The 72,089-nt window shown below is 43.0% G+C and overlaps 1 long non-coding RNA gene across 1 annotated transcript; it reads left to right on the top strand.

Annotated features, from left to right (window-relative positions):
- Positions 1 to 6,468: 6,468 nt before the first annotated feature.
- LOC144259716 (uncharacterized) lies at positions 6,469 to 50,404 on the top strand. The gene is made up of 3 exons (XR_013344871.1): positions 6,469 to 6,484; positions 38,683 to 38,770; positions 50,359 to 50,404. It is a non-coding gene; the product is annotated as an uncharacterized LOC144259716 (long non-coding RNA).
- The last annotated feature ends 21,685 nt before the right edge of the window (positions 50,405 to 72,089 follow it).

Raw genomic sequence — 72,089 nt, forward strand, 5'->3', positions numbered from 1 at the left:
AATTAAATGTTAACAATACAAATGGTATTAAAATAACTTTTTATTTATGTGAGAAGCTTTAAAATAGATATTTTATTATCATTTGTCCCAAATAACCTTATTGTATTGATCTTAACATTGGGAAAAGTACTATAACACCCACTGAACCCAGTGAATTATTTGCTACTTGCCCCAGGAGTGGTAACAGTTGTTTTACTGGAAAAGATTGCTCACTATGGTACAGAATGATAAATCATGATGTGGTTTTTATTAGGGAGTTAGGCAGTGTACTGCCCTAAGTCCCCATAGATTTGGGGGATGGAGGACTCTGACCATAATGATATGCTAGAGATGATGTTTGATGGCATCTCCCATTTCCATGGCTTGTTTTATGGGAGTCCTGGTCATGTTTCTCCTCTGTCTGTCAGGAGCTACAGTTCTGATGCTAGCCCCTTCTCCACCAATTTTTCCTGCAGGCTCCCCAGTGCATTGCTGCCTCAAACTGAGCCCCCATTTTGACACCATTTTAGTTCATGTCTTCAGCCTCAGCATAGGAGGCTCTCTCCCCTTCCTCTTCTCCCCCCCCCCCCCCGCAAAAAAAACCCACCCAGAAAAAAGTGGAGGAACTACACAGCCTGTGGAGACACCTTCCACTTCTCTCTTGCTGGACCTGTCTGCCAACAATGGTTGATCTCTGTAATCTCTCAAGTTGAAATACAAGGTAAAGAGGAGGAACTCGGGCTTCTTATTTTCCTAAGGGGAAGACTTTGGAGGAGGCTGTACTAGTCCTTCCAGCAATAGTTAAGGTGCTGGGGAGAATGGTGTGCTTTCTCTGACTTCTCCATTCTTTTTTGTGAGTTATTTGAAGAGTCTACAAGTTAGACCTGCCCCTTCCCCAAAATTCTAAGACTTCTGGTTTTCATAGCCTGAAGTTGACTGCTTGCTGCTTTGTAGTATTTTTTCCATTCCAAGCCTTCTGATTTCTTTGTACATTAATGAGTCTCTTTAGGACCCCTTTGACTATAAAACAGAGGAGGCATTCAAGGAAACCTGTGGCTTCAATGGGAGCCAAACTGCAGCGTGGCTTGTCTTTCCTGAGGTACCATCCAATGGCTCTCAGATACTCAACAGTGAAACAGGAGACCAGCTTCAAATTCCCTAAATTAGTTTTCAGGAATTTATCTGGGTTGCAGGTAGTAGCTGAAAATCTCAGGCATCAAAACTCAATCCACCTCAGGGTTAATGCTATAGAGCCTTAGGCTTCAGGTCCCTTTTGAGTCACCTAGGGGAGGGAAGTCCATGCTCATATCCCTATCATTCAAGGGTCACTGTTTTTTTGGAAATATTTCTGACTACATAGGACTGAAAGGGGCCTCCTGGGCCAGGCATAGAATCCCATTCATAAACATATCAAGCTCTTTCTTATCTAGTTTTACTACACCCTGAGGTAAATCTCAGGGAAGAGAATTTCTCTCCCTTCTGCAATCTCTCACTCCCACAAATCTGTGCCAACCTCTTAAGCTTACTCCTCCCACATGAGGAAACTAAACTTCTACATCCATACATTTCTAATCAAGTACAATCTTTAGGGTCCAATTTAACAGCAATGTTCACTGTGGAAGCCAAGCCTATCCTGGAAATCTGGCGAGGGAAATCTGACTGCAACTAATTTTAACTTTCTGTTTCTCTCTGAAGGTTGTGGCTCTGTGGAGCCAGAATGTTTCTTTACCTGATCAATCACCATCTTGGATGTTTGGGTGCTGTTATAAACATAGGTATTTAATAGAATTCCAGTCTCTTCTGCCCTCCTCCCTTCCATATCTCTGCAAAAACCAGAGAACTAGAATAATGTCTGGAGTTAGCTAAACTAATTTGGTCAGACTCTCAGACTTTCTTGTATTGGTCACCTTGAAAGTTGCTCCCCTTCATGTCTCTATTGCTGCTATCCATAAAAAGTACCTTTATAATTTACAGAACAATATCTGCATTTCCAGTACAAGTCTCTTCCTTTCAGCCTCTCTTTGTGCCACACCATCCCCAGACATCAATAGAAGTAATTATCATCAGCCCTCATGAAGGAAGGGGTTGAACTCAACTCCAGTATTACGCTGCTGTGTTTGAACGCAATAGTGAAATGTGTATGATTGAATTACTCAGATATAAATACTTGATTTGAAGTTCTCTTGATAAAGCCCCTTTATAGATATTTTCATATCTGCATGATGTGGCTACTGCAGCCACACCCAGACCATAAGGGCAGGTATTAGCATCCTTTTTTTCCTGGAGCTAGATGAGCACGCCATCTAGGCAAAACTATGCTCAGTTTCGTGGACCATATGGTAGGAAGAGGTGTGGATATAAGATGTGGGCTTCCAGACCAGAATACAGGAAAAGAAGCTAAGGGCTGGGACCTAGATGTTTTCAGCTGGGGCTCTCAAGGTGGCATTACCTTAATAAGGCTTTGCTATGTATGATGTGTGCCATCTTTGTTCAAGTTGAACAACAAATCTTGGATTGACTCTGATCTCACACTGATTTTACAACAATGTAATTCCACTGAGGTCAACATCACCATTATGTGAGATCAGAATCAGGCCCTGGGCCAGATCCTCAGATCAGGCTACTGGGCCAGATCCGCAATTAGGGTAAATGCCTGTAGCTCCATTAACTTCAATAGTTACACCAGTTGAGATCTGGGCCACTCCATAAAATGGATATTATGGAAACAGCTTGACTCTGTGTCACTATTTTCTCTTCTATCCAGTGAATAACTGCTCCAAAGTTTCAAACTCTACTTACTGCTCTGCAAAAAGAACAATATTATACTGCTGTTGTAAGGGGGGAAACACACATCAAGAATAAGAATTATTTCTACACTCTGTGTGGGGAGGTTAGGGGAGGTCAAATCCAAGGAGATCATGGAAATAGATAAAATCCAGAATTCTAGCAGACATAATAATGAGGGGGAGGGCATCTTTTTCCTCTAAATATGCAGACAGTATTGAAATATTTAAGATTACACTATGAAGAGATATTGCAATATACATAAAACATGAAATGCCAAAAAAGGAAATCTCTGGTATTACATTAACTTTGCAAAGACAGATACGCTAGCACAGACAAGATAGAATAGTGTGCAGGCATTTGTTTCCTAGAGGTCTTTCCCCAAACAGTAGGAAAATGTTTGTTCAGACAAAGCCCACTATAAAAACAAGGAAAATCTGTACAGAGTCTTATCTAGGATCTACACAAATCAACTATTTCCTTTAAAAAATTCCTTGTGGAATATAATTCACAGTCCATCTTAACATTGTTCTTTAAAAAAATAGTCAGATCTCAAATTTGCTTCTAAATATGTACTATCACATGCAGCTGAACAGCACTATGAGTAGTATTTCAGTTGCCAAAAAGAATTAGTCTCTGCTGGGATTTTTTAAAATAAAATTATTGTAAATAAAGCACATAGAACCATACGTTCAAAGTTATTTTGAAAAATCTCCCAGGGACATTAAGCCTATTGCTAACGTGTATCTGCTCTACATGGGGGCTTAGCATTTTCTCAGTTACTTTGCAAATGGAATGACTATTTCTGAAGTGAACAAATTTATCTCAATCACGCATTACAGCCTAAATAAAACACGTGTAACTTTGTATCTTGAACTATTGTAAGCAAGTAACAAACATTTTCCCATGAGCTTAATCTGGTAATATGCATACAGTAAGAATCCTTCTGTATTTCTACATTTTCCACCACAGGTGTCGCTAGCAATTCATGCCCCGTCTCTGATATCACAACGCCAGTCAAAAATAAACTGGAAACTTTTTCCAGACAAGGATTATCAAGTGTCAGTTCCGATAAGCCTGTGAAAAGGAAAGGCATGATACAGTGTTGCAATGTCCCTGTAATGATGGATCATACTTCAACATTAGCATTCAAGTAGCTGCAAGTGTGCAAGTTGTGTGTAATTATTGTGACTTTGATGTAGATGCATGGATTCCAAGGCCAAACAGGGCCATTGTGGTCAGCTAATCTCATCTCCTGTACAACACAAGCCCACGCAACTTCCCCAAAATAATTCCAAGAGCATATGTTCTAGAAAAACATCCAATGTTGATTTAAAAATTGTCAGTGATGGAAAATCCACTATAACCTTTGGTAAATTGTTCCAGCGGTTAAGTACTTTCACTGCCAAAAATTTACACCTTATTTTCAGTCTGAATTTGTCTTGGTTCAACTGCCATGAATCATGTTATACTTTTTTCTGCTAGATTGAAGAGTCCATTATTAAATATTTGTTCCCCATGTAGATATTTATAGACTATAATCAAGGCAACCCTTAACCTTCTCTTTGTTGGACTCAAGGAGTTCAATCTATTTAGTTTATCACTATAAGGCATGTTTTCTTATCAATTAATTATTCTTGTGTTTTTTATCTGAATCCTCTCCAATTTATCACCATCCTTTTTGAATTGTGAACACCAGAACTGGATACAGCATTCCAGTAATGCTTTCACCGGTGCCAGATACAGAAATAAAATAACCTCTCTACTCCTACTGTTTATTCATCCCAGGATCATGTTAGCAGGCCACAGTGTCCCATTGAGAGAGCACATAGTCAGCTGATTATCCACTATGACCCCCAAATATTTTTTAGAGTCACTGCTTCCCAGGATAGAGTCCTCAATCTTGTAATTTTGGCTTACGTTCTTTGTTCTTAGATGTGTACATTTACATTTAGCCATATTTTAAACTCCTATTGGTTGCTTGTGCTCAGTGTACCAAGTGATCCACATTGCTCTAAATCAGTGACCTGTCTTCATCATTATTTACCACTCCCCAATTTTTGTGTCATCTGCAAACTTTATTAGTGATGATTTTATGTTTTCTTGCAGGTCATGATAAAAATGTTAAATAGTGTAGGAACAAGAACCAAATTCCTGTGTGACCCCACTAGAAACAAAGGTTTCCCATTGAATGTTCCCCATTTACAATTATGTTTTGAGACTTATCAGTTAGCTAGTTTTTAATCTATTCAGTTTGTGCCATGTTAATGTTATAGCTTTATAGTGTTTTAATGAAAATGCCTTACAGAAGTCTAAGTATATTACATCAACGCTATTACCTTTATCAAGCAAACTCATAATCTCATCAAAATATATCAAGTTAGTTTGACGGGATCTATTTTCCATAAACCCATGTTGATTTGCATTGATTACATTAATTACATTAATCTTTAAACTTCTAAGAATTTGCTGATTGCGGGGCAGCTGCCATCTTGTGAGGCTCAGCAGTAGTATGTGCAGAAGAGAGGAGCACTGCTTGCTTTCTTTCATGGAGGCTTTGCATATCTTCATCTACCACACAGGGAAGGGGAAGAATGTACTTCACTGCAAAAGCCCTGGGCCTAATCCTGCACACTCTTGAAAATGTAGGCCAATGCTTTTACAAGTATTGATACGGATAATTACAAAGCATGATACATTTCTTAACCATTCATTTCTCTAAAAACGTAGCAACTCCAGTGCTGCATTAAATATTGTTCCTTTAAAGCTTTGACTGAAGTATCCAAATGTTGCTCATGTATATTCCCCTCTGCATTGTGCCTGCCTCAGGGCAAATGGTGCTGGGAAATGGGAAATGTTGCTGGTCCACAGTCCTTCTTCACCCTCCCATATCAGGGCAGTGGGTTAAAGCCACCATTTAGCCTTTCGTCTGTCCCGTGCTAAACGTAACACCTCATATTTTCAGAACTTAACAAGCACGGAAAATAATGGCAACTTAACAAACCTTCACTCCATTCGAGCAAACTTTAAATAGTGTAATACATTTCCAGAAACCTCATTAAATAGTTATACTACTTCTGCATTGCCTTTCCTTTCCCATCATTGCTAAACAATTACCCATGAATTTGTGTGCAAGTGGGAGCATTATCCTTTCTATAATTATAGAATGCTATAATTATAAAAGCCTTAAATAGATTCTAATCAGCCCTGGGTAGCCAACTTTCATATCATCCCTGACAGGGGCAATAATTTGTAGTACATTTCTGGGAGAGAAAGAGGGACATTTTTTTTTCTCTAATCAAATTAAATTTGAGATCATTTGCCCCCTAGTCTTGCAGGTCTTGGTGGAGTGTGAGGGGAAGACCTACAATGATCAGAATGAGTGGCAGCATGGCCTATGATTTATTTGGTGAAGCTACAATATTAGTGATGTCTCCTCATTTCCTGAAAAGAGGCAGCATTGTACACTGAATCACTGGGAATCAAGATACTTGGGGTCTATGCTTGGATCTGCCACTGACCTGCTGGGTGACTGCAGGCAAGTCACTGCACCTCTATGCCTCAGTTTCCCCACCTCTAAAATGGGAATAATGATTCTTTTCCTTTCTTTCTTCTTTAACACCAGATTATGGATCACTGAGGAAGAGAAGAGATGTTTAGGAACAAGAACTTGTATTTATAAACACTGTAAACACTACAAGAAAAATAAAACGCCAAAAAGGTAAATGACTGTTTAATGGGGTTTTGATAGAATATTATGTCCCAGAGTGTGGCTGGGATTCTTTTAAATCTAATTAAAATCTTGCACTTCTACTGGGCTGCCATAAGATGTTATAAAATCTCTATGCTCTTTTTTGGTAGCTGTGGCTGTGGCTGTTTGCCAGTGTGACATAAGCTAAGAAAATGAAAGATGTAAGTAATATCCTGAAGTAAAATGGAAACTTTCCACCAAAGACCATAGCAAAAAATTCCCCATTGCAAGTGCTTAATTAAACATCTTAAATGAAATGCACTTACCAGTGAAGAAAAGTGATCCATAGAAAAGATTTTTGTAAAAAAAGTTTAGTTTAAACCCACTAATGCAAAGAAACTTTTTCAGTAAATTTTGAAACTCTACTCCACAGAGACCCTATTGTGCCTAGCTTTTGCAACATACAGTGCATCCCACTTACAGTTGTCTGTGACTTAGTGACACAGAATAAAAGTCCCATGTTTCAAAGCATTGCATCATACAAATTGAAATTCTTATTATGAGCTCAAATCCTGCTCTCTTTACTCCACTGTTCCCACTGAAGTCATGGGCCTTATTTTCACACTCACTAGTACACTGGGGTGTGTAGTCTTAGACTCATAGACTTTAAGGCCCAAAGGGACCATCAGGATCATTTATTCTCACCACCTGCACATCACAGGCCACAGAACCTCACCTACCCACTCCTGTAGTAGGCCCATAACCTCTGGCTGAGTTACTGAAGTCCTCAAATCATGATTTAAAGACTTCAGGTTACAGAGAATCCACCATTTACTCTAGTTTAAACCAGCAAGTGACCTGTGCCCCATGCTGCCAAGGAATGTGAAACCCCCCCACGGTCTCTGCTAATCTGACCGGGAGGGGGGAATTTTTTCCTGATGCCAAATATGGCGATCAGTTAGACCCTGAGCATTTTGGCAAGACCCAACAGCCAGACACCTGGTAAAGAATTCTCTGCAGTAACTCAGAGCCCTCCCCATCACGTGCCCCATCTGCGGCTGTTAGGAATATTTGCTACTAGCACTTGCAGATGTGCCACATGCCATTGTAGCCAATCACATCATATCATCCCCTCCATAAATTTGTCAAGCTCAGTCTTGAAGTCCGTTATGTTTTTTGCCCCACTGATCCCATTGGAAGGCTTCACTCCTCCAAACCTTCACTCTTCTGATAGTTAGAAATGCTTGTCTATTGTCAAGTCTAAACTTGTTGATGGCCAGTTTATATGCATTTGTTCTTATGTCATTATTAGTGCTTAACTTAAATAACTCCTCTTCCTGGTATTTATCCCTCTGATGTATTTATCTCCTCTCAGCCTTCCTTTGGTTAGGCTAAACAAGGAAAGCTCCTTGAGTCTCTTCTCATAAGGTAGGTTTTCCATTCCTCAGATAATACTAATAGCCCTTCTCTGCACCTGTTCTAGTTTTAATTTATCTTTCTTAAACATAGGAGACCAGAATTGCACACAGTATTCCAGATGGGGTGCCTTGTATAAGGGCAATAACACTTCCCTATCTCTACTGGAAATACCTTGCTTGATGCATCCTAAGACTTCATTAACCTCTTTCACGGCCGCATCACATTAACGGCACATAGTCAGACATCAGGTCTTTCTCCTCCTCTGTCACTTCCAACTGATAAGTGCCCAATTTATAACAAAAATTGTAAGTCCACAACCTTGCACTTTGCACTCTTAAGTTTCATCCCAGGTCTTTTATTTCAGTTTTCAAAGTCTTCCAGATCTATTGTATGATATTCTGGTCCTCTGCCATTTTGGCAATACCTCTCAGCTTTGGTCATCAACAAATTTTATTAGCAAACTTCCACTTTTTGTACCAATATTGTAAATTAAAATGTTAAATAAGATTGGTCCCAAGACCAATCCCTGAGGAACTCCACTAGTAACTTCCCTCTAGCCTGACAGTTCACCTTTCAGTATGACCCATTGTAGGTCTCCCCTTTAACCAGTTCCTTATCCATCTTTTAATTGTCATATTAATCCTGATATTCTCTAATTTAGCTAATAATTTCCCATGTGGACCTGTATTAAATGCCTTACTTTGTCTAAAAAATCAGTTATCTTCTCAAAAAAGAGATCCCGTGGTCTGGCACGCTCTACCTTTTGTAAAACCATGTTGTATTTTATCCCTATTACCCTTTACCTCTGTGTCTTTAATTACTTTCTCTTTCAAAATTTGTTCCAAGACCTTGCGTACAATTGAGGTCAAACTAACAGGCCTGTAGTTTCCTGGATCACCTTTTCTCCCTTTCTTAAAAATAGGTTGTATCAGCCCCGCACTGGTAGAGCAGGTGTTAACCTTTCTCTCTTAGCCGGGGAGGCCACCCCACCCGCAGCTCTGCTGGGCATGCTCTGGCTGGAGCCAGGATATAAAAGGCAGCAGAGCAGCTCAGTCTGGGCTGACTGCCGGCAGGGAAGGAGGTGTGTCTTTAGCTCCTGAGGGAGGACTGCCTGCACTCCAGGACACGGAGGGCAGCCAGTCAGAGACAGACCCTGACACACCGGCTTGGGACATCGCAGAGAGGGGAAAGACCAGAGAATCTGAGGCGGAGAACCCCAGAGGCTCAGGTAGGAAGTAACCCAGGAAAGCTTTGCGTGGAAACAGTTACAGAACTGAACCAAGGCTCGGCGTGTTTCAGTAGGAGCCCTGCTGAGCTGGTGGCAGGCAACCCCACCACCGATAGGGCCCTGGGTTGGGACCCGGTGGAGAGGGCGGGCCTGAGTTCCCCTATCCTGGCCACCCACCCTGGGGTGGTGGCCCCACTCCAGGTTTATGGACTCTGGCCGCTAGGCTGCACTGCCCTGAAAGCAAGGGCTGTAGTACTGACTCTGGCCGACAGGTTGCACTGCCCAGACAGTAAGGACCATATTCCTGACTCTGGCCATTGGGCCGCACTGCCCTGAGAGCAAGGGCCATGTCATTGACTCTGGCCATTGGGCCGCACTGCCCTGAGAGCAAGGGCCATGTCATTGACTCTGGCCATTGGGCCGCACTGCCCTGAGAGCAAGGGCTGTAGTACTGACTCTGGCCAGTAGGCCGCACTGTCCTGACAGTAAGGGCTGTAATATTGACTCTGGCCATTGGGCCATGCTGCCCTGAGAGCAAGGCTTGTGTTAAAGACTAAAGCCACAAAGCCATGCAGCCCCGAGACACAGGGCAGCCCTTCAGACCTGACCGCGGGGCTGTGACGAACCTCTGCCCCGCCCCCATGGGATGACGGGATGTATCAGCCCCGCGACATAGGTATTATATTAGCAATTCTCCGCTCAAGAGTTCGACCTCTGAGTTTATGGATTTGTTTAAAATCCTTGCTATTGGGCTTGCAATTTCATGTGCCAGTTTCTTTAATATTCTTGGATGGAGATTTTCCGGGGCCCCTGATTTGGTCCCATTAAGCTCTTTGAGTTTGGCTTCCCCCCAGATGTGGCAATTTCTACTTCCATATTCTCATTTTCATTAGCCACCCTGCCACTACCCCAAGCTACTCGTTACCCTTATTAAAAACTAAGGCAAAGTATCTGTTTAGGTGTTGGGCCATGCCTAGATTATCTTTAATTTCCACCCCATCCTCAATGCTTAGTGGTCCCACTTCTTTCCTTGTTTTCTTTTTTCTTTGTATGGCTATAGAATCTCTTACTATTGGTTTTAATTTCTTTTGCAAGGTCGAACTCTGTTTAGCTTTTGAAAGTTCCCATTTTCCCCCTTCAAGAGGTAGCTTTCCCATCTTCCATTTCTTGTAGTCTTTCTCTTAATCTGTTTGAGATGCTTGCAGTTTGGTCTGCAACCTTCTCTACCATTTTTTTCCTATTGCTTGTGATGCAGGCTTCTGATAGCTTTTGCAACTTTGACTTAAAATAATTCCAAGCCTCCTCCGCATTCAGATCCTTGTTCTTCAGTCCAGTACACTTCCCTGGGCTTGGCCATCATCTCTTTGGGTTTCTTGCCTCAAGTGGCCCCTGGAATTGCCTCTCCTGGGCAAGTTCCCTGCTCTCTGCAGGAGCTGGGCTCACTTTTGGGATCCTTTCTGAGTCTAATTATCTCCAGTCCCTGGCACTGTTTCTCATGTCCAGCTACTGGGCAATGACGGAAAGCAGATGTCCAGAGCCCCTCTCAGGGTTGCAGTGTCTGTCTGCCCTAAACAAAGTGGGGGAGAAGGAAAGGCTAATCATTGCCTTAGGCTGGGCTCCCCTGGCTGATGGGCTTCCTCATGATCTTCAGCAGCATCTTTTTTCAGATAAATCTCCCCCACGCCCCATGGCCAGATTCACCTCGTATAAGCTCCCCTTCTCCAGGCAGGACATGCTCTATAGGTGCACCTAATTGGCACTGCCTGAGTGCCAGGATGCTCGTAGGCTTGCTGTCCATGGGATGGGGGCGTGTCTCATCACAGGGCGTAAACTGCCGCCCACACTGCCACTTGGGGCCACTGCACTCAAGGGCACCCTGACACTAATTTAAAATTGCCCTCCCCTGGCCAAATCAACAATGGGAGACATAGGGTTGGTTCTTGGTTTCCTGATGTCCACACTCAATCTGGGGAACATAGGCACTGACTCTGTGGGTGCTCTGGGGCTGGAGCACCCATGGTAAAGAAATAGTGGATGCTCAGCACCTACCAGCAGCTCTGCCGATCAGTTCCTCCCCCTCTCCCCCAGCGCCTCCCGCCTGCCAGTGATTAGCTGTTCAGTGGCGTGCAGGAGGTGCTGGGGGAAAGGGGGAGGAACGGGGATAGGAAGAGGAGGGGGAGGAATAGGGTGAGAAAAGGCGGGGTGGGGGCTTTAGGGTAAGGGTGGAGTGGGAGTGAGGCCTGGGGCAGAGTGGGGGTTGAGCACCCCCAGGAACTCAGAAAGTTGGCATCTCTGCCAGGGAGTATTCATGGTTGAGTTTCGAAATAGCCACTGAAAAACCTGAGGTGGAAAGATAATACAAATTTTGTGCCATTTAGCCAGAGGCATTGTCCTCATAGATGTTGTAATGTGTCAAGATGATGAGCCCTGAGAACTTCATCACCATGTCAGTCAGCATATCTTAGCTCCTCTGGCAGCATGTTATGTTTGGGGATCTGTAGGTGAACAGGGTAGTTAGTCTGCTCTCTGCACTGTCAGATCTAGTGGATGCCCTTAAGGGAATCTTTGGCCCAGCTGGGAATAGAATGCCTATTCCACCTCCAGACTTATCTTCACCCTGTTTGGTTCTGTGGTGTACACAGAGTAGCCTCAAGAGATGGAAGTCAGCTTGCACTGTCCATCAGATTTCTGTGATGCACAACAGGCTGGATGACTGGTCAGCAATCAGATCTTGAATGGTGAATACATATTGACCAGTGATCATCTGATCAGCATGATGCTGTACTGTGTCAGTCTCTCTTCCTCCTTTGAGGACTAACTACTTGTAAATTGGATGCAGGGTACATGTTTTGTCTGTTTTAATTCTCCTTAAGACTTCCATTGAAGAGGGGATAGGTAGTGGTGGTCAGCAGGTGGAATGCTGGATAGTTAGAGGCAAGTTTGCTTATTTTGACCAGGAATTGTGTTTAGGCTGTGATGTGACTGTATGAAACCACTAGGGTTTGTCCACAGTGCCTTTATCTGTGGACTCCTTTAGTATGTGGGTTATGAGGGTGCTAACTCTATCTGTGCCAGAAATCCTTATATTTTTGTTGGAAAAAACTTGTATGGAACTTCATTTCTAAACCGAATAACTCATTTACAGTATATTTAGATGAGCTGATATAATCACTTACTTTTATATAATCTTATCATAAAAAAGCTTATGTAAAAGCATCTCTTGTTACAGCATGGTAGAAAAATTTTCTCTTTAGCTGTGACCTTTTACATCAAGTTTCAAGCCAAAGGGAAGCGTGTGTGTGTGTAAATACAAAAGTATAAGGATTTCAGGTGTGTGTGTATATATAAAATACACAGACATACAGCTGACTTACAAACTCCTGGAAAACAGTGACTAGTAATGTTTTCATTATGAACCTTTGAAAATAGAAGCACTAATTGGTGCCACTTCTCTGAAAAAAGGGAGTTTTACGAGTGTCTATCAGACCAAACAAAAAATACCCAAACCACACAAGCTGTGTTTAAAGCATAACTGAAAGGAGGAAATGGGTATTAAAGTTCTTTCTTTCAGGGGGAAAAGTTTTCTGAGGCTTGTTTCTAACACATTTTCAGTAAGATGTTTATTAAGGAGGCAAGAAAACTGGCTTCAGAAAAGTGAACCGACTCATATCTTTCTTTTTAATCTTGGAACACTTCAACATATGTACAATACAATATTGAAGATATGGGAAAGGAGACAAGCTCTATACACAGTTTTGATGCTTTTGATATAACTTATATGTATGCTTAACAAGGGGAAGAAAAACTAGCTGCAACATAATTGAACTACAACAATACTCTAATATGACCTAAGCCAGGCAAACTAAAAGCTAAAACAATCCTTTCTCTCTTGCCAACAATTCACCACTTCCACAAAATTCACCCCCATTTTCAAAGGCTGGGGGAGGTGGGGTGGGAGAGTGAGCATTGCAGCATGGCCTCAAGAATCAGTTTTGAATCAGGAGTGGGTGAGAAAATTCCAAAGCTATGGGGGACTGCCCATGAGGCAGCAAGCTCAGGTCTGCCAGAGTCTGTGGCAATCAGCCAGATGGACTAACCCAGAGTAAAAGACTCCAAGGTATCTCCTTTCATGGAGAACTTCAAAATGTGTGTGTGGGGGGGTTGCTGTTTCAAATAGGAACAAAATGAAATTGCAGAATATCAAACAAAACGAAATTGCAGAAAGATGTAATTACCTTTCTCAGTACAGCTCTAGTTAAAATCTCCTGGGTGTATGTAAATGATATCCTGCACCCCTTGTATTCCTGAATAGTCCCACTGACTTAAATTTAGTTTGGTGCCTTTGAAGATCGCCCAGACTTAGTGAGGCTACCTTGTAACTAAGCACTAGACAATCAAATCCAGAGTACTCCGTGACTGAAACATAGAGGGAAAGTCATATTAAATACTCACCCATATCTGACCACTGATGTCAGCAAATACAAATGGTCCATATGGCACTTTTATCCATCAGAGGTATTAAAAGCTGAAACATATTGTATATTATCTATTCTAACACGGAAAATTTCTGTTAGTTTTGAGTTCTTGATTAAAGTCTCATGTTTATTTACTACTTGTATTATGGTAGTGCCAACAGGCTTCAGCTAAGACCCAATTACACTATGCACTGTAAGAAAAAAAAGGAGTACTTGTGGCACCTTAGAGACTAACAAATTTATTTGCGCATAAGCTTTCGTGAGCTGCAGCTCTCTTCATAAAAATGCATTGTCCTTTCCCCAAAGAGCATATGGTCTAAATAGACAAGATAGGCAAAGAGTAGGAGGGGAAATGGACATACGGCGGTGAAGTGATTTGCTCAAGGCCATACCAGAAGCTAGTGACAGAATGGGAATAGACTCCAGGTCTCCTAAATCTAGTCCAGTGCTGTTTCCACAGGAACATTCCATTTTTAAATATAAAAATGGGTGATAGTTCTCCAATATTGAAAGATTATGTTCACGCAGGCACTGAAAAGACTTCAGAAACCAAAGTACCAAACATCCTATGGAGTGGGTTTTTTTGTGGGTGGCTGCAGCCTTTACGGGAGGTAGAATCAGTAGATCATAACTAATATTTTTGGAAGAGCTGGTGGAAACATGCAATTTTACTTCTGTGACAATTTCAAATGTTGTTTAAAATTTTCATGAAAAACTTCAATTTTTTGAGGTAAAAAAATTGGAAACAAATTTTCCAATAGAAACTTTGTTTTTTCATAAAAAGAAAACATTAGATCAAACTGTTTCATGAAATATTTCAATTTGGACAAAACTGCTTTGTTCAACTGAAATTGTTTCCAACCTGTTATTTCTGATTTCCTTCTCTGGAAAACAGAATCGAAGGAAGAGTTTTTAAAAGCTTTATTGTGAACACTGTAGTATGTCAGGTTTCAGAGTAACAGCCGTGTTAGTCTGTATTCGCAAAAAGAAAAGGAGTACTTGTGGCACCTTAGAGACTAACCAATTTATTTGAGCATAAGCTTTCGTGAGCTACAGCTCACTTCATCGGATGCATATCGTGGAAACTGCAGAAGACATTATATACACACAGAGACCATGAAACAATACCTCCTCCCATCCCACTGTCCTGCTGGTAATAGCTTATCTAAAGTGATCATCAAGTTGGGCCATTTCCAGCACAAATCCAGGTTTTCTCACTCTCCGCCCCCCCCCCACACAAACTCACTCTCCTGCTGGTAATAGCCCATCCAAAGTGACCACTCTCCTCACAATGTGTATGATAATCAAGGTGGGCCATTTCCTGCACAAATCCAGGTTCTCTCACCCCCTCACCCCCCTCCAAAAACCACACACACAAACTCACTCTCCTGCTGGTAATAGCCCATCCAAAGTGACCACTCTCCCTACAATGTGCATGATAATCAAGGTGGGCCATTTCCAGCACAAATCCAGGTTTTCTCACCCCCCACCCTCATACACACACAAACTCACTCTCCTGCTGGTAATAGCTCATCCAAACTGACCACTCTCCCTACAATGTGCATGGTAACCAAGGTGGGCCATTTCCAGCACAAATCCAGGCTTTCTCACCCCCCCCACTGGGGAAACACACACACACACACAAACTCACTCTCCTGCTGGCAATAGCTCATCCAAACTGACCACTCTCCAAGTTTAAATCCAAGTTTAACCAGAACGTCTGGGGGGCGGGGTAGGAAAAAACAAGGGGAAATAGGCTACCTTGCATAATGACTTAGCCACTCCCAGTCTCTATTTAAGCCTAAATTAATAGTATCCAATTTGCAAATGAATTCCAATTCAGCAGTTTCTCGCTGGAGTCTGAATTTGAAGTTTTTTTGTTGTAAGATAGCGACCTTCATGTCTGTGATTGCGTGACCAGAGAGATTGAAGTGTTCTCCGACTAGTTTATGAATGTTATAATTCTTGACATCTGATTTGTGTCCATTTATTCTTTTACGTAGAGACTGTCCAGTTTGACCAATGTAAATGGCAGAGGGGCATTGCTGGCACATGATGGCATATATCACATTGGTGGATGTGCAGGTGAACGAGCCTACCGCCCCCCCGCCCCCAGACGTTCTGGTTAAACTTGGATTTAAACTTGGAGAGTGGTCAGTTTGGATGAGCTATTGCCAGCAGGAGAGTGAGTTTGTGTGTGTGTGTGTGTTTCCCCGGGGGGGGGGGGGGGGGGGCGGTGAGAAAGCCTGGATTTGTGCAGGAAATGGCCCACCTTGATTATCATGCACATTGTAGGGAGAGTGGTCACTTTGGATAAGCTATTACCAGCAGGAGAGTGAGTTTGTGTGTGTGGTTTTTGGGGGGGGATGAGGGAGTGAGAGAACCTGGATTTGTGCAGGAAATGGCCCACCTTGATTATCATACACATTGTGAAGAGAGTGGTCACTTTGGATGGGCTATTACCAGCAGGAGAGTGAGTTTGTGGGGGGGGGAGGGGGCGGAGGGTGAGAAAACCTGGATTTGTGTTGGAAATGGCCCAACTTGATGATCACTTTAGATAAGCTATTACCAGCAGGACAGTGGGGTGGGAGGAGGTATTGTTTCACGGTCTCTGTGTGTATATAATGTCTTCTGCAGTTTCCACGGTATGCATCCGATGAAGTGAGCTGTAGCTCACGAAAGCTTATGCTCAGATAAATTGGTTAGTCTCTAAGGTGCCACAAGTACTCCTTTTCTTTTTACTGTAGTATGTGCCGCAGAGGCTAAACCAAACCTGAAGCTTTTGTTATGACAATCAAGGTTACTTTCCTGGACCTCTGAGGAGAATCCAAATAGTTGATACAAAAGATTAAAAAAGCTTTTTATCTGATTATTTAGAGCAGGGGCACCCATGTTTATATTTTGTCATGGGTTCAAGGTCTGAACCTAACTTGTACACAATGAAACAGAATAAGGCTGCTCTCATCTCTCCTACAACAGCATGAGTTGCAGAAATTGCAGGGCCTATCATGGAAGGCACTGTAGTTCAACACTGTGCATTGCATGGGAGGACCTGTTGTCTCCCCAGGACACGTTTTTGAATTGGAGGAGGTTGGTTATCAGCCATATTTTAGGATGTGATGGACTGGATCTGTCCCATAGCCATACTCTGCTACCCTTGAATTTGGCAGACAAGTGATTAACGTTAGCAGAGCCTGAGGGGTGATTATTTTAATTTTTGCTCTTAGCATTTCTCAGCTGTCAGCAGCAGTAGGCCATCATGTCACAAAGTTGCATTCTGTTAGTGTTATCACTTAACTGTAGCCTTTCCAATTTTGTTTAGAACTTAAAAACAAAACCAAACCAACCTCATTTGACTTTGCACTGCATTAATTTATTTGTAAACAAATGGAAACTGACACATGCTTCTTCAGAACACACTGCTATATGAACAAGTGTTGGTAACAAGGGCTGAAAGACAGTCTGGTGCCACCGGGCCCAGCTGTTTCTTCAGTAGTTACTATTGTGTTGTCTCTTTCATGTCAGCTTGGCAAGCACATTTTCAGCTAGCCCCACATTTTGCCTCCAGGGAACTCTGTCTTTGGCACTGTTTGCAATAGATGAGTCTCTTTACCAGTGCTGAATGCAACTCTTTTGTGTAGACTTGATCTTTGGTAAAACAGGTTCTTCCCTGCTGCATACAAAATTCACTACACTCCATGCCAACAAATATATCTGCTGTTGGCCTGGTAACTTTGTTCCATTGAAATAACACTTGTCTTCTGTCTCCACACTCTGCTGTGCTGACATGCTAAGCAGTGCAGTTTTGGAGAGAAGAATTTCTGTTTGTACTTTGTGAGGACAGAATACACTTAACCTGCTGAATGTACAGTCAATAGAAGACCACCTTGATTAGCTGACAAAGAACCATTCCTAATACAGGGTGAATGGTGCAGCCTGATTCACTGAAGGATGAGCATCCTGGGGGTGCTGAATTATGCTGTGGCGCTTTAGAGTTTTGTAGCATGCGGCGGTACTAGGTTCTGAAGCAGCATGGAGCAAATAAGCAAATGACAAATGGGCTGAGCAAGCGCATGCTGGAAATGTGCCTAATGGTATTAGATTTAACCCTGTAGCTGATAGATTTTTCAGACTGTGAGAGAGTTACTAAAATCTGAATTTTAATGGGCTTTAACGGGGCTGTCTGATGACTATGGGATCTGAGAGTACGCCTACACGGCAAAGAAAAAACCAGATGGCAAGGAGTCTCAGAGCCTGGGGCAGCTGACTCTGTCTTGCGGGGTTCCTGCTCTAGGACTGAAAATAGCAGTGTCGATGTTCAGGCTCAGGCTGGAGCCTGAGCTCTAAAACCCTGAGCCCATATGTCTACACTGCTATTTTTAGCCTCACAGTGTGAGCCCTGCAAGTCTGAGTCAGCTGACCTGGGCTCTGAGACTCGCTGCTGCGTTTTGGTTGGTTTGTTTTTGGTTTTGCTGTGTAGACATACCCTGGGTATCTTCCTGGGGAAGGCACATATTCCCCCATGCCATGTCATTTTAAGATGTACCCCTAAAAATGTATAAACCCTGGAATCAAATTTAGCTTCATTTGCTAATTGTCAGTTTGCATTACAAATAGCATTTAAAAACAACATGAAAGGGAGGGAAGCCTGTGTCCTGTTCAGCCCTGGCTTGCAACCTACCGCATTCTCAGCAGCTGCATACCCACCCCACATAGTGCTTGGAAGGATCATACCAAGGGGAAGCTTTTAGTATTTGGCTCTACTACCTGTTACAAGAGCAATTATTCTCTATGCTACTCACCAGCTAAATCAATGCTTAATCCTTTGCTGAAAGAGAAAGATAATAGTTGAGACACCCACCCACACCAAACTTTGTACCATGTCTTTCCCCTTTATTTAAAACATCCTCCACACACAAACTGTCCACATTTATGAGATTGACACTGGCCATTATGAAGCACAAAGAATAACCTTGGCTGTAAGTGTGCTCTTAAAGCAAGCTCTTCTGAAGCAACGTTTTGAGTTTTCTTTCCTTTATTTCAGTCATAACCAGAAATATGCAAGGTGTGGGCTGCATTTCAGTCTCTCAGTGTTGCAAAAGTAACAGATTACATTTCTAAAATAACACAAGTGAAAGAGAGAAAAGGCTGATTAGATCATCAAGTTCATTTCTCTGCTAGTGCAGAATTATTTCCTACAGTACATTGGCTAGTATCTTTTTATAGATAGATCTGGCAGAATTAATTTTTTTTATCATTTTGACAGATAATATTAATGTTTGTTAAGTATTTTTTATATTTTTATTGATCTGAATTTTCACAATTGCACAAAATTATGGGGTGGTCATACAACGAGGGAGTGTCAAATAATCATTAAATAACAGTAGATGTTGAGATTCAAAAGTTAAAGCTTTATAACTGTTAAAACAAATTGTCAACATCACACATCAACATATAAAAGGAAATATCCTTACATCAAACTCTAAGCTCTCAAGCAGCATTTTTCTTTGCCTATCTGTAAATTTTTATTATTATTGTTGGAAATATGGTTTAGTCAACGTGTGTGTGTTTGAAACTGACATTTACAAACATTTACTGATAAAAATCTAATCCTTCCAAGCATAGGTAGAGACTACTTTAAAAAGTTCCTAACAATGTGGCTTCTGCCATTTCCCTTGGGAAACTAGCCCTCAGTTAACAAATCTCAAATCAGGAAGTTCTTGCTGATTATCCTGAACTTTCCATTTGTTGTTTTCATCTCACTTATTTTTTTTCTATACCCCAAAAGTTTTAGTAGTTTAAAACAAACATGCATGTATGGCAAGTAATTAGTATTACTTCTTCTGGGAGGCAGTGACCATGAGTTGGTTGAGTTCAGGATCCTGACACAGGGAAGAAAGGTAAGCAGCAGGATACAGACCCTGGACTTCAGGAAAGCAGACTTCGACTCCCTCAGGGAACGGATGGGTAGGATCCCCTGGGGGACTAACATGAAGGGGAAAGGAGTCCAGGAGAGCTGGCTGTATTTCAAGGAATCCCTGTTGAGGTTACAGGGACAAACCATCCCGATGTGTCGAAAGAATAGTAAATATGGCAGGCGACCAGCTTGGCTTAACGGTGAAATCCTAGCGGATCTTAAGCATAAAAAAGAAGCTTACAAGAAGTGGAAGGTTGGACATATGACCAGGGAAGAGTATAAACATATTGCTCGGGCATGTAGGAATGAAATTAGGAGGGCCAAATCGCACCTGGAGCTGCAGCTAGTGAGAGATGTTAAGAGTAACAAGAAGGGTTTCTTCAGGTGTGTTGGCAACAAGAAGAAAGCCAAGGAAAGTGTGGGCCCCTTAATGAATGAGGGAGGCAACCTAGTGACAGAGGATGTGGAAAAAGCTAATGTTCTCAATGCTTTTTTTGCCTCTGTCTTCATGAACAAGGTCAGCTCCCAGACTGCTACGCTGGGCATCACAACATGGGGAATAGATGGCCAGCCCTCTGTGGAGAAAGAGGTGGTTAGGGACTATTTAGAAAAGCTGGACATGCACGAGTCCATGGGGCCGGACGAGTTGCATCCGAGAGTGCTAAAGGAACTGGCGGATGTGATTGCAGAGCCATTGGCCATTATCTTTGAAAACTCATGGCAAACGGGGGAAGTCCCGGATGACTGGAAAAAGGCTAATGTAGTGCCAATCTTTAAAAAAGGGAAGAAGGAGGATCCTGGGAACTACAGGCCAGTCGGCCTCACTTCAGTCCCCGGAAAAATCATGGAGCAGGTCCTCAAAGAATCAATCCTGAAGCACTTACATGAGAGGAAAGTGATCAGGAACAGTCAGCATGGATTCACCAAGGGAAGGTCATGCCTGACTAATCTAATCGCCTTCTATGATGAGATTACTGGTTCTGTGGATGAAGGGAAAGCAGTGGATGTATTGTATCTTGACTTTAGCAAAGCTTTTGACACGGTCTCCCACAGTATTCTTGTCAGCAAGTTAAAGAAGTATGGGCTGGATGAATGCACTATAAGGTGGGTAGAAAGTTGGCTAGATTGTCGGGCTCAACGGGTAGTGATCAATGGCTCCATGTCTAGTTGGCAGCCGGTGTCAAGTGGAGTGCCCCAGGGGTCGGTCCTCGGGCCGGTTTTGTTCAATATCTTCATAAATGATCTGGAGGATGGTGTGGATTGCACTCTCAGCAAATTTGCAGATGATACTAAACTGGGAGGAGTGGTAGATACGCTGGAGGGCAGGGATAGGATACAGAGGGACCTAGACAAATTGGAGGATTGGGCCAAAAGAAATCTGATGAGGTTCAATAAGGATAAGTGCAGGGTCCTGCACTTAGGACGGAAGAACCCAATGCACAGCTACAGACTAGGGACCGAATGGCTAGGCAGCAGTTCTGCGGAAAAGGACCTAGTGGACGAGAAGCTGGATATGAGTCAGCAGTGTGCCCTTGTTGCCAAGAAGACCAATGGCATTTTGGGATGTATAAGTAGGGACATAGCGAGCAGATCGAGGGACGTGATCGTCCCCCTCTATTCGACATTGGTGAGGCCTCATCTGGAGTATTGTGTCCAGTTTTGGGCCCCACACTACAAGAAGGATGTGGATAAATTGGAAAGAGTCCAGTGAAGGGCAACAAAAATTATTAGGGGTCTGGAACACATGACTTATGAGGAGAGGCTGAGGGAACTGGGATTGTTTAGTCTGCAGAAGAGAAGAATGAGGGGGATTTGATAGCTGCTTTCAACTACCTGAGAGGTGGTTCCAGAGAGGATGGTTCTAGACTATTCTCAGTGGTGGAAGAGGACAGGACAAGGAGTAATGGTCTCAAGTTGCAGTGGGGGAGGTTTAGGTTGGATATTAGGCAAAACTTTTTCACTAGGAGGGTGGTGAAACACTGGAATGCGTTGCCTAGGGAGGTGGTGGAATCTCCTTCCTTAGAAGTTTTTAAGGTCAGGCTTGACAAAGCCGTGGCTGGGATGATTTAATTGGGGATGGGTCCTGCTTTTGAGCAGGGGGTTGGACTAGATGACCTCCTGAGGTCCCTTCCAACCCTGATATTCTATGATTCTATGATTCCCTGAAAATGAAAGTGGGTTACTTTTGCCATTTACAATATAATCATGGCATTGCTGTTCCAAGCCTGGTTGAAGATGCCCTAGTGTTCAGTATGGGCCTGATTCAGAGCCCAGTTGAAGTGAATAGATTGGGGATCAGTCTTTGACCACAGTCTCACTGTACAACAGATGAGCGTGATGCAAAACTGATTGCTCACTTGAAATTTTAAATAACTTTTTGATAACCCTGATCAGTGGCTCTTCTTCTGAGAGAGCCAAATTATGGCTGCATTTATTGTGTCTGACTGCAATAAAGGAGAGAAAATGTCAGTTCATGCTTTAAGCCTTTTTATGGAAAAGTTTGCTTTGAAGGCATACTTGGAAACATCATTATCCAGGCTGTCACCACTTGTCCTCAAATTATTTTCCAGTCTGAATTATTTTTGAAATATATTGCATTCTTCTTAACAATATATGGCAGACTGAAATTGTAGACCAGATTCGGCTCCCAGTCACATCAGTGGAAGTCTCAAATAGCCCTATTGACATTACTAGAGTAACTCTGTATTTACAGGTTTCAGAGTAACAGCCATGTTAGTCTGTCTTCGCAAAAAGAAAAGGAGTACTTGTGGCACCTTAGAGACTAACCAATTTATTTGAGAATTTATTTGAGCATGAGCTTTCGTGAGCTACAGCTCACTTCACACTGGCAAAGGTGAGATCAGAATGTGCCTCTCCTCACTACAATCTCTTTTTAAAATAGTATGTAACTTTAAACATATCTTCCTTTTGTAACAAAGAGTTCTTGATCCTGAGCACCATGTACTTACTGTATTTCTCTTCCCTTCTTCAAATATCTCCTATGTTGCCTAATACAAATAACACAATATTATATAAATCTTGTCCTCCTTCCCCTCATCCCCATGTCTGATGCCACCATCTTCTATGTCATGTGTATATTATTGTATCTCAGTTGTAAATTCTTTGGGATTTTGTTAGTTGTCTATAGAGTGCCAAGTATATCTGTGGTGAAGTATCTAAAAATGACCTCAGATACTCACCATCTTTCACGCTTGGGCCCTAAGTTTTGTGACATACCTCTGGATTCCCCTCTTTCAGTTGTGTGAGGAATAATCAGCTCTGGAGCTCCTGAGGTGCTGTGAGGTGCAACTAAATGGAGGAAAAACTTCAGGGCACCGGCAATTTTAAATGTCAGCTGACAAGAGGCTCTGAATCTTGCCATCTGCTCTCAACAGGTAGACAGTGGAATGTGGGATATCTTTCTGCTCTCGGAACATTAGTACTTGGTTTGGGAGTAGGGTTTTATGGGCAGGTTGAGGTATTTAGGGTTAGGGATGCTTTTAGTGATAAATTATAGTGTAACACAGGACATTCTAACTAAAGGACCAGTTTACTCCACTACAGGAGTAGCTAACAAGACAGCCTGTGAGAGTACAGCCACAGATCATGGCTTCTTCAAGAGTTTGGTGACTTTCAGTACCAAAAGACTCGAATACCGCTCAGTGTCTAGGAACACTGAAAGCTTTGGGTCTATGGGATCAGTCCTGCTGTGATTACTCCACTAAATCTCCAACTATGGGAGTTCTTTTCAACAGAGCAAGGATTGCAGGATTTGACCCTGATATAGCTTAACTCTTTACCATACTTACCCATTTCATGAAAAGCACATTAGTGTTTTGTCTCTGTTAATCTCCATTTTAAAGCTCTTTAAGTTTTTTTCTTGTATAGGTTGCGTGGTACATGATCAGGCTTACTCTCTGTGCTGGCACCGTTTTTCTTAAATTTGATTTAACTCCCACATACATGTTGTGGTGACTTAATACCAGTCAATAAGGCAAGCTGACAGCTTCAGATGAGCTTGCCCAGAGCTGTTATACAAGTCCGCCAGTAGAGGGTACAATATGTGCAATAAATTTAGCTTCCATGTCCTGTGCTTTGGATCATGTCACCTCTTTCTGCATGACCATCCAAAGTGAGTCCAGAATCCATGCCTGAATAATGGTAGCACGAAGAGAGCTCACTATCGGGTTACTGGGCTGACAGAATGCTTCGACTATCAGATTTCAGCAACATTTTGCAGGTAGTGCACTGTATGTAATCCCCACCATTAACATAGCATCATTCTTATACCACAGCCTGTGCATACATTTGAGCTCCTGTAGAAAACTGAGGTGTCTAAGTATATTCTCCCCAGTCCTAAACTATCCACATATATTTATTTACTTCTCTTGTTTTTGGCTCTGAGTCAATATCTTGAATCTACCCGTTCTTGGGTTTTGTTAATGTGTGATCATGAATTATTCATATACTAGCAAATGATACAATGAAATAATCAGGCATTAACTACATACCGTAAATCAACCATGAATGTAGATATTTGCAAACTGAATATATTTCAAGAAGGTTTGTACATTCATGGATCATGAGCATCTCGAAATTAGTTTGCTGACTGAAATAAAAATGAGTCCCATTGGTGACTCATGGTAAACTTTACAGGGGGTATCTGAGCCAGGCAGTGCCAGTCATCTTTCACATGTTTCCATTGCACTTTGGCTCTTGGGTTAAACAATGCTACACTTAGGTAATCTGGCAGGTATATAGTAAAGGTTCATCCACTTAACTGGTAAGATTCTGGTTACTGTCTAGCTATAGCTTATAAATACCTGGGCCAGCTGGGCAACAACCAACGTTTCTTTATGCAAGATAGTGGGGTTGTGTTCTTATAGCAACCATCTTTCAGACCAGGCACCTTGTCATAGGCCCATTTAGAAGGAACTGCTCAAGCCCATCTCTGCTGTGTTAACAGCTTTGAGTTGAGAGGGCCTAATGGAGGACAGGTGTCCCCTCTAAGATCAGTAGGAAGCTGGAGAGAGGGAGAGGCACTGCAGGAGGTTCCTATAAGAGTCCCTAACTGAGAGAAGGGTTTGGGTCTGGAGACTAGAATCTGAGGTTTTGAGAAAGGCTGAGGGCTAGAACACTAGAGGAACTTGAGTGCTGACCTCTCAAAGCTGGAGAAGAGACTGCCCTGGGAGTGAGTTGGACCCTTTCCTGGAGAAGATAGGACTCTGGGTTGGAAGACTGCAGAGTTCCTGCCAGGAAGAGTGGGAAAGGACTCCAGAAGGGGCTGAAGTAGCTGCTTGATAAAAAGCAGTCTGGGACTGAAGAAAAGCCCTGGGATGGGCAGATCTGAATAGCTGTTGTGTTGATGTATTTTGTGACTTTGAAGATAGTTTGAATTGTTTGTTAATAAATCCAGACCCCACATGGGTGTATAATTGGCCACAAGAAAGCCTTTAGTGAAGTTCTTCAGGGCCTGAAGACAGAAAACAGAGGCAGGGCAATGGAGACCCAACCCTGACCACAAAGGGCTCTCAGGAGGTGACTGAGCCTGTTACACCCGTGAATGCATTTAGCTCCTTGAGGCTCCATTCAACCAATACTGGTACTGCAGTGTGGCCGCATTGAATCCTTTTCTCTCCTTTCCCCTTTTTAGGAGGAGTGGCAGGGGAGGGTATAACTTCTGAAGTTTTGCGTAGCCTTTCAAAGGGATGCATTTTCTCTGACATTGGTCCCTTATGTTATGGCACAGTTTGGGGCCAGGAAGAGTAATGATAATTCAAGCAGGAAAAGACTTGGCTCCTAAAACAGGGTGAGATGTGGGGGGGGACAGGGGCATGTTAGATGCTGCCCTACAAGGACTTTGGCCCAAGGGACTGTCATTATGGGGAAGTAAGAGATTGTAGGCCTGAGCAAACCTGGGTACCCCCAGAAGCAGATGCCAGGAGGCAAGCTTCAGGGGCAGAGGTTGGCCATGAGTTTTAGACTTCTCTCTCCCTCCCCCATGATCCTTGCCAGGGATGCCTTGACTCAGTCCTCAGCCTCAGAGCATGAGGGTGACAGGAGCTTAAGTAACTTGATACAGCAGCCTGAAAATGACCCAGTTAGCTTCTCTGAGGGGCAGCAAGGTTCCTGCACTGGGGGAACCAGGGCAAAGACTGACTGGATGTCAAAAGTTCCAGGCATCTTTGGGCACAGGTGTGATAAGGCTTTGATGATGTTATTGGACAGTTAACTTGCAGACCCAAATGCAGGCTATCTTTCTCACTGAAACTAGCTGAGTAACATGGGAAAAAAAGCAGAACTAGAAGACAGGCAGAAAGAGCTGGTTGTAGAGAAAGAGAGAAGCCACGTGGTTGTGACTAAGCTGGAGGAATGAAACAACACATTGGAAAATGAACATGCTGTCTTCAGGAGAAGATCCAGGTTAGCATCCAAGAAGCCCCACAGTTAAAGAAGCTCCAGCACCTGTGTGAGCAGATGTAGGCTGAAATGAACCAAATGTAGGAGAAACTTACAGCTGATAAATGTGGAAAGTGCCAGGCACTTCACAACAGGGATGGTCTGATGGTGGGGACTACCAATTCTCAAGGTCAAGAGGCACTAAAGAAGAAGCATTGCCAGGCTCAGCTGGAGGAGGAGCAGAATAATGAGATAGTGAACAACCAGCTTGAGAAATATAAATCCTCATGTCAGCCAAGTAAAGACAGACTCAAGGGCCAAGATGCAGGAGTTGGAAAGAACAGTGATCTCAGTGATGTCATACAAGTACTAGTCTTTCCTGTGGCCTTGGAAATAAGGATAGCCCAATGGGAAAAGCCAATGGATTTGTAGTCCAAGAAATGCCAGGCTGCTTGCCACCAGGAAGCTGAGGGGGAAAAGGAGTTGTACAAGAGGAAATCTACCCAGGAGTTGGAACTGGAAGAGCTTAAACAAGCCCTACAGCTTGAGAAGGAGCAACTCCAGAATGAGCTGCAGGCCAGGAGTAGGGCAGTTAAAAGACTAGAAGAGTGTGTACGGAGACTTGCAAGCCTGAGGCTCTGATTAGAAGAAAGTAAGTAACCCAGAAACTATGAAAACTGAAGCAGGAAAAGACTTGGCTCCTGGAACAAGTTAAGGCATTGGAAGGACTAACAGTGACAACTCTGGAGAAGACACAGGTATACAACAAGAGCACTAGTACATGCAATATGGTGGAGAGTATGGCAATAACTCTATATGGTAGAGTGGAGTGATGACTTGTATATTCAAGAAGCCTGTTCAAGGGGAGGAGTGGATTGCCCATTGAAAGGCATCAACAGACACAAATATGGAGACTGTGACAACGGAAGCTGCAGTAACGGTGATACCATCTACAACTGCCTAGCAAAACTCATCCATTAATAAGCTGGAAAGAATTAGAAGAGAAGGTTATTGCAGCTGAGAGAATCTTGGCTGACATCCGTGCACAGATGAACACTCCACAGGCCCCAAAAGCAGAAGCCTGGCAGGAGCTGGAAGAGAGAGGCTCCTCCTGGGAAAGTGTCTTGGCTCAAGGCATAAAAAAGGAGCAGGAGTTGGCCCACCTGAAAGCCACCTGTTGGCGAGAGACCAGGAAGAGCTTTGTGAGAATTCTCCAGCAGAACTAGATCACTGATGCCCAGGATGAGAAGGTGGAACTACTGGAAGTGGAGAGGGCAGCCCTGAAGATATTCCCCAGACCTTAAATCTTTCAAGTGAAAGTTGGGCTGTGTGGTGAAGTGTTTCAGCCTACTGAAAGGAAAAACCACCATGTTATTAATGTAGCATCACCTGGCCATGAGAAAAATAAAGTAGATGAGAGAGACAAAGGTTTGCTCCCCGCCTGGAGACAGCCACATGGAGCCCTAACCGGAGTGGGACTTAAAAAAAATTCCATCCCCCCCCAAAAGATGTGCCAGCCCACAAAGGGAGAGTAAAAGTGACCCTCCAGTTGTTAACACTACACACAAAGTAGCCTGGGTGCAAGAGGATTGGAAATAGGCTCTCATATGTCCTTTACTAAAGACCACAGGAAAAAAGATGCAGTCAGACATAATTAGAAAACCAAAGTGAGAGTTGGATTGGATGAGAAACTAGTTTCACTCTGAAGTGTGCATCTATCCTGTGAGGCTGCTGTCAAAGAGACTGGGAAGCAGCCTCATGCCAGTTTATGAATGATGCAAGCCCAGTGCTTTTGATTACTCCTGCTATGACCAGAGGGCTCACCTTACAAGGTGTACAGTTTGTTTTGAATTATGATGTGCCAAAGACTATATGGAGGAGTTTGTTCATCAGATGAGCTACATAAGATGTTGGGGAACACAACTCCTGGTCTCTGTGTATGTCAGTAATGAGGATAAAAGTATGGCCAACAGTCTTGCAAACTTTCTTGGTGATGTTAAGCAGGAAGTGCTCCTTTGGCTGGAGGATAAGCTCAAAAGAAGGTGGCTAGGTCAGCCGCATAGTGAGGTCAAATTGATTGTCCTTATGGAGTGCAGAGATACTCCATGGACAGACAATAGAACTTGCTCTAGGGTCAGACAAGATTCTAGGGGGGAGAGTCGTGTAGGAGTGTACTGCCCTTTTAAGGGATAGGCTGGAGTGTAAACTGAGCAGGAGAAACTGAGCAGGGGTGGAAGCTTTGCAGGCTGCAGTGCATGGTGGTTGCCTCTCAGGCTCTCGAAAATGGGCCTAACTAGAGACTTTATGAACTTCAAGTTTGGGAGCTAACCTAATGCCCTGAGGTGAAGCCCTTATGAACAGTGTATTGTACTTTCTTCTGTCCTGAAACCCTATTAAAAGGAGACATGCCATTTGTTAGTGTATGTTGGCTTCTCCTTGCTCCAGGCTGTTAGAGCAAATTTAGGCTGCCCCAGTGGGTGTGAGGAGGAGGGAATTAAGGTGGGGGCATGCCCACAGCACCACACCAGGCCACAAGGGGGTGTGCAAGCACTGCCCGCACCTTTACAAGGGTTCACAGGGAGATGAGCTGCCTCCTCTGGTAGGATTGACAGCAGATCAGAAGGGAGGGTGACTGTTGGAGAGGCTGAAGAACCACTGAGAGCAGGGTGCTGCAGAAATGGACTGGCAGGAAGCTGCCCAGGTAGTTGGACCTCCAGAAGAAGAGGCTCACGGAACATGTGTCTACACAACAGCCTACAGGAGAGGTGAAGTTAGAAGCAGTAAGGGATTGGAAGGAACTGATTCCAGCTGCTTCACACAGGGTACCTGGATTGGAATCCAGATGAGTGGGAAGGCCTTGATTCCTCAGCCTCTATCAGAGGGGTTAGTACAGCCTGAAGAACAAAGGCTGGAGACTGACCCTTTGCTAGGGTTAGCAGTCTCCTGACCCATCAAACTCTTTCCTGCCTCAAGAGGAAAGAGACTACTAACAATCCAGCCAGAGGGCTGGAGCAAGAAATTACCAGACATGGAACTAAATGGTGTTCCTCTAACAAAAGGGAAACTGAGGCAGGCTTGCCCTAACACCCTGTGAAATTGCAAGGGGGCCTGAAAGAAGCCCAGGACGAATTCCTTGAGCAAACTGGGGTTGACTAATCCTTCCTTTTGCCCTAGTTTGGAAGTAAAATATTGCTCCAGGTGTGCGTCACCTTAGGGCAGGAAAGACATGCCCCCTGCCCTGTGTGCTGCATATGGTAATGGTATGACAGTCAACAAACAGACAAACATTAAGTACCTATCAATGTCCAAGCAATTGGAAGAACTTCCAGGGTCCAAAACAAAACCCCCACCCAAGTCAGGTTGAAAGGAAGATAGAATAATTTGTGTGTAATTGTCTGCTTGCCTTTCCACTCTTTTGACAGTATTATGGGTTTTATCCTGCAAATGATCTGTATGTAAAACTCTCCTTGAAATCACTGGTGTGGCTGCATTATTGCCGTAAGGTCAGGGCATGTGCTAGTTCATATACAGCTGGCAAAGCACAGTAGTGAGTGATCACATGACCCAGCCTGAAGTGTCTGTGAAAAGAAAAAATCTGTACCCATGTCAACATACTGACCTCGTTCATGGCTTGCCAACATGAATTCACACCATGAGTATGTGTTCTGAAGACAAAAGAAATCACGATATATTAGACATTTGAACTGTTTTGTTGTTTGTTTTTTTGAAACTCTACTCACCCCAACAGGCAACTTTTGTTTCATGATAACATGAGTGCTCTGCCCCCAGTGTCTGTAAAATGGAAGAACTAGATATTTGGTGGCTTATAGAAGAGCTGATTGTATTTACACAAAGCTTGTTATAATGACCACGAGGTGTACCAAGGCCAAAGTCCTCTAAGTAACTAAGGAAAAAAGGAAAGAAGGAGGATCCTGGGAACTACAGACCAGTCAGCCTCACCTCAGTCCCTGGAAGAATCATGGAGCAGGTCCTCAAGGAATCAATTCTGAGGCACTTAGAGGAGAGGAAAGTGATCAGGAACAGTCAGCTTGGATTCACCAAGGGCAAGTCATGCCTGACTAACCTGATAGCCTTCTATGACGAGATAACTAGCTCTGTGGATGAAGGGAAAGCAGTGGACGTGTTGTTCCTTGACTTTAGCAAAGCTTTTGACACGATCTCCCGCAGTATTCTTGCCAGCAAGTTAAAGAAGTATGGGCTGGATGAATGGACTATAAGGTGGATAGAAAGCTGGCTAGATTGTCAGGCTCAACGGGTAGTGATCAATGGCTCCATGTCTAGTTGGCAGCCGGTATCAAGTGGAGTGCCCCCAGGGTCGGTCCTGGGGCCGGTTTTGTTCAGTATCTTCATAAATGATCTGGAGGATGGTGTGGATTGCACCCTCAGCAAGTTTGCAGATGACACTAAACTGGGAGGAGAGGTAAATACGCTGGAGGGTAGGGAAAGGATACAGAGGGACCTAGACAAATTGGAGGATTGGGCCAAAAGAAATCTGATGAGGTTCAATAAGGATAAGTGCAGAGTCCTGCACTTAGGACGGAAGAATCCAATGCACTGCTACAGACTAGGGACCGAATGGCTCGGCAGCAGTTCTGCAGAAAAGGACCTAGGGGTTACAGTGGATGAGAAGCTGGATATGAGTCAACAGTGTGCCCTTGTTGCCAAGAAGGCCAATGGCATTTTGGGATGTATAAGTAGGGGCACTGCCAGCAGATCGAGGGACACGATCGTTCCCCTCTATTCGACACTGGTGAGGCCTCATCTGGAGTACTGTGTCCAGTTTTGGGCCCCACACTACAAGAAGGATGTGGAAAAATTGGAAAGAGTCCAGCGGAGGGCAACAAAAATGATTAGGGGACTGGAACACATGACTTATGAGGAGAGGCTGAGGGAACTGGGGATGTTTAGTCTGCGGAAGAGAAGAATGAGGGGGGATTTGATAGCTGCTTTCAGCTTCCTGAAGAGGGTTCCAAAGAGGATGGCTCTAGACTGTCCTCAGTGGTAGCAGATGACAGAACAAGGAGTAATGGTCTCAAGTTGCAGTGGGGGAGATTTAGGTTGGATATTAGGAAAAACTTTTTCACTAGGAGGGTGGTGAAACACTGGAATGCGTTACCTAGGGAGGTGGTGGAATCTCCTTCTTTAGAAGTTTTTAAGGTCAGGCTTGACAAAGCCCTGGCTGGGATGATTTAATTGGGGATTGGTCCTGCTTTGAGCAGGGGGTTGGACTAAATTACCTCCTGAGGTCCCTTCCAACCCTGATATTCTATGAAAGAGCAATAACTGTTCTCCCCAATCCCCCTGCCTCTAGTACTGCTTTGCCAGCTGCATAGATAGTTGTCATATTCCTAACCTCACGATCTGCTTAAACCATTTCAAAGCACACACCTTTCTTGTAACGATGAAGACAATGTCACACAGAAGAAAGGGTGGTTGTTAGTGGCTATGGTAGTGTCCAAAAGCCTCAGTCAGGATTGGGGGCCCTATGGTACTGAGTGTGTACAAACATAGATCAGGACACAATCCACGTCTTGGAGGATTTAGGGGAAAGGGACATTGTGGTGCAGCAGACCCACTTTGAATGCAAGTCTGTGGTTCTTCTGTTTTGTGGTGTTCGGAAACTTTTTTCGGGGAACTCTGGCTAACAAGGCAGTCATGCTGGGATTTCATGGCTAGGTTTGGCCATGGATACCCCCAAAGGAACAACAGTCTCTATACCACTAGCATGCTTTCATATGGTCTGTCCCAAGGGATACAAGTCTAGCATCATACAGCATCCCCATTAAAGAGTCAACGTTTGCCAACAGTTCCCACACAGTGGTATTTGAGATATTGCTATTAGTTCCTGCTCTACATAAAAGAGTGAACGCTTGATAGAAATAGTGATGATTTTTTTTACCCTTCTTAATAATGATTGCTGTAGCAAGTTGTCTAAAATTTGTCACGTTGAGGTTTTCTCATGACTTTGTGAATGGCCCAGTAGACAAAACAAGGTATTGGGAATAAGAAGACCTGGGTTATATTTCTGGTTCTGCCTCTGATTCACTGTATGGTCTCGGGTAAGTGCTTACCCTCTGTGCCTCGCTTTACCCATCTGTAAAATGAGGGTAATACTTGCCCATTATAAAATAGTGCAGCTATATTTCTCCTGTCTCTTTCTGTCCTGTAAAGCATGAGTTCTCAGACAGGTGTCAAGGGTCATGACCACGCTGCCCATTCCATATTGTAAAACATGGAGCTATGAGATTCCAGCTAGCCCCTGGTAGATGGTAGGGGAGTCCCAATATTGTAAAGATTGAGAACCTTTGCTCTCTTCTCTTCTCCCTATTCCAGTATGATTCAGTATAGAATGAGAGGGCACTGCACTGTGAAATAGATTAGGTGCAGCACTTGTTCATATACTTCTACAACTAGGGAACACATCCCCATGGGCTTCAGTGTACTGGTGGAATTTTATCATTCGTCAATGATGAGGCCAGTTTGAGACGTAACAAAGATGGCCATGACACTCTGGCCTTTGTACGTGCTTATGTCAAAGTTGATTCTGTATCTTGAAATCTGCCAGATCTTGCTCATGGAGCCTCATTTTGCTTTTCTTTTAAATTAGTTTTTAAAGCCTCACCATCTAATAAAGAAAGATTTTGCTGTGTGTTTCAATAGCTCACTTATAATCTCCCTCATTTAAATTGTGACAACTGGTCAGTCCTAGATGTATTGACACACCCAATTTGTAGCAGGAGAATGCTCCTCTTTTAAGCAGACCCTGTCATCTACAGTACATAATGGAGCCTGAGTTCCCTGGCAAGACCACTCTAACTAAAAAGACCCCAAAATTTCAGTGCCATCAGAGCTCTGACTGCCTCTACCAGAGTTGGTGGCCTGTGGTACCACACACCATGTGAACACAGTGTTCCAGTTTTCCATTCTCTCTTTCAAGCTGCAGCCACCTGCACCCAGACACTGGGGGCAGGGAAGGCCACTAAAATATTTACCCATATCTACTAAAAACAGAGCACTCGTTGTGTAATGCTATCTGACTAGACCAAAATTGTAATTGAAGGTGTATACACATTAGTCATTTTTTTGTGGGAGTGCTAAGGAGTCACAAAGATATTTGAATGACCTGTTTACAAAAGAGATTTTCAGGGTGCAGCCTATCAGAGGCTCAAATGAAAAGCTATGCGTAATTTTACAAGGTAGTATAGGCTTCAACAACATAATTAGCTTTCTGAAACAATAATTATAGCTTATTCACTAATTGTAAGACGTCTTAAGGTAAGAGCAGGGTCACTTTACTTGTGTAAGGACAGTTATATGCATGTTCAGGTTTTTATCATGAGACACAGTGTGCTGGAGAAAACAATACATTTATGTGCTGGCTAGCCCATTGTTTAAAACTCTTCTTATAAGAGAGTTAACTTGGGCTTTTAATCAGGTGTTAAAAACATTAGAATGGCCATACTGGGTCAGACCACAGGTACATCTAGCCCAGTATCCTGTCTACCGACAGTGGCCAGTGCCAGGTGCTCCAGAGGGAATGAACAGAACAGGTAATCATCAAGTGATCCATCCCATTGCCCATTCCCAGCTTCTGGTAAACAGAGGCTAGGGATACCATCCCTGCCCATCTTGGCTAATAGCCATTGATGGACCTATCCTACATGGACTTATGTAGTTCCTATTTTAATCCTGTTATAGTCTTGGCCTTCACAACATCCTCTAGGAACACGTTCCACAGGTTGACTGTACATTGTGTGAAAAAATACTTCCTTTTGTTTGTTTTAAAATTGCTGCCTATTAATTTCATTTGGTGACCCCTAGTTCGTGTATTACGAGACCACCTTTTCAAAAGGCAAAAGTGGGAAACATGCAGGAGTCCTGACCCCTGGTCAGGCCACAAGCCAGAGCCAGGCCAAGGTAAGAGCCACCCAGGGATCCTGGGCTTCTGTGGGGAGCACCAGACCCTCCACCTGCCCTGGGTAGAGGACCAGGGTGCCCGAGAGCAGCCCCTGTCCCGTGTCCCCACCATCCAGGGCACACCGCCTAGGCCAGGTGAAGAGTTTGGGGCTCCCTGGGCAGCTTACTACTGCCTGGCTCCAGCTTCTGTCCTGGCCAGGGGGCTGGGACCTTGGGAGGGGTCGGAGTGGGGGAGAAGAAGATTAAGGGATAGGGCCTCATGGCAAGAGCTGGGCGGGGGGGCTAAGGCCCACCTCAGCCCCCCACCAGGAAGAGGCTAGCACCACCTCTGAGCCTTGGGCAGGCGCGGAGCTGCACCGCAGGGAATCCGGGACAAATGCAGTCCTGGAGTCATTCAGCATGGGACTGGGACTTGAACTCTGCATTTCGGGACTGTCCTACCCAGTTTGGTATGGTGGTCACTCCACCCTCCATATACATACACACCCACACCCCTTTACTCAAGTTTGTTGCTTTCAACCCAGTTAAGCAGGCCTGGCTGTGGGTGTGAGTTAGTACTTGGGTTCTGCTTTCACTTTGACAGATAAACTGTTCACTTTGTAGTGATGACACAAACTAAAGCACTCGAGCGCTGATAGTCCTCCACTGCCTTTGTGTGTCCAGAAGGACCAACAAGTTGTCCCATAATTCACAAAGAAAAAAATCAGAGTAGCTCAGTTTACTGCAGCACAAAGAACCAGGGAATATCCCCACAGGAGGCCTAGTGACACACCTAATCTCTCAACTTAACTCTGCAGTGGAAATCTCCCAAGTGTCAAGGAACCTGCACCAGGTAAGCCCTGCAATGAGGCTGGACAGGGAACCCACTTCACCACAACCATATCACAGGCGTGTTTGTGCTAGCTCCAATTATGCAAGCAAAGAGGAAGCCATGGGGGGGGCGGTGCTGAGGCAAGGAGTATAGGATCCACTCCTATCTGAGTCCAGTTACTGAAAATCCTTACATCAAGGAGGGGAGGGGTGGTGGCTGCTATTCCAACATGTAGGCTCAGTTTTAAGCTCTTAACCTGGTTTTCAGAGCTGCCTGTAAAGTTCTTAACACGCTGTTGCCACTACACACTTAATAAATAATTCGGGCTGCAAAAGGGCTGTGTTGCAGCCCTGTAAGTTGAAGGGTGAATTCCACTCCTGGTCCCACCTGATTCACACACAGCTTGAGTAACTTCACATTATGTGCTGGGGGAGTAGGACTCCTTCCTCAGAATTAGATGCTTTGATGGAGATCATTTTTTGTGTTGGGACAAGCTGGGGCTGGATGGATTTCCCTACACTTGGTTACTGCTTTATGAATAGCTGTATTGATAAAGCCTTTGTGTTTATGTGTAACTTCAAAGAATGCTCATTGCTATATGAATCCAGATCAGATTTCAGGGGCTGTGTTAGAATATAGTAAGAGCCAGATGTCTGACTGTTTGAAGAAAATCTTTCATGTTTAGCTTAACCTCCCCCATTCCCAACCTAACAGCAACGTTAGACCAACTTGTTCTTGGAACCATTGCTCCCTTTTCATTTTCTGTTCTGCCATGAAATGGCACTTCATGTAAATGAACAGAATTTGAATCCATCCCTTAGAATTGAATTCCTGCAAGTGCTTTGCTCTTCTCTGTCAGTTCCTATATATTGTGTTCTTTTTCGATAATCTTTGGGTGGTATTGTTTACCTCTAGATGAGCCTAGGGCAATCCTCTTTCAAGTGGCAGGAAGAACTAGCAAATCTTGTTTGGCAGTTTTACTTAGTAAACAAATGATCCAAGCTGAATAGACAATTGTACTTTGACTGTAATTATAAGTCCCATGAGCACCACCAACACCTCTTTCCCCCCAGCCTTATCACCAGCACACATAACAACGCCACAAAAACAAACAAAAATCCTTTAAGAGCTCCTGTTGAGTCTCTCATCAATTTCAAGAAAAGTTCATCTTTTTAGAAACAACTAAATGGTGGTGGTGGGTGGGGAAGTCCCACTGCATTCTGTTTGTTTACTGGCACAATGCATTTAGTAAACTACTTGTTCATTTAGAAACCCCATAAAATCAGCTGAATCTGGAACAGGCAGGAGAAGAAGTGAGGAACTGAAAGATTGATATTAGTTTTTTGGCGTTCTTTTGTAACGAGGAGGGGATGTCAGGGAAGGAGATAGTGATATTGTGGGTGTGGGGGGCCGTCGGGGGGGAGGGGGGTATTCTCTTGTGGAAAAGTCCCACATAGAATTTAATAAGGATGAAGTCAATAGGCTTCCAAAAAAATTTAAGGGTGCAATAGACATTACTTTAAATGATATAACTTCCTTTTAAAAACAATCTTTGTAGAAAACTGTAGCAGGGTTATATATAATTCTCTATTAAATTGCGTGTGGCTTGTTACAAAAATTTCCTATACATCTGTTCCACAGGGGTTTCCATAAGGTTTTAAAAGCAAAGGGCAGAGAGATCACAAAGGTGGTTCTCGAAGATGCTGAAATTTAAGGATTTTGACACTTGTGCTGTTATCTTATTACAGCTGAGTGAATCATTTGCAATGAATAATTCATCAGATGCATGAGCTGCTGCTGCTGCTTCCTTTTCAAAAAATTTTTTTTTGGCTCATGGAATATCCATGAACAGATGCTAATTATTTTCCCCATAACATTTATTTATTTGATATGATTTTATAACCTTTTGGAAAACTTTTTCTCCTCTCACAGGGTGCAGGCCAGGAGAAGAACAATTTGTTAGAGATTTTCAAAGCAATCTAGTGGATTTAGATAAATATCTAATTTTAATAGAAGATATGTCTAAATGGCCTAGATGGCTTGGAGAATCTTCATTTACATAACATATGTTCCTGAAGACAAACATATGCAATTGGGTTGGTGGAAATCCATCTCTACTTCACAGGCATGTTATAAGGCTAAAATCCATTAATGATTGTGAAGGGCCATGTAAAAACCTCAGTTGTGTTGCAACACTTTGATCTTTGTTTCATATGAATTAAAATTTCTTTCAGTGACTTTAATTACTAGATATTTCCCCCACTGAATATTCAGAGTTGGTACTCCAGCTTTTGATGTACTTGGTTTGATTGTACCTTCAACTGAAAAAAAATCCAAATCATGTGTTCAGACCTTTGACTATTTTATATGTAAAGCACTGGGATAAAATCCATCAGTCATAATGTGGTGTAATGTTGTTCACATCTACAGTTCAGAAGACTGAATAGGAAAATCTAAACTACTTCTTAGTTGTCAAATGATCTGTAATAAACTAGATCTTTTCACTGAGCACTATACTTTAATCCTGCAATTTTTCATTACAAAAACTGACTCTGCTCTACTTGGCCACTGTTTTGTATCTTCACAAAAGAGCAAACTAACCAATCCAGCGTGTTGTTGTAAACCACAAGTTTCGAAGTAGGGTAGCAACCTTGCTCAACCAACACACTCATTATTTGTCACATTTAGGCAATTTACCAATCAGTCTGTGCGTTGTTTGGGTGACAAACCCAGAAGTTGTCGCCATTGAGTACTTGATGTGTTGCCTAATTTCTGGACTTCAGTTATTCTTGACCTGAACCATACATTTTGCAATTCTTTATGGACTTTTAAAACCCATAAATGCATCATGAGAAAATTGCATCTGTTTGCATCATGAGAAAATTGCATCTGTTTGCATCATGGTTAGAAACCTGATCTTTGGATGCTGATATCAAGCAGTCCGATAGGAATCGCTCGACACTGAACCAAATCATACCAGAGCCTGGCTGATGGTGCATAGTCCTGTGATTTACAGGCTGAAACAAGTTCCAGCTCTAACCTCTCCAGGCTTACTGCTGCAAATGTAATCTCTATATCTCGCTGAAGTTGAGAAAGCACATTAATCAACAAGCTTTCCCTGAAGTGATGTGTTCTTGGGAAGAAAAAAATAGGAGTGTTAAAATCAGTTAGGTCAGTTAAAGGTTCCTAAATTTGTCACATGCCCAGTAAATCTACAGTGATTCAAACACGCACATACTTAAGCATACGTGAACAAATTCCCCTACTCCCTCATTTGCATACATACAAGTATACATGCAACTTCTGGAATGGAAAGTTTTTATTAAATGATACTAAGCCGATAAACACAGACTTTGGGTATCAAATTGAATGCCAAAAAAGTATGTTCATGCAATGTTGTATGGTTTTTAAAAAGATCAGATCAGAAAATGAATGTGCCCTCCTGTATAGGAGTATTACCATAGTTAAGATTGCACATTTCCTGATTTTTGATTAACCATACAATCTAAATATTGCATGAACAGTGTTTTGGGGATTTAATTTAAAAATATTCAGGAAGCATTTTGTATATGAAAGGCTGCTGAATACTTTCAGTGAATTATATGCATGACTTGAGAAATAGCAGCTTATGTATTTAAAAACTTTGTAATGCTCAAGGGGGAGACACAAAGTCTCTAATTATATAATATACTATAAGAAATATAATTGAAAAGGTTCTGCAGCCTTTGACATATGTTGCTTGTCCCAATATTTTTCCTTGCTTTCTACTATTTCACTGCCATAACAGTCACTAATTACTAGACCAGTGTGACAGTGATGCTAATGTATATTTATAGACGTAGACATTGGCTGTGGAGGGAGGTGGTAGGTGCTCTGTGTTGACCACTGATTTAAGTGCCTAAATGTGGGTTCAGGGTCCAAGCCACAGGTGCCCATCTTGGATAAACTTGGCTATTGTCTTGTAAAAACTCTTTTCCTTGTTATTTGTTTTGCTTATTTTGTCAGCATACCTTCATTCTAAACATTTCTCTTTTCAAACAGCATCCTGACCTTCCTAAGTTGTAATTCAGGGGATGAAGGAGTATTGTTAGATACTCATGACAACTTGTACACCTTGGCCATTTCAGCTGTAAGTCTGTTCCAATTAAGCCTTTATATTACTCTTTATCAGTGGGAAAAGTGTATTTTTATTAACTGTTTCTTCTTGTTCAAATAGCAAAACCAGCTCAAATGCTTAAAAATAACTTTTTACCTTTATGGGTAGAGACCAATCCCAAGGCAATTGTTTCATGAAGTATGAGCATCTGAAAGTCAGGGGTTATAATGGAAAGTGGTTTGAACCTTAATTCTAGTGATTGTCACTTCTCCGGCTATAATTCTTATCGTGTCTTTAGACACACAACCCCAGAGTCAGTGGTGTGTCACATAAACTGGGAGGATAGCTTATACCTTCTTCTAGCCACCTTAGTGTGTAAATTCCACACACCTAGGCACAAAGTAGTCCAGTCTCACTGTTGTAAATTGGTATAGTGCTATAGAAATCAATGGAGCTATGCTAATTTATACCACCTGAAAAACCTGGCCCATTCACATAGCTGGATTCCCATATATTCTCACCAACTGGTAAAGTTTACACTTCACTGATGTGGTGGGAGGGGAGAAGGTTGTCATAGGAAACAGCTATACCAGCTCAAAGCTTCCACTATGCAGAGGGAATTCCTAGCTAGGGAGGTGTGGCCAATTTCTGCTTCTTGGGTGCTGGTGTGGCATAAAGAGAATAGAGCAGGGGGCAGAATCTGGACAAGATTTGTGGATTGAGGGGGAGCAAACTGACCTTGCTAACCCTTCAAACTGCAGGGGGGCATAGGGGGGGCAGCCAGCCACACCTCTTCCCTGGAAAGAGAGGTTTACAAGGTATTTTTGGCTCTTTCCCCGACCCGAGAAGATGTCTCTTGAACAGTGTTCCTGGGGCCGTTCAGGAGCCAAAGGGTTTTGGAGGTTCAAAACTAGCCGAAACTGAGTGTCAAATTCTTCTAATTTTTCATTCTTGGGTTAACTGGAATCTAATACCTCATCAGCATTCAAAGCACATGAAATCACAAGAGGCAGATGAGGAAAAGACATGGCCAAACCTATTGCAAAGCAAAATCAACTTTTGTATGGCTCTCTGCTGAATTTAAATGGGAGTTTGAGTAGCGGTGTGAACTATCTGTTTGACAGAATGCGTGGGTATAATAAGAAAACTTATGAAAAGCAGTTACTGTGCCTGCACAGGATCTGCTCCCCACCATTAAATAACACAGCTGGCTTAGCTTTTCATTGATAATACTTTCAGCTGGAATTTTCTCTTAGGATCATTCATGCTCTACCATCCAATGTTGTCCTTTTCCATTTTCCCCTCACCCTCTGTTTTCAGTGGAATTGAACTTAATGTGCCTCTTTCAGGTTTTGTTTTGGTTACACCTAGAAGGAGGTCAGCTGGTTTTGAAGTCATCAGGACCTAAAGCGAACCCTTGTCTACTCTTCACACAAACCCCAAACCTCTTCTGAGCTTTGAACATGTTTAGATTACATCTTTTTCCTCTGTGAGAGCTTTTATCCACCACTACATTTTCTGCTTTCAGCCAAACCACTGAGGGCAAGATATTAAAAAGAGAGGGCAGCTGCTAAGCAGCAGTTGCATAAGGGTCAAACCGGCAATGAAAGTGGAACCTCCTTTTGCTTCCCCCAAATATGTTCAAACCTGCAAAGTCAAATGTTTGGTGGCTTAAGGACTCGGTTTCTTTATTTTCTTGACCATCCCGCAGTAAAAGTGAGTTCATTTGGGTCTCTCTTTAAAGGATCCAAAGGGCAAAAAGTACCACTGATTTTTGGACAAGTCTGTGTGTCAACCAGGCTTTTGTTGGAATAATTTTGTCTTATTATGATGGTTCCAATAAAAGAAACCACTTGCACTTTCAGAGGGAGGAGGCTGTGCCTCGTGAATCAGAAAAAAATCTCATGTATATTGCTGCCAGTCCCCTGTATTCCACAGCCAAGCCAGTGAACGGCCAGCCTTGTTTGCAGTAATAATTCATAGCATGTAGCACTTTACATCTTCAAAGCACCAGACAAAGATTAATCAATCAATTGTTACAACAGCTTTGTGAGGCAAAAGTTATTCTCTGTACATATAAAGAAACGAAGGGCTTGTCTACACTTAAAACGGTGCAGCTGCTCTGCTCTAGTGCTTCCGTGACGATACTACCTATGCTGATGGGAAGGCTTCTGTCATCACGGTGGGCAATCTACATCTCTGAGAGGTGGTTGCTAGGCCAACGGGAGCATCCTCCTGTGATCTAGCGCTGTCTACAGCAGGGGTTAGGTCCATTGCATTGCATCACTCAGGGAGGTGGATTTTTCAAACCCCAGAGTGATACAGTTATATCAACCAAAAGTCCTACTTTAGACCAGGCCAATGAAAAGGAGGTGAAGTTACTGGCTCCAGGCCATGCAGGGAGGCAAAGGCAGAGCTAAGGGGATTCCTGAGTTCCAAATCTGTATCCAGCCCACTTGACTTTAAACATTTTTGGTACATGACAAGTCATAATTTTCCAAAGACCTACCATGTTATCAGCTATTTATAAGAAAATGTAAATAAAACATATTGGGCATTTTTTCTTATTAGTTTTTTTTTCATGTCAATATTTGCAATCAGAACTGAAGGAACTGAAATTTATATTAAAATAAGATGGACAATATTGCTGTCACCAAGGATATGATACTAAAACTTACTTATTTGAGATCTATCTATATTCTCCATTCAGTACAGGACATACATCTTACCCATTCCTGCCCTTGTGTGTTACATTCAGATGCTGTGTAGTCTAAAATTAGGATACAGACTAACACGGCTGCTAGTCTGAAACCTAAAATTAGGCTGTTACCTTTGAGAGAGGGGTCATATTATGCTTTCTTGATTTGCTCTGTAAAGTACATAACATGTCTTGGCACTGCATATAAATCATTTAAATCTGTTATTCTTTCTCTTGATGCGTTGGATGAAATCCTAGGCTCAGTGAAGTGAATGGTAAACACCTATTGATTTCAATAGGGTCTTATATTTAATGGAATTATTGCTAGGGGGACACTTTTCAAAAATACATAGATCCAAATCATAGCTGCTTTTTTGTTTATCATAGATATACAAGGTGGGTGAGGTAATAGCTTTTACTGGACCAACTTCTGTTGGTGAGAAAGATATTACTCACCTACCTTGTCTCTCTAATAACCTGGGTCCGACACATCTACAACCACACTGCGTGTCATAGAAATGGCAGTCTGGACCAACCGTTCCACCTCGTACAATCAGAATGGTATTGCTACCTGTTTCCTGCTTGCACTCCTGCAGTTGAGAGGCTCTGCTTCAGATCTACCAGCTGCCCTTTGTAGCTGTTCTGTATTTCACTCTGTATGTGAATTGGGCCTTTATTGCTTTTAGAGAGAGCTGCCTGGCACCTAGTACTCCCCCTTGATTACACAGCTGTCAGCATCTTTTAGCAGAGGCTTTTATTTGGATTTTCTCTTAATTTATTTTGCTTTGATTGCTTTTCATAGCGTAGCTGAGCCAAGCCAAACCCCTCTTCAGAAAACATCAGGTCAAAATAAGGATGAATAGGTCATATTCATAATGTATTCCTTGAAATTCCAATCAATCCGACATCTACATTATCTGGTAAGTCTGATCTGTCCTGTGTTTAAAAAAACAAAACTCCTCTGCTTCTGTTGATTCTCCATCAGGCAAGAAATCAAGACTCTAATCCTCCTCCTCATGCACTGAGAGGATATGGGGTGGCTGCAGCAAACAAAATATTTCCTCTACTTTTACAATCTGAAGGAAATGCAATCTAGGATTTTTTCCCTCTTCCTCCAGAAAAACATGGGAAAATTATCCACCAACAGAACAACTGGCAAAACATAACCAGTGTATGTTCTGGCTGGAACTGGCTCTCCAAATTTCCACAGGGAAAGGAATAAACACAGTTTAGATGTGTGACAAAAGAAACCAGATTTTTGGTGAAGAAACCATCTGACAGAATTCATATTCAGAGAGGGATACAGGTGTAGGTTCCCCCAGAAGCACGAGAGCAGCGATCAGTGCAGGAGAAAGGAGGTAGAAAACAATGGTGGCTTTACACTGCATTTCTGCCCCTTGATCTGGAGGGATACTGTGGGCTGAGCCAGCCCCAGTGTAAGTAGGGTAACCCAAAGGCTGCTTTAAAATGTATTGCAGCGGACAGTGGCCTGCCAAGGGACTTCACTGCTGGCCTGGATGGCCAGAGCGCATCAGGCCATAGGATATTACAGTTAATAAATACTATATTTGAAAATGTAGCAGTTAAAGGTTGATTTTAAGTAACTATTCTCTGTAAATGTTTCTATGGTCTACAAAAATGGGGTTGTTTAAAAAATTTGGCACTTCTACCTTCCATCCAAGGATCTGAAATCCCTTTATAACCTTCAATGAAAGAAGCTTCACCATGTCTTTCTGAGATAGGTAGGTATCAGTCCCATTTTAGGGACAGGGAAATGTAGGCAGAGAGAGCTTGAGGCTTGCTGAGGCAGTCTGAGACTGGGCCCAGGAATAAAGCCCTGATCTGCTGACTCCCAGTCCAGTGCCTTAACTGGATTTTTTCCTTCTTACACTAGTTTTCTCTAACAAAAAAATGATGCTAAAATCATGTTGCATGTTAACACATTAGTGTAATAGATTACATCTGAATCTGTCAACCATATGGGTCTAGCACAAAGCCTGAATAGGCCCAGACTGTCACTTGAGATTTCACATACTTTTAAACAATCAAGCTATGGCCTTATTTAGTGCTAGGTTTAGTATTCCAATATCTTTGAAATCAACCTCATTTTAGGGAGGGCCAGGGAAAATACCTAGCCCTTGCACAGATGCACATGTAGGGCACAAGGAGCCTTCCTTCTCCTTCTCCTTCTCCTTCTCCTTCATACCACTGGTGCAAGGGATGGGTGTGATATGAGTGCCTGCATTCAGGGAACACTGAGATTGTTGTTCTCTTCTTGTACTCCTGGGCTCTAAATCACCAGAAAGGGGGCAGGGAAGAGGCAGAACACAGCCCACACTCTCTTCTCTGCAGTGGCCCACAGCACTGGTCAGGAGTGCTAATAAATTTGTTTAGTCTCTAAGGTGCCACAAGCACTCTTGTTCTTTTTGCGGATACCAGACTAACATGGCTGTTACTCTGAAACCTTACATTTCAGTATATAGTATGTGGAGCAGTATAAACAAGTCATTGTCTGTATGAAATTTTAGCTTGTACTGACTTCGCTAGTGCTTTTTATGTAGCCTGTTGTAAAACTAGGCAAATATCTAAATGAGTTGATGTAGCCCCTGGAAGACCTCTGCGTACCCCCAGGGGTGCACATACCCCTGCTTGAGCACCACTGATGTAGAAGACACAGCAATCAAGCTCACACCCTCAGCCATCCCCTCCCCAAATGCCTGGGGAAACAGAAGGCACTTGCAGCACATTAAGGAGTTAACAAACTTGGGGTGGGGGCCAGTAAATTCCAAAGAAAGGGTCCCTCACAGAGACTGCCTGTAATGTGATGGGTACCCAGCAGCTTGCCCCTACTTTCTGGTTTAGCCTATTCTTAGTCGCTAACTAATCTTAATTTTCGGGTCTGATTGTGCTCCCTAATTAGGGTGAACACCCACCCTTTATTTTAAGGGACTGTCCCTTATTTTATTTGTCCCTTTGGGTGACCACCCACCCCTTATTTTAAGATGTATTCCATTGTATAAAATGGTACTTATCGGTTTTAAAACATTTTGTTGTATACTTGAAGGCAGTAGAAATATACACTTGAGGGAAAAATACAGGATATGCTAAAGGAAATGGTCTTTCCCTAGAGTGTCCCTTAAATAAAGAGTTGTCCCTTATTTTTCACATGGTTTTCCCTTATTTACAGCCAACAACAGAAATCACCCTATCCCTTATGGGGGTGGTGTGGAGTCACACTGCACCCAGGGGATCTCAGAGAGATTGGGCCTCACGTGTGCCCATCCTCAAGTTCCCCAGCATGCAGACTGCACCATCATTTATTAATGCATAAACTCCACGAAAGCTTATGGGCTCATAAATTTGTTAGTCTCTAAGGTGCCACAAGTACTCCTGTTCTTTTTACTGAAATGTAAGTACAATATTTATATTCCAATTGATTTGTTTGTTTATAATTCTATGGTAAAAATGAGAAAGTATGCAATTTTTAAGTAATAATGTGCTGGGACACTTTTCTTATGTCTGATTTTGTAAGCAAATAGTTTTAAAGTGACGTGTAATTTGCGGGTACGCAAGATAAATCGGACTCCTGAAAGGGGTATAGTAGTCTGGAAAACTTGAGAGCCACTGTTCTACATAGCAGTCATTAGGGGTCTTGTTTTCAATAGATCTCTTTAGTGGGATGGGCAGTCCTTTGTGTACTACTCTGGAAAATTAAAGACCAGATTCACTGGTTTAAGCCAGGTTAATAGCTGCTTTGCATCATCATAGTAGTACAAAGTGGCTGGAGTTTATCAGTGAATCTAACCCTGGTTGCACAAAGTCAGTAGAGCCTGGCTGCATCTCTCTCTTACTCTAAAAAAAATCTAAAGAAATAAATATAACATGAATGTTTATGGGGGTGAGCAGAGGGTGATGACGGACAATCTAACAGCTGTTTAGTGGACTACGTGAAATGAATTCATGATCCCCATCTGGTTTCTAGTGGACAGCTGGACACAGTAACTACTGCAATCTGGCAACTGGAGCTGGGTGGGAAACGTTTTTGCCATCCCATTAATATTTTAAGAACATAAGAATGGCCATACTGGGCCAGACTATCTAGCCCAGTATCCTGTCTTCTGACAGTGGCCAATGCCAGGTGCTTCAGAGGGAAAGAGCAGAACAGATAATCATCAAGTGATCTATCCCCTGTCGTCCACTCCCAACTTCTGGCAAACAGAGGCTAGGGATACCATCCCTTCCCATCCTGGCTAATAGCCATTGATGGATCTATCCTCCATGGACATATGTAATTCTTTTTTGAACCCTGTTATAGTCTTGGCCCTCACAACATCCTCTGGCAAGGAGTGCCACAGGTTGATTGTGCGTTATGTAAAGAAATACTTCATTTTGTTTATTTTAAACCTGCTGCCTATTAATTTCATTTGGTGACCCCTAGTTCTTGTGTTATGAGAGGGAGTAAATAACACTTCCTTATTTGCTTTCTCTACACCGGTTATGATTTTATAGACTTTAATAATAGCCCCCCTTAGTCATCTCTTTTCCAAGTTGAAAAGTCCTTGTCTTTTTAAATCTCTCCTCATACGGAAGCTGTTCCATAACCCTAATAAATTTTGTTGCCTTTTTCTGTACATTTTCCAATTACAGTATATCTTTTTTGAGATGGGGCGACCAGATCTGCACACAGTATTCAAGAAGTGGGTGTACCATGGATTTATATAGAGGCAATATGATATTTTCTGTCTTCTTATCTATCCCTTTCTTAATTATTCCCAACATTCTGTTAGCTCTTTTGGCTGCTGTTGCACATTGAGTAGATGTTTTCAGAGAACTATCCGCAATGACTCCAAGATCTCTTTCTTGAGTGGTAACAGCTAATTTAGACTCCATCATTTTATATATAGAGTTGGGATTATGTTTTCCAATGTGCATTACTTTGCATTTATCAACATTGAGTTTCATCTGCCATTCATTTTGTTGCCCCGTCACCCAGTTTTGTGAGATCCCTTTGTAACTCTTCATGGTCTGCTTTGGACTTAACTATATTTAGTAGTTTTGTATCATCTGCAAATTTTGCCACCTCACTGTTTACCCCTTTTTCCAGATCATTTATAAATCTGTCAAACTGTACTGGTCAGAGTACTGACCCCTGGGGGACACCACTATTTACCTCTCTCCATTCTGAAAACTGACCATTATTCCTACCCTTTGCTTCCTATCTTTTAACCAGTTACTGATCCATGAGAGGACCTTCCCTCTTATCCCATGCCATCTTAATTTGCTTAAGAGCCTTTGGTGAGGGACCTTGTCAAAGGTTTTCTGAAAATCTAAGTACACTATATCCACTGGATCACCCTTGTCCACATGCTTGTTGACCCTCTCAAAGAATTCTAGCAGATTGGTGAGGCATGATTTCCCTTTGCAAAAACTATGTTGACTCTTTCCCAAGAAATTGAGTTCATCTATGTGTCTGGCAATTCTGTTCTTTACTATAGTTTCAACCAATTTGCCTGGTACTGCAACTAGGTTTACTGGGCTGTAATTTCCGGGCTCACCTCTGGAGCCTCTTTTAAAAATTGGCATAACATCAGTTATCCTCCAGTCAGAAGGTACAGAAGCTGATTTAAATGATAGGTTACATACCACAGTTAATAGTTCTGCATTTCACATTTTAATTCCTTCAGAAGTTTTGGGTGAATACCATCTGGTCCTGGTGACTGATTACTGTTTAATTTATCAATTTGTTCCAAAACCACCTCTACTGAAACCTCAATCTGGGACAGTTCCTCAGATTTGTCACTTAAAAAGAATGGCTCAGTTTGGGGAATCTCCATCACATCCTCAGCCATGAAGACTGATGCAAATAATTCGTTTATTTTTTCAGCAATGGTTTATCCTCCTGGAGTGCTTCTCAAGAGTTTGGTTGTTTTCCACCCAGATTGAACTGAGACCTTTTGAAATAATTTGAGAGCCAATTGCCTGGTGATTAGGCTACTCACCTGAGTTCAAGTTTCTGCTCTAAATCCAGCAGAGCAGGGTCTCCCACATTCCAGCAGAGCAGGGTCTCCCACATCCCAGCTGAGTGCATTAACCACATGATTTTGGGCTCTTCTGGGGTTTTGGTCTCTGTCTCTGGTTTTGACCACAGATTCTGTTCTGGAACTGAGAAACCTTTCCTGATGAAAGTTTTCTCAAACCCTTGGTACGTTCCCATTAACAGTTTTGGTTTCAACAAATCAACATTTTCTGACAAAATTTCAATGTTTCAATGAATCTGACATTTTCTGTTGAAAAATTCCAAACCAGCTCTACAGGCAACCTTCTTGTCAGCCTCATCTCAAAAATGAGATGCCCCGTGAGCGGGGCTGAGGTGGGGCACATGGTCTCTGTTTAAACAGACAAATTCAGTTTCTGGTGCTGTCAACCCAACACTTTTTATCATTATTAAAGGTGTTTTAGTTTTCTTAAATCAGTTACACACTAAAAAAATACACAATTAACTTTAGGTCTTAAAGTAAACATATATAAAGTATGCAGTAGAAATCCTGACCACATTTTTGCTCTGTTACACTTGTAAAATCCCATGACTTGTAAAAGCAGGATTTGCCCACTGTATGTTAGTTATGTATAATAAATAATCTGATTAATGAAAACACATTTTCCCATTTTACATCTTTAGAAAATTTCAGATATAGGGCAGAATATTCACGATTCAGCAGAATAGTCACAGGTTCACCTTTAAAATGTGCCCTCAGAGCACGTTGGAGTTGAAGCAGACAGGATCTTGATTTATAGTTTCATCTTAAAGAAGTTATTTCCTGGCAATCTTTCCCTGTGCACCCTATACTTCCATACATGGAAATGCTGTTAGCATAAGTCCAGACTCCTTCATGAAGGATTAGAGTCCTCTTTATCACAAAAAGAAAAGGAGTACTTGTGGCACCTTAGAGACTAACAAATTTAGTCTCTAAGGTGCCACAAGTACTCCTTTTCTTTTTGTGAATACAGACTAACACGGCTGCTACTCTGAAACCTCTCTTTATCACAGGAGGTCAGCACTACTTCTTAACGAGAATCCTCATTGAATGTTCAATTATTCAGGTGTTCATCTAGATGATGAAATTAGTTTTTATGCTGAGAATACTTGCAGTACCTTCTCTCAGTGAACAGATTAATGGTAGGGCACTAAAAGGAAGATTATACACTGAAATAAATTAAGTTAAATGACTGTTCGATATTTGTGCATAACGCTATTTGCATGTGTAGTGCTTTACAGAGAGAATCAAGAGATGGGTTACAATTTCAAAAGCACCTCTATGATTTAGGACCCTAAATCCAATGGGATTTACAATCCTAAATCATGGAGGTGCTTTTGAAAGTTTTACTTATGACCCTCTACCCTGAAGAGTTTGTAAGACTGGGCCTCTACATTGCAAATTCCTATTCACATAACTGGTCCCTAATTCAATGTGATGACTTGTGTAAATAATTTATGACCTATGTTAGATCGAACAACACAGAGTTCACATCAGACAACAGGGGAGGGATGTTCACAAAAGCAAGGTTATGAGGTGTTTTATGACAAAGGTATTGCATTAGCTGTCTTTTGGTGTGGTATTAGTTTCAATATCCTCAGGTTGGTATTGTAACCATATGAAAGTGCTAGCAGATACTTTCAGGCAGCATACTGTTTCCTGGGGAGAACTAAATGGGAAGGGACACCTCCTGGGAAATGTCTGAGAAGCCATGAGGCTGAAGAAGCCACAATAAAGCTGGAGTTTGTTAATTAACCTTGTGTCAGGGTGAGATCTCATATGGCAGATGATCCAGACAGAACAAAGGGGTGTGGGTTACTGGTGGAGATATGGTGGAAGCTACTCTTGTTATAATCCTTCTTGCTGCATCACAGATGTGAAGTATTCACACATGAACATGTGTAAATGAGCTGGAACAATTCACCCTGTAACAAAGGGCAACTGACTAGCCCCAGGGTTACAAAATGGACAGGGTCCAGTACACGCTGATACTCTTGCACGCCTAACTTTAGTAGTGTTGTATACCACCATAGTGACCTATACAATCCAGCTGGACAGTGACAGAACTTCTTATTAAGAAGGTGCAGGTAGAGTTTGATCAGAGGGAAGCCAAGTTTCTAGCTCTGAAATGCTTTAATTATCTGGAAATTACTACAAATTTTTTTTAAATAGTTGCATGGAGATGCTACTGTGGCCTGTTGGACACATCCTGCCCTTCTTGAAACCAATGATTAAACGCTCCTTGACCCAACTAAACAGGACTGGGCTTCTGGCACTGCTCTATTCAAGTTATTGCTGTGTCCATCACCACTGCTTTTTCTGTGAGATAAAAACTATTCACCTGTGAGCTGTTTGTAGTCCCCACACTCCTTGTTTTCGTTGTTGGAGTGAATTAAAACTACTGCCTTTTACACAATAAAGGACTATTTTTGCTCTCATTCACGCCAGTGTAAGGAAGAGCAGAATTTGTGCTTACCAGTGTCCCTTACCCGCAAGACGTGGCTATCTGCTCAGAATCTTGTTTTTTAAAGTTCTTCACCTGTGTAGAAATGAATTCTGGTACAGAGCTGGGAAAATCACTTCAGTGGGCATGATGCTGTTTTGCTCTGGACTAGGGATTCGGGTTTTATTAATGGGGTGCAGATGAGAAACACACACAGTTCAGTTTTGATGCATATTATACATGGTGCTAAGCTGACCCTTGACATTTGCAGTATCCATATCATAGTCCTGTATCTTATGTCAGATCACATACACCACTTCAAAGACTTGTGGCTTTGCCTTATAATTAACTTTGAACAGCGCTGGTTGCAATTTTGGATCTGCATAGAGGATTCAACACTGGATTTGTGAGCTTTCTGTGTCATTTTTTCCTCCATGTCTCTCAGCAGTTATCTCATTGTATCATCTTGTTATTTCATGACAATGATGCAATTAAGAGCCTTGTGACTGGCTTTGGAGGGGGAAGAAAAAAAAAATCATACTCCGTTCCTGAAATTTCTGACGGGCAATATGGAAACTCCCATGAATTCTGCTGCATTTGCTTCAGAATGTATTTATTGGTCTGCTGTTTTTAAGCTAGTATTTTATAATTCTCCATTAACACTTCAAAAATGTAACTGTTGCTTTAAGTTCTAAATTAGAATTGCTGAATGTTTCCTCACCCCCACTACGTGTCCCCCACTAGTCGAGATGAATCTTCATTTTCTTGATCTGCTATTCCTTCCCTCACAAATTGGCAGACTAGTCCTTTCCTAGGGTAAGTGTTGAGTATTCCTGCTATGTAATGGAGGTGCCAGGAAGTATACAATGGGCAGCCTGCCAATATGTTATCCACCACTTATTCTCAGGGTGCCTGGCACCACAACTAAAGCAGGGCAAGACTGTGATCAACAGTGTGCATGAGAGTGGGGAAAGGGCACAAAAAGCCTGTCCCTCTCCTAGCAACCCTGCACAGGGACAGTGCCTGGAGCCCCTCCAAAAGACATGATGTTAGCAGCATGCTCAGCAGCATTGGCTTCTCCAAGGCCTTATCTTGACACCGAAATAGGTGGTGGTGCCTCCCAGACTTTAACCGGGAATTGTTTAACACAATATCCACTGCAGCCTTTTTTCCGAGTCAAGCCTGGGCACACATGCGGGAGGGAAGGACAAAGATAGAGGTGTGCCCATCCACTCCCTCCCTGCTCTTGCTGGCAGAGATGGACCTAGGTGGGGAGTGCGCGTTTCACTCTTTGAAAGGGTGCAACAACAGTCATGCTCCCCCTGTGCACCTCAGAGCTCCGAGTGGGGCAGGGGAGACTTCTGTGCTTGCCTCAGACCTAGTGCCTCCAAATACTTCTGATGGGGTAATGAACGTCTATATAGCACCCCATTGAGTATCTGTGCTTTAAAAGCAAAATACCTTATAGTTGGTTGATAGTTGGCTAAATACTAGCCATGTTCAGTTTAAAATATATAAATCTGCTGTTTCATTGCACTTGTGAGTTACCCATATTCCACGTCTTCTTCTAGCATTCTGCATCCACTGCGCTATTTGAAGCTACAAATCTTAGAAGTTTAAGATGCAGTTCTGGATGGAGGGAAATATCTCTCTAGATCTAGGAGTGAATTTTTTTTTATCTACTCCAGTAACATATATGCCTTCTGGTCCATTTAAATTCTATGCCGAATTTATCTGGTATTTTCAAATATTGTCTCATTGATAGGAATGGACAAACCAGTTTATTTAGATAAAATAACCAGCCTACACCTTCCTCCAAAAGTTGAACTGAGCACAAATCTCTTTTGAAGAGTTTGAAAAGTGTTTCCCACCTCCTCATATATAACTGTTTTTCCTGATTTCGAGATGTAGGCTTGCAGCAGAAATACCTGAATTCTGCAACAAAGGTTATTCTTGTGGTGTTTCTGGCTCGGCTACAATCCAGGACAACTAGAAAACTTACATAAGATCCTGTTCTCAAGTTATTTCCAGCCTGGTTTTCAGACCAAGGAATGTCTGTTATATGGCCACATTTCTGGATGTTTATCTGAATCAAGGTCCTGGGTGTCTTGCTGTTTGGCCAATATAATTCATAGTCCTACTAATTACATGCTTTTCAGCATAACGTCTGCCATTGCATGCATGCTCAATGTCCATGGCAAATTAGCCAGTCCAAAGAATGGTGCTGGTATCATTCTGGCCCCTCCTTTTTCCTTCCATAAGCCCTTTAGTCTTTGTTCAGCAAATCAGTCCGTGCTAGCACACTGTGGGTGTGTGACAAAGCAGAGTTGAGGCAGCAGTTCTAGCAGGAAATCACAGAGCTTGCTCTTCAATTTACTTACAGTAAATATAGGCGGAAGATTAATGTTGAGTAAGAGGTCAATGAGAGTAGTCAAAGATTTCAAATGTCTATCCCTTTTATCCCTCATGTTTGTTAACCTTGTTTTCTTTTAATCAAGGCTTCCATCAGCCTGTCTCCAGCTGGCTTGGTTCCAGAAGAACACCCAGTCCTAGCCTCTGAAAGGCATAATTTCCAGCCTCACAAACTTACATGCTACTTGATGGTACTTACATGCATTATGCCTTTGAAAAAAGTAAGTGGCACTGGAGACACATGCCAGAACCAGCCCCTGTTCACCCTTGAAAAGGTGTAAGACAGCAGAGTCCGGCCAGAGCACAGGAGTGTGGGGAAATGTTTGTTTTAAAGTGTATTAAAGAATTTTTTTAAAGGAAAACTGGGAAAGACTCATCCAGACTTTGCGAGCAGAGGCCAGTATAGGCCAGTATATTCAACTCTATTAACCTGGACACTGGAGAGCAGAAAGCAGTGGACAGCTTTGGAAAGGTGGGCACAAAGAGGGGTATGTACAAGGTGCAGCAGCTTTATGACTTGAGTGTCCCTCTCTCCATAATCCTTCAGAAGTAGAGTGACCATATTTCCCTATACTGAATATAGGACACCTGGTAAAATTACTCATATTCAAGTGAGTTCAATGGCAATCAACCATACAAATGTTCAAATTAACATCAAGTTGACTGAGCCCCTTTTAAAAAGAAATACTATGTAGTTGGATTCTTTTTATTTACCTTCTTATATATCACACGGGGAGGGGTGACATCCCCCACCCTCCCCCACACACACATGGGGAGAGGTGACATATACACACATTCCCATACACCTCTCTCACACAGGGGGGTGACTGACCAACCCAATCCTCCCTGCCTGGCGCTCTCTGCCCTCCATGCCTGGCTGGGCCCTCGGAATGGACCCGCCTTTCCTGGTACCTGGGAATGGACCCACCTCTCCTGGTACCTGGCACCACATCTTCCCAAGGCAACACATGGGCAGGGGGCATGCAGGTTCACATGCCCCCCCCCAGATTTCTGCCAGGGTTCACACCAGTATGTGGCCAGCAGCAGCCTTTCGGCACTGTGCAGGAGGGAAGGGACAGGTGGTGCTTCCAGTTGCAGGGGAGGAGGAGTGGGGAAGGGATGACCTGGCCCATGTCTTTGCAGAGCTTTTCTCTCTCGCTCTCTTGACTCCCCCCCAACCCATGTGGCTGAAAACGGCTTGTCCCTTCGTGCCTGCACAGTGTTGAACGGCAGCTGACACCTCCTGGCTGCTGCTGGCCACCGATATAACCCAGCTGCCTCCTGTCCCCTGGCTACAGCATAGGCAGGAAGAAGTTAAGCCCTAAGGATGCATTGTGCTCTAGGGCCCAGGAAACCTCACTGCAGGAGCTTCAGCGAACCCAGCCAGAGAGGTGGCTCAGCAGAGGAGGGTGCCTAGGGGATGGAACAGTCCTGTCCCTCTGAAGGCAGGACCCAGGGCAAAGGGGGGGTTGGGGGGATGAGAGGTGAAGAAGTTGCTAAGTCCATGCCACAGTGTCTGCTGTGGAGCCTGTAGGTTCAGGGTGTGAACAGGCTGGAAATCACTTCCCCTCCCCACCCTCACCACTCCAGAACTTAGCTGAGGGGCAAGAGGTTTCCCCATGCCAGCGCTGTGAGGGGCTTTACATACACGCACATACAGGGCTCACCTCCTCCTGGCCAGCGCCCCAGCCTGGAGGGTCTTGGGCTTTCCGAGGGCACCAGTCCAGCCAGTGGGGGAAGGAAGGAGCCTGCCGGCCAGGCTGTTGGTGAGCTGAGCGCTCCCACCAGGGCCTGGTTCTCCGCACAGCACTGGGAGTGGGACACACCCTGCCGGGGAGGGGGGGAGATAGAGGAGCAGTGGGGTTGAGGGGGTGAAGGGGCAAAGCAGGGAGAGGACAGCGAGCAGGGGAGCACATAAAGGGCCAATGGGTGGGCAGCAGAGGTGACTCGTAACTGGCTGCTGCCTGGCACCTGCACACACTCCCCAGCCACCGCAGTTCACAGCCGGAAATGAGATGGGGGTGGGACCCTGCTGGCCGAAGGCTGGCACGCAGCGGGGGCTGTGCTGATGGACTGGCAGGTGGAGTGACTGGCCCTGCGAACTACATCTTCGCCCCACCACCAGCCTTGCACACCCACCCACACCGTCAGCCACTGGACCCGCCCTCCCACCCCAGGAGTGGGTGGGTGGCTGGTGAGCTGGTACCCAGCCAACAGCAGGACCTGATGGGGTGTGAGACAGAAAATATGGGGCAATTTGCCCATTTTAAAGAAAAAGTCAGGACACCTGCAGGAGGGCTTAAATATGGGACTGTCCCTTTAAAAACGGGACGTCTGGACACCCTATTCAGAAGTCCCTGCACTCCATGCATGCAAAGATGGAGCTTTATAATGTGTGATGGAGTGTGCTGGGGGTAGAACCTGGCAGGGCTGCAGGAGTAGTCACACCAATTTGATGGTATCTGAGCCCAATGTATATCCAGGTGCCAGCTAATGCTACTCAAATGGACACTTACTCTCATTCTCCACCTGCAGGGAAGCTTGTGGGTGGGTGCCTGGAGAGTCATTGTGAGCCTAGTGCTAGAGACTGGCACAGTAATGCAGCTGCTTTTCCCTGCAGGGCCCTGGAATCCTTGGGGCTTGGAGGTTTTGCCCTTCCACTTCTCCAAGGTGGGTATTTCCTGGCCCCTTCCTTGGGATTTGCTCCAAGATGATAGGATGCTCTGAGCTAGAGGAAGAAAGAAGATCACATTTCTAAATTTGACAAATTCCCATTAAAATAAGAAGGGTAGGTCACATAGCAAGTAAAGAAATGGTCTTTTATTTATATTTTTAACTATTTATGTATGCTAAATCAGTTACTTCCTAGTAGTTTAATCAACAGTGCATGTAACTACCCTGTCAAAAGGGTGATATCTTTTTCTGTAACAAATGAATGTAGCTGCAACGACAAGTGCATTAAAAGCTTGGTTTGCAAAGGTACTAAGCACCCAGTGGCTCCTATATGCACCTCGAGCCTTTGAAAATCAGTCTGTATATTTAGATCTCTAAATATGCAGGTAGGCACTTAACTGGAAGCACCCAGTGCTGAAAATCTTGGCCCTAAATCCCATGTGGGTATTTCCTAAGAAGATATCTAAGATTGGAAATTGAATTTCAGCTGGGTAGCAGCTCTTCTCAGAAGCCATTATACCCATGCTTCAAAGTCACAGATAAACAAAGACTGCAATGGAAATAGAGATGCAAAGACTACAAGCTTTGGCCTTAAGGTTTATAAGGTGAATTTATAGCAGCTGCCAGACAAGTGCATTTAAGAGTCTCCTCAACCATATTGATAATTTTACTCAAGACACTCAAAGAATTATCGTGTGTTGCATGTATGTCAACATTCAATAAACTTGGTATCCAGACCATAAAAGGGAGGTTTTTTTCCTTCCAAGAAATAGGAAATCAAGCTCAAGTGGGACTGGTTCCAAATACTGACCAATTTTATCCATACTCCAATTTCACCTTGACCTTTTCTGACTAATACAAAATAAAGCTGGCTACATGGAGGAGTTTATGCAGTGTTTATACTGTATCAGACATGCTGACTCGAATTGATTGAGACTTGTGCTGTTCCATTGACCCACGTAATACAACAGATTCTTTGAGAGGATCAGTAGATGTAGTGTAAAAGGTCACTGAGTCAATTACTGTGTATGCCATGGGGATGTACCCAAAAGAAGGGGTGAATTCATGCTAATCAAAAAATTATATTGCCAGATTCAAGAGGATGACTCAGAAAAAGGAAGAAGGGGCAAAAATCTGGGATTTCCTACAGGAAGCGCTAGGCACTTCTTTATTTTTTAATAATAAATGAGTGTGTTTAAAGAACTGGTATTTTAAAAACCTTTGCGATCACTTGGGACCAGCCTGATCCATTTAGGGGACAAAATGTCAGAGCCTCCATCAGATATTTTCCTTAGGTTAGCAGGATTTGCACTATGTGGACTGCCCTGTGAGTTCATTCCTGAATACTGTAATTTCCCTAAGAACCAAGTAGTTCTCCTGGGAGGTGCTGGATACTGTCCTATGTTCACAACAGCCCAGCTCCCTCGGCCCTTTACTCTTCAGTGTTTCTCTCTTTCGCAGTGTGGAATCTTGCTTAATTAGCCACCAATGCTGCAGGGTCCCTAAGCATGTGTGTAACTTTAGGCATATGAGTAGTCCCACTGAAGTCAAGGGGACTATTCACATTCTTAAAAATACATGTGGTTGACTACCTTGATGATTCAGTTAGCAGTAACTTGCATCTGTTCTTTTAGGGCTACTTGGGGACATAATGATACAAAGAATAGCCATCTCCACAAGGCCTACCTACTCTTCATCTAAACTCCTGTGCAGCACCCATGGAGGGGTTTTGCTAGGTTTTAGGGGAAAGGAGTCAATATTGTGGAAATTTTATCCTGTACATAATAACAACAATTTGTATAGAGGTCAATCATGCACTTCTCTATACTTGGTAAAAGCAAAGGGAGCAACTAACTAAATTAAGAGACAATACATTTGCAAACAATAAATGAAAACCATATTTTATTTCTCTGTATTATTAATCTGTAACGCTTGCTGCCACAGGATATATTTTAAGCAAATGTCTCAATAAGATTCAAAGAAAGATTAGACTTTTTTTAATAAATGATTTGCACTTATATGCACCCTTTTATATAAAGATCTCCACATGTTTTATAAACAACAATTAAGCCCTCACAACCCTGTGAGATAGCTAAGTATAAAAATAAAAAAGGAACAGCAGTTTAACTAACTAGAATAAAATTACAAGGGTTATTAATTCTCATGCTTCAAATCATAAATTTACTTGCGAGGGCCAAGAACTTTTTTGCCCTGTGGTACAATATTCTTTGTAAAGTTGCCTACGCTGATGACAAGGATTTTTCACCTTCATTTGAAGCATTGGTTATAGGCCTGGGCAGTATCTAGTTAGCAGATTAAATTATATAATTAGTCTGTTCCAGTACGGTAGTTCTTCTCTTCCTAATCTGGTGTTTTAAGCAAGCAATAAATTCACTTAAAAACAAACAAACACACGCCTTTAAAGAATGAACCGCTGACTTGCCTTTAAGTAATAATAATTACATTTTTCATCCCATAGGTCTCAAAGGGTGAAATCCTGACTCCAATGAAGTCTTTGGCAGTTTGTCATTGACTTCAATGGGGCCAGGATTTTGTTCAAGTGCTTTGCACCAGAAGGTAATTATCACCCCCATTTTTTACATAGGGGAAAACTGAGGTGAAGAGACTTGTCCAAGGTCATGCAGCAGGTCAGTAGTAGAGTTAGGAATAGAATTTGGATCTCTTGACTTCCAGTTCAGTGTAATAAATGGCTAATGAATCAGTCAGCCCCATTTTGGTCAAATAAAGTTCTTTGCATTCGTATACTCTTGCAGATATTGAATGAAATGCTACCTCCACAATACTCACTTTATTTTATTAAAGCATCAACAAAACATGGTAGCTGCTGATAGTGGTCCTATCTTCCATAATGTAGCAAGCATTTCCCTTAACGTGAATGGAGGTTTCCCCCAATTTGGACACAATGCCTTTTAATATACTGGATCAAAGGTTCTCAAACTGTGGTCCATGGACCACCAGTAGTCCATGAGCTCCATTCAGGTGGTCCGCGGCTAGTTCCTTCTAAGGTGCATACCTGGGCGGCCACACATGAGAGAATGAAGGGCCACCCACCTAATTAGTGGAACTGTGCAGGTGTGGCTCCACTAATTAGGTGCCTGGACCCTGGAGAAGATGCACATGTAAGGTGAGGTGGTGGCCTTGGGGGGTATAGGCGGTAGGTGGGAGGGGGCCGTGGAATGAGAAGAGGGGGTAGGGAGAATTTGGGATGTGCAGGGCTGTGGTGGCCAGAGAAAGAAGCAACTTTCTTCAGCTCCAATGCTGTGGCTGCTGGGGAGAGAACCCCTTCCTTCCCAACTCTGAGGCTGTCACGGTGGAGGAGAAACTACTGATATTAAAATATGAGTTGTGTGCTTTTATTTGTAGAACAAAAAACATTAATCATTATTGCTTTTTTTTATATAGCACTTTTATCCAAAGCACTCTACAATAGTTAGTAATGGTACAAACAACATTTGGAAAGATCATTAAGTGGTCCGCCAAGACTCTCAGCAATTTTCAAGTGGTCCATGAAAAAAAAAAAGTTTGAGAAGCCCTATACTAGATGACATAGAATCATAGAATATCAGGGTTGGAAGGGACCTCAGGAGGTCATCTAGTTCAACCCCCTGCTCAAAGCAGGGCTAATCCCCAATTTTTGCCCCAATTCCAAAATGGCCCCCTCAAGGATTGAACTCACAACCCTGGGTTTAGCAGGCCAAGGCTCAAACCACTGAGCTATCTTTGTCCCCCTCCCTGCAAGTAATCAGCTCTGTTATAGAGAACAGAAGAGACCTTGAACCCGCAACCTTAATGCACCTAAACTGCTTCTAACTTGCTGCTCCCCTAGGCTGGGCCACGCACTTCTACATACACCGTTTGATATATTGTTTCATTACCAAGTGTAAATAAATCAAGAACTAAAATAATTTCACTTTCTAGGAAAGTGACATGTTGCCTTGTGTTGACTACTGGATCTGTAACTTAAACTTGAAAAGAAACCTGTCAAGGTATTTTTCACAATTCTGAAAATCCTGTTTTTTTCTCACAGTTGTTTTTAATAACCTTTTGGAAGCCTGAAATGGAAAGTTGTTCCTGTCCTAGAATTTTTTTCTTTCTTTTTTCATGCATGCACACTGGGCTATTGTAGTTCCTGGCATTAATATGCTTATAGAAGAGAACTGACTTGTTTATTTCAGGAAATAAAACACCACCACATTATAAGTGTTAAGTGGATTTTTCAAACAAATGTACCGAAAGGGGAAAAAGGCAGGCGACCTTTCTGGCCAATCAACTTTGACAGCATCCTTTTAATAGGCCATGTTTTTCTTTTGCTGCCCTAGGTTGAAGATTGAGTTAGAATGCTCTGTTGTGATGAGGAAAGCTTACAGGTTTGAGCAGCACTGAGTGTCAGTGTCAGGCTGGCACAAATTTAAAGTATCTCTTCTTACTCCTGCAATGCCAGTGCACCAGCTCCGTGAAATGGAACCCTCCGGTTCCCATCCTCCCATGCAAGTGATGAGTCTGAACTCTTTCTGACCTTGGCATACGTTGAAGTCAGAAAGAGTTCAGAAGGACAGAATTAAGGAATTAACGAAGAAGCAAAATCGCATAGTATCATGTCCTGGGTAATACTGTCTGCATTGCCATGCCAGTAAGGCTGAGTGTCAGCAGGTTCAAAGTTACCAAAGGACTTTCATGGTTTAATAGTCCGATTCAGAAACCTTAAATACATGTTTTTGCTTTTCCTGAGGCTCAACAGGTTAGAACTGTTGCCTCTTCTGTTAATGCTGAATAGCAGGCACTCAGCCCTATCACAATATCTCACAATGTGCTGACAGTGAATAACTTTAGCAGAGCCCTTAGACATGAGAATCTTTTTTTTTCCAGGCTACCAATGCTGGCAAGAACTCTGGAAAGGGAAAGGCCTATAGGTTTCAATGTTTGTTCACTCCAGAGACAAATGGCTCTTCTGATAATGTTACCACACACCACTGGGGACTGACCTTAAACTGCCAAGCTCATTCCATTTAAGATATCAGTTGGATTAATGAGCATTCAGAGTCTGATCCCATGAGGTGTAAGGTGCCCTCAACTTCCCTGATGTCAGTGTGGGAGAAGGGCACTCAGGACAGTCCACTTCCAGGCTCTCTAGGAAGAATGACTCATATCTATGTTCAGAACATAGCAATTTGCAGCACTAGTTGAAGACAGTAAAATTACTGGTTCCCTTTTATTTATAGAAGAATCTTGGCCTTTTGAATACAAACAAGCCGATTAAACACACAAAAATCACTTGGCCAAATCAGATTTTAGCTTTTTCTCTGTCCTCGTACTTGCTTCGTTAGAGCCTGAAATGTTAGCTGATTCTGTGGGGGATGATTAATGATACATGGTGGGAACCCATTGAACATTCCCCTCTCCTTTCCCAAGTAAAGCTCTTTAACGTATTAAATCAATATTTCTAAAAATAGAAATGAATGTGTAAGGGACAAAAATGCAATTCTGGGGCAGAAAAAGGTTTTTAATCACTTTATACATATATATTTGCCAAATGTACAAGTATTTATCACTGAAACCTCCACTTATGAACTTTCCCCACATTCTAATAGGCTGTAGGAAAGATGTAGTAGGGAATAGAGGGTTCCATGCTGCAAAGTGCTGAGTGCCCTCAACTCTCATTGACAGCAGTGAGCAGTAAAGGTGCTTTTCACTGGCAGAAGATGCTGAGAACCTCACAGTATCAGGACCTGTTAAGTTCACATTTTTTAAAGATATCATTGTTGCAGTCGCCCACCAACCTATTCAGAATCTCAGAGAAGAACAGACTGGTTATTCAAAATGTAATTAGGTAAATGGTAAATATAGCTGCTTGAATTATGAAAATCCTCTCGGCTGTTAAGAATTAACTACATAATTTTATTAAATAAAAGATTTAGTGGGATGATTAATTTATATTGCATCAGAGTTCTTATTTGCTGGTTCCTTTTTCCTTTTTGCTTGTGAGAGTTTAATGCAGGAACTTGGCCTTTTGATAGGGGCATTTGGAACTGCACCAGTTTATAAAGAGGGGAGGGTCTGTGAAAAAATGTTAGAATGGAAAGAAAAACAGATTTGTCATTTATCTTTTACACTGCTTCCGGTCTACATGTAAAATCAATAGCAAAGTCCTTAATGGATGGCATGGAGTCTCTAGCTCTTCTCCTGTTAAAATTCTGCTTAGGCTATGGGAGTGAGGGGTGTGTGTGAGTGCGTGAGAGAGAGAGAGAGAGAGAGCGAGAGCGCGAGCCACATGGCATCACACTAATATTTATTATCAGTACTGATATATTTAGCACCCGAATTGTGCTGGGCACTTTACAGAGAAGCAGAAAGGATTGGGCCAGATTCCCAAGTCTGGCCCAATTGCACTTGGTGCAGGACTGAGGGGGGAACTGGCTCCAAGCTCCCTTTCTGCTCTCCCAGTTCTGGGGCAGACTACGGGCTGAATTGGGCTTTGGTCCAATCCTTTGGCTGCTGTGACTGACACCAAGTTACACTATGAGCCTCGGGACAGTCCCCTAGAGACCATTCCCCTGACTGAGGATCACCAGAGTGCAAAGTGCTTTGGCCATGCTCCTGACTGCTCCTGAACCAAGGTGGAGGGCTGGGAGCAAGTGAAGTGGAGCTGGCTATGGTGGCTTCACACCGCTGGGACAGTCCTCTATGCCAGGGGAATCTCTAGCTGCCTCATTAGGGCAGCTTTCTGGCTGCTTTGCTCTGCCTGAATAGAGTAAAGCAGCCAGATGAGGGGCCAGGGATCTGGCCCATTGTCCCTGCCCCAATAACCTTACAATGTAATTTTAGACAAGATGCAAAATAGAAGAAATAAATGATGGGCAGATGAGGGGAAGTGAATACGAGGACGACAATAATGTCATATGACAACTTAGATTTGTTTATGTATTATGCATCTTCGTTTAGATTAAATACGGATAGAGTAGTTTATGTTAGTTGTGGTTGATGTAAAATAATGGTTTTCAACCCTTTTTCATTTGAGGACCCCTAAAAAATTTAAAATGGAGGTGCGGACGCCTTTGAAAATTTTAGATATAGTCTGTGGACCTCCAGGGGGTTGAAAACCACAGTCCTATGATAACGACAACCTTTCGTGGACCCGTTAAATATAGTCTGTGGATGCCAAGGCGTCCGTGGACCACAGGTTGAAAACTATTGATATAGAACATGTCATGGGCCTGAGCCACCTCACACTGAATTCAACCAATTGACTTCCACTTCAGTGGAAGTAGAATCAGGTCCTCTATGTTTTTCCCCCCCAAAATAATACAGTGCATGAACAGATCTGATTCACTAAGTACCTGTATCATTTAAACATAGGCATACCTGATTCAAATCCCACTGAAATCAGCGAGGTTCTCTCTATTGGCTCTAATGGGTGCTGAGTCCAGGTTTTTGTGAACAGATGCTGTAGAATACTAGCCATTGTGGCAACAAATGGCTTCATTTTACTGAATCCCAGGCTCTTTGTTTCTTTTGATAAACAGCTTATTTTCAAATGCCACTGAGGGTGCCAGTACCTGACAGTGGTACAATTTAAGTAAGATAAATGGGGACAGTTAAATATTTGATTGACTGCAAACATGAGAGCATCTTTTTAGTTTAATCTCCTGCCTAGAAACATATTAAGCTGAGTAGGGTTGGCAAATGAACAATTCACAGAACCAGTGTGCCACCCCTCCTCCCATCGCCTTCTGCGATTATACATGCCAGTATGCCAGTGGTGCCTAGAAATAGTAGGAGAAAGAGAGAGATAACAACATCTAAAACAGTATATATTTTTAATGCTGATTAGTTGTAAATTATTCTTTTGTTTACCTTCACCTGGACTAAAAGGGCGGCAGCTGTTCTGTCAAAGGAGTGAATGACAGGACAATTTTCAACAACCTTCCCAAGAGTCCCCCCTCCGCCCACACGAATGGAGAGCCCGACAGCTGTTTTAGGAAATACTGTCACTCAGGATTTAAATACTTTTACATAATCTGGAATGGAGCGGTGAATCCACGCTTTTCACTGGTAAAGTAGCAGGTGGGGAATTTAAGCTTTTATAATAGGACCACAGGCTCTGCTCCCACAGGAATTTTCTTTTACTGTCTGTTGACTTATTATAAGATCTGAAATAAAGACTGTGGGATTAAGAAGGGGGGTGATACAATCTGAAGGTCAGACTAGTGGAGATGGAAAGAAAAGTGGGTCTACTCAGCTGCAGCAGTCGCACCACCAGCAGAGAGTTCTGGATAGCCTTGTTTTAAAGTCTGCAATGAGGAAGAAAAACATTTAAGCTGTTAGAGCACCAAGAGGCGCAAGCAGAGCAGAAGAAACAATAAAGTTCATTAGAGGATTTTTTAAATGAGTCTTCAAAAAAATTCTCTGTCCCTATTTTTTTTATAATGGACAATTTCATGCAATTTTAAAAACTTAAACTTGACTTCTAACATCTCATTAGATTCAGCTATGTTCTATGACCTACCATGTCACCTGACTCTTAGATGAGATAGGGCAGGTCCTCAGCTGGTGTAGCTCTATTGAAATCAAATAGAGTTACACTTATTTACCCAGCTGAGTATCTAATACAAATCTAAATCTAGTGAAAATGTCTCAATAGCTGCATAAGAGAAATTATGATTTAGAAATCGTAGCAGTAACTACACATGAAAGAGAATATTGAGTATGTAGTTTTATACATTTTATATGCTTGGTATATTCCAGATGCCTCTGAATAACAGCTCACTGACAGCTCAGAAATGTCGGCCTTGATCTAATATAATAGTACTTAATAGTCTTGGGATTAAAGGAAAAGAACACATTAGATTGCTTCTGCTTAGTTGGCCATCTCCTCTGTTTGCATTCACTGTGACAACAACCTTCAGGTGAAGGTATGTGTACATGTCAAAGCTAATGAAACTTGATTCCAATAGAGCTGCCCTTCATCCTTGCTCTTTCAACATACCACACTGGTTGTAGCTAGAATTAAATTGGGTTTTGCCTGTGTTTCAGACACATTAGTGATGAACTAGCTTTTACACAAAACAAACCTTCATTCACTGAGAACAGGAGCAAAATGTTATTTTGTGTCAACAGTGGGGAGAGCAGTAACCCTTTCATAGCTTCACTTACTTAGCTCTAGGCACTTTCTGCAATGCAAGTCATGAGGAAAAGAGTCTGCAGATTAAAAAAACTGTGTTTTCAAGCAACTCTGCAATCTACTTCCTCCTAGTCACACAATGAAACTTCTTTTATTTTAGATTAATATTGCTAATCTGCTTTTGTGGCTTGAGTGATCAAGTAGCTAGTTCATAATAATTCCTGATCTCCCACTGAGTAGACTATTTCATATATTTTTGTAATTTTCCTTGGAAATTCTTCTAATGATTACTGCTGCCTTGCAGAGGAACTGCAGGTACCTCCTTGCACCTGCTGCAGACGCTATCAGGTGTTCAGGAGATGGGAGGGCTATCTATGGGGAAGCACACAACTTAACTGGCCACAGCCTGACAGGGCTATGGAGTGCATTAGCTACCCTTCTCCCCCTCGTACTCATGATATGCTAATCATATCCAACCCAATAAAGCATGTGCTTAAAGTTAAGTACATTGAGTACTCCCACTGAATTCAAATAAAGATGAATGCTGAAACTTTCCAAAGGAACCTGGGAGAGAGCAGAGGGAGTGAGGGAGCTGCTGGCAGGAGACTTGAAGTCTGGAGCAGGCTTGCTAAATGACCCAACCAGAGACACCTGGTACAGGGAGGGAACATCAGGTTGTTGATTCCATGTGAGAGCTGAAGCAAGTCTGTGGGAAGCCTGCAAGAGAATCAGCTCTGAGCAGGGTAGTCACAAGCTGAACCTTAGGGTGGGTCACTGTCTAAGAACTGATAAAAGGACTCTTTGGCTCACCTAGGCTCTGAGGTAAGAACCAGGCCCTGGGACAGATTTTGGGGTCTCTGAGTTTTACCTTTGAGTTTCTTTTGTCTGTCTAAACCTAGACCCCCCAATAAGGGGGTGATTGGATGAGCAAGTGTGTAGAGTCTGTGTAAAAAGGAGAATGAAGAGCAGGGTAGTGAAGTGGTACCCTGGCCATGAGGAGGTGCATGGGGAGTAGCTAACTCATTTACTTTTGATACCTGATCAGGGATGTAATCAGCACTTCCAGGCTTTTGTATGAGGGCTGCTGACCAATCCAATGATGATGTTCCCTACTGAGGGTCTCCCAGGGTCCACCCTAAACAAATTGACTAACTCCAATAACCCTGAATGTACCTGACAACATTTGAGTGGGTTGTGGCTGCCACTGGCTGGGAGAGGAGCTTCTGGGCCACCTAGTTTGCCCCTTATCTAACCTGAGAGGTCCATGCTGCTTACTGTGCCCTAAAGGCAAAGAAAGCCCAGTCCTATTCCACTCTGAAGGCTGTTATATTGGTTTGACTTGGATTTTCCCCAGAGGTCTACTGGAGGAAGTTTCACGAGGAACTATTCCCAAAAGAGGGTTGCCCACTGGTTACCACCCAATGGTTCTATGATTTGGCCATTCATTGGCTGACCCTGGAAACCAAGACTGTGGGCAACCTTAGGGAGAACATTGTTCTGGAACAGTGTTTTAAAATTTTCCCTAGAGTAGTACAAGCCTGAGCCTGTGGGTTCTGCCCAATATCAGTCTTAGAGGCCATAGACATGGTGGAGAGGTTTTTGGAGGTAGAGACCTTGAGCATTGGGAGGGTCTCCCTGGTAATTCCAAGGTTGTTGGAGCTGGGCCAGGTTTTGGTACTCCTGAAACAAGGAGGTGCCTGCAGTACAGCCTACTTGAGGGACAGAACCCCTACCTTCCTGGAGATCTTTAGGGGTTGGTGCTCTGAGGCACCAGGCCCAAAGGAGTCTTTGTTGACCATTCAAAAGGGCTTAATCATATGTTATCATTGTGGGCAGTCAGACTATGCCATGAAAGTGTGCCATGATGAAGTGACACCTGAGATAATTGCACTCCATCCACAGGGTAAGAACTCAAACCTGCTAATGAGGGAGGCCATGTGACCCTTCCTCGTTCCCTCAAGAAAGGACTAGGTAGAGGGGATAATGCATTCTGGCTGTGGCCAATGCTCCTGCACTGAGACTTCCTCCCACCCTAAACCCTCAAATGTGACTGAATGGTCCAAATTTCCTGCATACCTGAGGAAGGGCATACTTGCCCAACTGTTTCTGTTATCTTACAAATAGCCAACCAATTGAGGTGTCACAGGGTGGGGATAGCAGAACAACTTTCGTGGCCCGTAATCCTGGGTTGTGATTGGAAATGCCTCCTCTTGTTCCTGAATAGAAACTCTATGCCTCTGTTCCCAGTCAACTCTCAAGGGCTGAGTCTGACTTGGGCCTAGGCTGGAGATGCCTCCACAGTTCGGGAAAGAACCCACCCCAAGAAGAGGATCCCTTGGAAGAGGCCTCCTGAAAGACTCCCTATCAACGTCTGCCCTCAAGTGAGACTGAGACTCTTCCCACCCTGGACTACCATCCTCTAGATTAATACAGTGTGTAGCCCAGTCGGTCCCAGAATATTAGAGAGACAAGGTTGGTGAGATAATATCTTTTATTGGACCAGCTTCTGTTGGTGAGAGAGACTAGCTTTTGAGCCACACAGAGCTTGTCTTCAGGTCTGGGGAAAGGTATTCACCTTGCATTTTGCTGTGATACTGGGGATGCTGAGAATACCTTTCCCCAGATCTGAAGACAAGCTCTGTGTGGCTCAAAAGCTTATCTCTCTCACCAGTAGAAGTTGGTCCAATAGAAGATATTACCTCATCCACCTTGATCCTATAGATGATACCTTTGATCTTATTACTACTCAGCACGAGGATCAGACCCTCAGAGTTTCAGCCAGGTAGCCATGATCAATGGGGAAACCACCTTGGGGAAACTCCCCCCCAATGACTTCCCCATTTTGAGTTATGCAACAAAAATTCTATACTGGGTGGAGAAACAACCTCACACAGAAGAGCCAGATTCCCAAACTGACTCGGAGAACTGTTGAGACTAGCACCCTAGGTCCCAATGTCTGGACATTTGGGTAAGGCAAAGACACTTGAAAGACTACTGGCCCAATTTTTTTTTTTGGCTGGGTATATTTTGGGAAGTAGCAGACTTTTGTCTCCCCTTATGGGCTACCTTCTGGCAGTCCAGACAGGAATGAGGCTGGGGTCCCTTAATTCTCCCTCCCCCTTAACAACCCTGTCAGAAACGGTGCAGATTGACATTGTAGGCCTCCTAGAGAAATGCTCCAGCCACAAACTTACCCAGAGACCATTCCCTTGTGGAACACATTTGCTTGTACCCTCGTGCAGAAGCTACTGCAGATCTTTTCCAGGGTAGGCATCCCCTCAGAAATGATCACTGATCAGGGGACAAACTTTATATTCCAAGTGCTTCAACAGATCTGGTTTCCCCCTTAGAGGTATGGTCACTCTGGACCTCGGTCGATCATCCTCAGACCAATGGCCTAGTTGAACAGTTTAATAAACCCCTTAAGTCTATGCTGAGAGGTTTTTTTGCTTTGTTTTTTGTTGGGATACAAGCCAGAAACTGGGATCAGTTGCTGCTATACCATTCATTTGAAGTATAAGAGGTACTGCCGCTGTCTACTGGCTTCTCCCCTTTTAAACTTTTCTATGGGAGACAACCCAAGGGTATTTAAGATCTAGTCAAGGAGTCATGAGGAAACCCAATCTACCTGCTCATCAACTGTCCTCCATTATGTTCCGCAAATGAGGGAGATGCTGGAGTGCCTCAGTCACTTTGAGTGGGCCAAACTAATCTGGTTGATTGAGGTTTACTATCCAGACTGTTAGATCTGCCCTGCTCATCTTCATGTGAATCTGCTAAAGCCCTGGAGGGCCCAGGAAAACCTCTTCTTCCATCCATTCAGAAGAAGGAGATGAGGATTTTGGACCTCAGCTCCCAGAACCTGTTGAGATAGTGGTTAAAGAGCTCCCCCTTGAGTTTGAGTTGTCTGCTGGCCAGACAGGGCAATTAGAGACTCTGGTGTGGGTGTAGCAGGATGTATCTTCCCCATTTCCTGGACAAACCTATAGTAATCCATCGGATTCATATACAACCTGGCACCCAGTCCAGTCAAAAGTTCTATCCAATCTCAAAGGGATTTAAGACCCAGTTAATACAGGAAGTCCAGGAGACATTAAAGTTAGTTGTGGCTGAGGAACTGAGAAATCCCTGGTGTAGTATGATGGTCCTTATTCTTATACAACATGGGACTATGCGATTCTGCATTGACTTCTGCCAAATCACTGTGAACTCTGACTTCGATGCAGGTCCAATGCCCTAAGCTAATGACCTGCTCAATTGGCTTAGCCAAACCCAATACATCTCTTTGTTAGACTTAACTAAAAGCTATTGTCAGATCCTGCTCTCCCCTGATTCCCATGCCAAGACAGCCTTCTCAACACCTGTAGGCCTTTTTCAGTTTAATATGTCCTTTCAAAGACTAATGGACCAAGTGCTGCAGCCACATCAATCCTATGTGGCAGACCACCTGGATGACATGGTGGTCTACAGTCTGGATTGGCTGACCCATCTCAGGGACTTAGCCACAGTCCTTCAGTCCCTATGGGATGCCAGTGTAACTGCAACCCTAAAGGAATGCACATTAGGGAAGCAGAAGACCACCTATTTATGGTATCTGGTAGGAAATGGTAAAGGATATGATAGGAGACTTGTACCCAGGTTTGCCTGTCTAGCAGCTCCCCTTATGGATCTCATTTTAAAACAAAACAGGTCCTCTGCAGGTCACTTGGTCTCCCCAGTGTGATGGGGGTGGGGGGAGAGGTGTTCCAAGAAATTAAATGGTTTCTCTATAACAAACCTGTACCATGTAGCCCTGAATTCTGTCAAGAATTTATTTCACACACCGAGACTTCACTCTGAGTCCAGGGAGTGGCAAAGGCCCAGAAGTTCCATGGTCAGGAACATCCTATTCTGTAGACAAGTGAGAAACTCCTGGGCTATGAAACCCATTACTCCTTTTCAAGGACTAAATATCTACCAATACAGTGGGTGGCGAAAGCCCTGCACTATTATTTGTTTGGGACTTCCCTTCGTCTTGTCACTGACCACACAGCGCTCTGTTGGTTCCAGATGATGAAAAATTCAAATGCTTTGGTTACCTGTTGGTACCTCTCCTTACAGCCCTTTTGGTTTTGTATAGAGCCTCCCAGCAAAAATCACCAGAATATGGATTTTCTGTCCAGGAAAGATGAAGATGGTGAGTCAAGCAGTTGGTGCCCCGACATGCCCACTCAAATTAAAAGCAATGGAGTGAGGGAGCTGCCTACAGGAGACCTGAAGCTTGAGGAGACCTGCTAAACCAGAGACACATGGCACGGGTAGGGAACCTCAAGCAGATAGTTCCTCATATGAGAGCTGAAGCAGTTCTTGGGGTGCAGGTTGACTCAGTGAATTCTGTAAGGGGGTAAGCTCTGAGCAGGGTGTCATCCTAAGAACTGACAAAAGGACTCTGTGAAGGAACCCCTTAGTTCACTCAGACTCTGGGGTAGGACCCAGGCCCTGGGACAGATTTTTTTGAGCCTTTGAGATTTACTTTTGAGTTTATTTTTCTGAATAAATCCAGACCCCAATAAGGGTGGTGATTGGATAAGCAAGCATGTAGAGTCTGGATAAAAAGTTCTGGGAGAGGGAGAATAGAGTGCACAGCCCCGCTGGTCACAAGGGAGTGCATAGAATCATAGAACTGGAAGGGACCTTTAGAGGTCATCTAGTCAGCCCCCTGCATGCAAGGCAGGACTAAGTATTATCTAGACCATTCCTGACAGGTGTTTGTCTAACCTACTCTTAAAAATCTCTAATTATGGAGATTCCACAATCTTCTTAGACAATTTATTCTAGTGCTTAACCACCCTGACAGTTAGGAAGTTTTTTCCTAATGTCCAACCTAAACTGCACTTGCTGCAACTTAAGCCCATTGGTTCTTGTCCTACCCTTGGAGGTTAAGAAGAACAATTTTTCTCCCTCTTCCTTGTAACAACCTTTTAGGTACTTGAAAACTGTTATCATGTTCCCCCCCAGTCTTCTCTTTTTTAGACTAAACAAACCTTTTTTTTTTTTTCAATCTTCCCTCATAGGTCATATTTTCTAGACCTCTAATAATTTTTGTTGCTCTTATCTGGACTTTCTCTAGTTTGTCCACATCTTTCCTGAAATGTGGTGCCCAGAACTGAACACATTACTCCAGCTGAGGCCTAATCAGCGAAGTAGAGCAAAGAATTATTTCTTGTGTCTTGTTTACAACAGTCCTGCTAATACATCCCAGAATGATGTTCGCTGCGCTTTTTTCTTTTTTTTCCATGCAACAGTGTTACACTGACTTATATTTAGCTTGTGGTCCACTATGACCTCAGGATCCCTTTCCACCGTACTCCTTCCTAGGCAATCATTTCCCATTTTGTATGTGTGCAACTGATTGTTCCTTACTAATTGGAATACTTTGCATTTGTCCTTACTGAATTTCATCCAATTTACTTCAGACCATTTCTCCAGTTTGTCCAGATCATTTTGAATTTTAATCCTATCCTCCAAAGCACCTGCAACCCTGCCCATCTTGGTGCCATCTGCAAACTATAAGTGTACACTCTATGCCATTATCTAACTCATTGATGAAGATATTGAACAGAACCAGACCCAGAACTGATCCTTATGGGACCCCACTAGTTATGCCCTTCCAGCATGACTGAGAACCACTGATAACTACTTTATGGGAATGGTTTTCTAACCAGTTACGCACCCACCTTATAGTAGCAAAATCTAGGTTGCATTTCCCTAGTTTGTTTATGAGAAGGTCATGTGAGACTGTATCAAAAGTTTTACTACAATCAAGATATACACATCTACCGCTTTCCCCCTATCCACAATGTTTGTTACGCTGTCAAAGAAAGCTATCAGGTTGGTTTGACATGGTTTGTTCTCGACAAATCCATGCTGACTGTTACTTATCTCCTAATTATCTTCTAGATGTTTGCAAATAGATTGCTTAATTTAGTTGCTCCATTATCTTTCTGGGTACAGAAGTTAAGCTGATTGGTCTGTATTTCCCTCTTGATAGATTGGCACTATATTTTCCCTTTTCCAGTCGTCTGGAATCTCTCCCATCTTCCATGACTTTTCAAAGATAACTACTAATGGCTCATATCTCCTCAGTCAGCTCCTTGAGTATTCTAGAATGCATTTCATCAGACCCTAGTGACTTGAAGACATCTAATTTGTCCAAGTAATTTTTAACTTGTTCTTTCCCTATTTTAGTCTCTTCTGATTCTACCTCATTTTCACTAGCATTCACTGTGTCACTAGCAGTCATTGTTAGACATTCAATCACCGCCAACCTTCTTGCTGAAAACCGAAACAAATAAGTCATTAAGCACCTATGACATTTCCACGCTTTCTGTTATTCCCCCTCCCCTCCTTATTGAGTAATGGGGCTACTCTGTCCTTGGTCTTCCTCTTGCTTCTAATGCATTTGTAGAATGTTTTCTTGTTACCCTTTATGTCTCTAGGTAGTTTGATCTCATTTTGTGCCTTGGCCTCTCTAATTTTGTCCCTACAGACTTGTTTTATTTGTTTATAGTCATCCTTTGTAATTTGACCTAGCTTCCGCTTCTTGTAGGACACTTTTGATTTTTAGATCATTGAAGATCTCCTGGTTAAGCCAGAGTGGTCTCTTGCCATACTTCCTATCTTTCCTACCCAGTGGGGTAGTTTGCTCTTGTGCCCTTAATAATGTCTCTTTGAAAAACTGACAACTGTCTTCAACTGTTTTTCCCCTTAGGCTTGCTTCCCGTGGGATCTTACCTACCAACTCCCTGAGTTGGCTAATGTCTGCCTTCTTGAAATCCACTGTCTTTATTTTGCTGTTCTCCCTTCAACCATTCCTTAGAATCATGAACTGTACCATTTTATGATCACTTTCACCCAAGTTGCCTTCCACTTTCAAATTCTCAACTAGTTCCTCACTATTTGTCAAAATCAAA

This window comes from Eretmochelys imbricata, chromosome 1 (genome assembly GCF_965152235.1).
Source record: "Eretmochelys imbricata isolate rEreImb1 chromosome 1, rEreImb1.hap1, whole genome shotgun sequence".
Lineage (NCBI taxonomy): Eukaryota > Metazoa > Chordata > Testudines > Cheloniidae > Eretmochelys > Eretmochelys imbricata.